Genomic DNA, 72,089 nt, shown 5'->3' with positions numbered 1-72,089 from the left:
TTCTAATGTGTTTTTCACTGTGTTTTCACTGCCATCTCCTTCCCTCTAACTAGAGCCCCAAAACATTATAAATATTTTTTATTCTAACACCCTAGAGAATAAAATGGCGGTCGTTGCAATACTTTCTGTCACACTGTATTTGCGCAGCGGTCTTACAAGCACTTTTTTGGGGAAAAAATACACTTTTTTTAATTAAAAAATAAGTCAACAGTAAAGTTAGCCCAATTTGTCTATATTGTGAAAGATAATGTTACGCCAAGTAAATTGATTCCCAAAAGGTCACGCTTAAAAATTGCGTCCGCTCGTGGAATGGTGACAAACTTTTACTCTTTAAAATCTCCATAGGCGACGTTTGAAATTTTTTACAGGTTGCATGTTTTGAGTTACAGAGGAGGTCTAGGGCTAGAATTATTGCTCTCGCTCTAAGGCCCCGTACACACGATAGAATCTATCCGCAGATAAATCCCAGCAAATGGGTTTCTGCGGATAGATCCTATGGTGTGTACACGCCAGCGGATCTGTTTCCGCGGAGAAATCTCCTCTGGGATGGATTCCAGCAGATCGAATATTTGTTGTGCTGCACAACATATCCATCTGCTGGAATCCATTCCAACGGATGGATCCGCTCGTCTGTACAGACTTACCGGATCCATTCGTCCAAAGGGATTCCCCGCACGCGTCGTAATGATTTGACGCATGCGTGGAATTCCTTATATGACAGCGTCGCGCCCGTCGCCGCGTCATAATCGCGGCGACGGCGCGACACGTCATCGGCAGAGGATTTCCGCGCGGATTTCAATGGGATGGTGTGTACACTCCATCCCATCGAAATCAGCGGATATCTTTGAGAGGATTTATCCGTGGAAACGGTCCGCTGGACCGTATCTGCGGATAAATCCTCTCGTGTGTATGGGGCCTACCAATCGCAGTGATACCTCACATGTGTGGTTTGAATACCGTTTACATATGCGGGCACTACTCACGTATGCATTTGCTTCTGCTCGCGAGCTCGGCGGGACGGGTGCATTTTCTGGCTACTAACTTTTTTAGCTGGCTCCTAGATTCCAAGCAAATTTGTGAAATCCTGATATACAGTATCTCACAAAAGTGAGTACACCACTCACATTTTTGTAAATATTTTATTATAACTTTTCATGTGACAACACTGAAGTAATTACACTTTGCTACAATGTAAAGTAGTGAGTGTACAGCTTGTATAAGAGTGTCAATTTGCTGCCCCCTCAAAATAACTCAACACACATTAATATGTCTAAACCACTGGCAACAAAAGTGAGTGCACCCCTAAATGAAAATGTAAAAATTTGGCCCAAAGTGTCAATATTTTGTGTGGCCACCATTATTTTCCAGCACTGCCTTAACCTTATTGGGCATGGAGTTCAACAGAGCTTCACAGATTGCCACTTTGGTCCTCTTCCACTCCTCCATGACGACATCACAAAGCTGGTGGATGTTAGAGACCTTGCGCTCCTTCACCTTGAGTATGTCCCACAGATGCTCAATAGGGTTTAGGTCTGGGGACTTGCTTGACCAGTCCATCACCTTTATCCTCAGCTTTATTAGCATGGCAGTGGTCATCTTGGAGGTGTGTTTGGGATCGTTATCATGTTGGAATACTGCCCTGCGGCCCAGTCTCTGAAGGGAGGGGATCATGCTCTGCTTCAGTATGTCACAGTAAATGTGGGCATTCATGGTTCCCTCAATGAACTGTATCTCCCCAGTGGTGGCAGCTCTCATGCAGCCTCAGACCAAGACACTCCCACCACTATGCTTGACTGTAGGCAAAACACACTTGTCTTTGTACTCCTCACCTGGTTGCTGCCACACACGCTTGACACCATCTGAACCAAATACATTTATCTTGGTCTCATCAGACCACAGGACATGGTTCCAGTAATCCATGACCTTAGTCTGCTTGTCTTCAGTAAACTGTTTGCAGGCTTTCTTGTGCATCATATTTAGGAGAGGCTTCCTTCTGGGATGACAGTCATGAAGACCATTTTGATGCAGTGTGTGGCGTATGGTCTAAGCACTGACAGGCTGACCCCCCACCCCTTCAACCTCTGCAGCAATGCTGGCAGCACTCATACGCCTATTTCCCAAAGACAACCTCTGGATATGATGGTGAGCACATGCACTCACCTTTTTTGGTCGACCATGGCTAGGCCTGTTCTGAGTGGAACCTGTCCTGTTAAACCGATGTATGGTCTTGATCACCGTGCTGCAGCTCAGTTTCAGGGTCTTGGCAATCTTCTTATAGCCTAGGCCATCTTTATGTAGAGCAACAATTGTTTTTTTCAGATCCTCAGAGAGTTATTTTGCCATAAGTTGCCATGTCGAACTTCCAGTGACCAGTAAGAGGGTGAGAGCGATAACACCAAAAATATAATAAGATATTTACAAGTGAGGGGTGTACTCACTTTTGTGACATACTGTATATACCATAGATTGTAGACTCTATAACTTCCCCACAGAGTAAATAATATGCACTGAGTTGTTTTTTTTTTTACCAAAGAAATGTAGCAGAATACAATTTGACCTACATTTATGAAGAAATATTCTTTGTTTGCAAATCTTAACAGAAACTAAATATATATATATATATATATATATATATATATATATATATATATATATATATATATATAGCCAATAATAAAGACGCAGTGGTGAATAAATACCACCAAAAGAAAGCTTCACCTGCCTCAAAAAAAGGTACAATTTTCATTTGGGTACAGTGTTGCATGACTGAGTCTGACTTGGATCGGAACGGGTCGGATTTCAGCGGCCATGTCACCGCTGACATCTGTCGCTCCATAGACCTGTATGGAGTGTCCGTTCAGGTCCGCCTAAAAAACTGACGCGGTCCGCCTGTGTGAAAGGGGCCTAAGTGACAATTAATTTTTGAGTTTGATAAATTAATTTAAGCTATGCCAAAAAAAAGGCAGGAAGATGACTAGTTGCCAGTAGCCAGTTCCCTGTAGCTGATCTTTCCACCATTGTTGACTTACTATACCTTGCTCTGCACTGTGTCTTGGTAGAAGCATGGCTTTGCTTCCTCATATCACACCCACCCCACTGACGGTTGATCTATCGGGTTAAGGTCAGGACTCAGTGCATGCCAGTCAAGTTCCTCCACACTAAACTCGCTTAGCCATGTCTTTATGGACCTTGCTTCGGGCACTGGTGCACAGTCATGTTGAAACAGGGAGGGACCATCCCCAAACTGTTCCCACTTAGTTGGGAGCATGAAATTGTCCAAAATGTCTTGGTATGCTGACGCCTTAAGAGTTCCCTTTACTGGAACTAAGGGATCAACCCCAACCATTGAAAAACCACCCCACACCATAATCCCACCTCCACCAAATGATCAGGACTAGGGATGAGCCGAACACCCCCGGGTTCGAATCACAGCAGAATATGTGAACAGGCAAAAAAATGTAAACATGAAAAATCAAACATGCTCATTTTAAAGGTTAATATGCAAGTAATTGTCAGAAAAACTGTTTGGGGACCCGGGTCCTTCCCCAGAGGACATGTATCAATGCAAAAAAAGTCTTAAAAACTGCAGTTTTTCAGGAGCAGTGATTTTATTAATGCTTAAAGTGAAACAATAAAAGTGAAATATTCCTTTCAATTTCGTACCTGGGAGGTGTCTATAGTATGCCTGTAAAGTAGTGCATGTTTCCTGTGTTTATAACAGTCTCTGCACAAAATGACATTTCTAAAGGAAAAAAGTCATTTAAAACTACTCGCGGCTATAAAGAATTGTTGGGTCCCGGCAATACAAATCAAAGTCATTGAAAGTCATTGAAAAATTTAAAGAAATGTGTGGGGGTCCCCCTAAATTCCATTACCAGGCCCTTCAGGTTTGGTATGGATATTAAGGGGAACCCTACGCCAAATTTAAAAAAAATGGCGTGGGGTTCCCCCCAAAAATCCATACCAGACCCTTATCTGAGCACGCTACCTGGCAGGCCACAGGAAAAGAGGCCCTCCTGAACCTTACCAGGCCACATGCCCTCAACATGGGGAGGATGTCCCCATGTTGATGGGGACAAGGGCCTCATCCCCACAACCCTTGCCAGGTGGCTGTGGGGGTCTGTGGGTGGGGGGTTTATCGGAATCTTGAAGCCCCTTTTAACAAAGGGGAACTACAGATCCCGAGTAAGGGGTACCCCTACCATTTCATAAAAAAAGTGTGAAAATGTTAAAAACAACAGGCGACGGCTTGGGAAAAGTCCTTTATTAAAAATAAATAAAAAACAATTCTAGCGATGTAATCCAGTCTCAATGTCCAGCTATGATCCATTCTCCAGTGATGCTCTCCAGCGAGGAATGACGCACGATCCTGCCTCAACCATAGGCACCCGGCCGAATGATGCGCAAACTCTTTGACAGCTCTTTTATAACCGAGGGTGGGGCCACCTGTGATGTGTGACTCCACCCTCTCTGATGCATCACAGGAAACCCCTGTTGTGTCAGAGGGGAAGGGTCACCCATCCACATCAGGGGTGGCCCTGCCCTCGGTTATAAAGGAGCTGTCAAACAGCTTGCACGTCATTCGGCCGGGTGCCTCTGGTCGAGGCAGGATCGTGCATTGTTCCTCGCTGGAGAGCATTGCTGGACATTAAGAATGGATTACAACGCTGGACATCGAGACTGGATAAAATTGCTGAAATAATTTTTTTCTATTTTTTTATTTTTAATAAAGGACTTGTCCCAAGCCGTCTTAAAATTTTCACACTTTTTTTGTGAAATGGTAGAGGTACAATGTACCCCTTACCAATTCACATAGGGGGGCCGGGATCTGGAGTTCCTCTTTATTAAAGGGGGCTTCCAGATTCCGATAAGCCCCCCACCCGCAGACCCCCACGACCAATGGCAAGGGTTGTGGGGATGAGGTCCTTGTCCCCATCAACATGGGGACATCCTCCTCATGTTGAGGGCATGTGGGCTGGTACGGTTCAGGAGGGTGGGCGCTCTCTCATCCCCCCTCTTTTCCTGCGACCTGCCAGGTTGCGTGCTCAGATAAAGGGTCTGGTATGAATTTTTGGTGGGAACTCCACGCCATTTTTGTTTTTTTGGCACAGAGTTCCCCTTAAAATCCATACCAGACCTGAAGGGTCTGGTATGGATATTTGGGGGAACCCCACGTCATTTAACCACTTAAGGACCCCTTCACGCTGATATACGTCGGCAGAATGGCACGGCTGGGCACAACCACGTACCTGTATGTGGCCCTTTAAGCCCAGCCGCGGGATCGCGCTCGCCGCTGGTGCGTGCACGCGACCCGGTCCGAAGCTCCGTGACTGCCGGCCGTGGGACCTGCGGACCCGATCGCCGCTGGAGTCCCGCGATCGGTCCCTGGAGCTGAAGAACGGGGATAGTTGTGTGTAAATACAGCTTCCCCCGTTCTTCACAGTGGCAGCTTCATTAAACGTGTGTTCCCTAATATAGGGAAACATGATCAACGACGTCACACGTCCAGCCCCGCCCCCCTACAGTTAGAAAAACATATAAGGTCACACATAACCCCTACAGCGCCCCCTAGTGGTTAACTCCTAAACTGCCATTTTAATTTTCACAGTAAACAATGCATTTTTATAGCATTTTTTGCTGTGAAAATGACAATGGTCCCAAAAATGTGTCAAAATTGTCCGATGTGTCCGCCATAATGTCGCAGTCACAAAATAAATCGCTGATCGCCGCCATTAGTGGTGAAAAAAAAATAATAAAAAACAATCGATAAACGCTTATTGCGATTTTTTTTTTACCAAAATTAGGTAGAAGAATACGTATCGGCCTAAACTGAGGGAAAAAAAAGTTGTTTTATATCTTTTTGGGGGATATTTATTATAGCAAAAAGTAAAAAATATTGTTGTTTTTTTTTAATTGTCGCTCTAGTTTTGTTTATAGCGCAAAAAATAAAAACCGCAGAGGTGATCAAATACCACCAAAAGAAAGCTCTATTTGTGGGAAAAAAAGGATGCCAATTTTTTTTGGGAGTCACATCTCACGACCGCGCAATTGTCAGTTAAAGCGACGCAGTGTCGAATCGCAAAAACTGGCCATGTCCTTTACCTGCATAAAGGTCCGGGTCTTAAGTGGTTAAAGAAAAAAAAATGGGTTCCCCTTAATATCCACACCAGACCCAAAGGGCCTGGTAATAGAATTTAGAGGGACCCCCACACATTTATTTTTTTTATTTTTCAATAACTTTCAATGACTTAGATCTGTATTGCCGGGACCCGACAATTCATTATAGCCGCGAGTATTTTTAAATTACTTATTTTCCTTTAGAAATTTAATTTTGTGCAGAGACTGTTATAAACACAGGAAACATGCACTGCTTTACAGGCATACTATAGACACCCCTCCCAGGTACGTAATTTAAAGGAATATTTCACTTTTATTGTTTCACTTATAGCATTCTTAAAATCACTGCTCCCGAAAAAACGGCCGTTTTTAAAACTTTTTTTTTGCATTGATACATGTTCCCTTCCAGGTCCCCAAACACTTTTTATGACAATAACTTGCATATTATCCTTTAATATTAGCACTTTAGATTTCTCCCATAGACTTTTAAAGGATGTTCTGAGGCTTTTTGAATTTGCCACGAACACCCCAAATTGTTCGCTGTTCGCCAAACGGGTGAACAGCCAATGTTCGAGTCAAACTCATGTTCGACTCGAACATAAAGCTCATCCCTAATCAGGACCAGTGCATAAAGACATTGATGAGCACGTTTGGGGTGGAGGATCTTGACTGGCCTGCACAGAGTCCTGCCCTCAACCTAATAGAACACCTTTGGGATTAATTAGAGTGGAGACTAGGAGCCAAGGCCTTCTCATTCAACATCAGTGCCTGACCTCACAAATGCGTTTCTGGAAGAATGATCAAACATTCCCATAGACACACTCCTAAACCTTGTGGACAGCCTTCCCAGAAGAGTTAAAGCTATTATAGCCGCAAAGGTTGAACCCTATGGACTAAGACGGGGATGCCATTAAAGTTCATGTGCGTGTAAAGGCAGGTGTCCCAATACTTTTGACAATATAGTGTATCTGGTGATTAGGGATGAGCGTTGAATTTCGAGTCAAACTCATGTTCGACTCGAACATTGCCTGTTCGCCTGTTCGGCGAACAAAGAACAATTAGGGGTGTTCGCGGCAAATTCGAAAAGCCGCGGAACACCCTGTTAAAGTCTATGGGAGAAATCTAAAGTGCTAATTTTAAAGGCTAATATGCAATTTATTGTCCTAAAAAGTGTTTGGGGACCTGGGTCCTGCCCCAGGGGACATGTATCAATGCAAAAACATTTTTTAAAAACGTCAGTTTTTTCAGGAGCAGTGAATTTAATAATGCTAAAAGTGAAACAATAAAAGTGAAATATTACTTTAAATTTCATTAGCATGTAAAATAGCGCATGTTTCCCGTACATAGAACTGTCCCTGCACAAAGTGTAATTTCTGAAAGAAAAAAAGACATTTAAAACTGTTTTGCGGCTATAATGAATTGTCAGCTCTGGCAAATTCAGAAAGAATTCATTCATAAAAAAAAAAAAAAATAGCGTGGGGGTCTCCCCAAATTCCATTACCAGGCCCTTCAGGTCTGGAATGGATATTAAGGGGAACCCCGCCGTCAATTAAAAAAAAAACATGACGTGGGGTTCCCCCCAAATATCCATTCCAGACCCTTCAGGTCTGGTGTGGATTTTAAGGGAAACTCCACCCCAAATAAAAAAAAAATGGTGTGGAGTTCCCCCAAAAATTCACACCAGACCCCTTATCCGAGCACATTAACCTGGCCGGCCGCAGAAAAGAGGGGGGGACAGAGTGCGCCCCCCCCCCCTCTCCTGAACCGTACCATGCCACATGCCCTCAACATGGGGAGGATGTCCCCATGTTGATGGGAACAAGGGCCTCATCCCCACAACCCTTGCCCGGTGGTTGTGGGGGTCTGCGGGCGGGGGGCTTATCAGAATATGAAAGACCCCTTTAACAAAGGGGACCCCCAGATCCTGCCCCCCCCTATGTGAATTGGTAATGGGGTACATTGTACCCCTACCATTTCATGAAGGAAGTGTAAATAGTTGGAAAAAACACACACACACACCGTAGAGAAAAGTCCTTTATTAATAAAAAAAAATCCAGCGGTGGTAATCTACTCGGTCCCAGCTCCCTGCTCCAATGTTGTCTGTTTCCAGCGACGGGTGATCTCCGGTCCAGCGAAGAGAAGATCCATCCATCCAGAGCGCAGCCACGCCGACCTCCTGTCTCCGCTGGACACAGCCCAGCGAATGACATGGCTGAAGCTGTGACATTTATTATATAGGGGAGGCGGGGCCACCCATCACGTGACCCCGCCCCCTCTGACGCAAGGGGGAAGACTGGGCTTCCCCAGTGACGTAGCAGAGGGTGCGTCAGAGGGGGCATCCCCTATATAAGAAATGTCACAGCTTCAGCCACGTCATTCGCTGGGCTGTGTCCAGCGGAGAGAGGAGGTCGGCGTGGCTGCGTTCTGGATGGATGGATCTTCTCATCACTGGACCGGAGATCACCCGTTGCTGGATACAGACAACGTTGGAGCAGAGAGCTGGGACCGAGTAGATTACCACCGCTGGATTTTTTTTATTTTTTTTTTTATTAATAAAGGACTTTTTTCTACGGTGTGTGTGTGTTTTTTCCAACTATTTACACTTCCTTTGTGAAATGGTAGAGGTACAATGTACCCCATTAACAATTCACATAGGGGGGGCAGAATCTGGGGGTCCCCTTTGTTAAAGGGGTCTTCCAGATTTTGATAAGCCCCCCACCCGCAGACCCCCACAACCACCGGGCAAGGGTTGTGGGGATGAGGCCCTTGTCCCCATCAACATGGGGACATCCTCCCCATGTTGAGGGCATGTGGCATGGTACGGTTCAGGAGGGGGGGCCGCACTCTGTCCCCCCCTCTTTTCTGTGGCCGGCCAGGTTAACGTGCTCGGATAAGGGGTCTGGTGTGATTTTGTGGGGGAACTCCACGCCATTTTTTTTTTAAATTTGGGGTGGAGTTCCCCTTAAAATCCACACCAGACCTGAAGGGTCTGGAATGGATATTTGGGGGGAACCCCACGTAATTTTTTTTTTAAATTGATGGCGGGGTTCCCCTTAATATCCATTCCAGACCTGAAGGGCCTGGTAATGGAATTTGGGGGGACCCCCACGCTATTTTTTTTTTTTTTTATGAATGAATTCGCTCTGAATTGCCAGAGCCGACAATTGATCATTGCCGCAAGTCAGTTTTAAATGTATTTTTTTTTTTTCAGAAATTACACTTTGTGCAGGGACAGTTCTATGTACTGGAAACATGCGCTATTTCACATGCTAACTTTACACCCCCCCTAGATATGAAATTTAAAGGAATATTTCACTTTTATTGTTTCACTTTTAGCATTATTAAAATCACTGCTCCCGAAGAAACGGCCATTTTTAAAACTTTTTTTGCATTGATACATGTCCCCTGGGACAGGACCCAGGTCCCCAAACACTTTTTAGGACAATAACTTGCATATTAGCCTTTAAAATTAGCACTTTAGATTTCGAAGGTTCGAGTCCCATAGATTTTAACAGGGTTCTAAAGTTCACACGAACATTTGGTGTGTTCGCAAGTTCTGGTGCGAACCGAACAGGGGGGTGTTCGGCTCATCCCTACTGGTGATCTTATGACTGGTGGGGGAATATTCAAGAAGCAGCAAGAGTGGTGGGTAAAGCATAGACCCACAGAATGAATGAAGCAGATGCAGGGAGATCCTTGCACTGCTGGTCCTCAGGTACAGATTCCTCTCCTGCAAGGAGAACATGGAGCAACACATCACCAAATCTAACTTTAAAATCTTGTGAGGTTAGCAGTCAGGATATTTAACCATTTGGATAAACAGCTATGAAGCTCAAAGCACAGGACTGCTGAGACAGTACACTGCTTTATAGGAGACGTTTCAGACATGTGGTGCCTTTTTCATTGTACTGTGTAGGCGCTAATAACATTTTTATATGTTCTCTAAGTAAATCTTACATTTTTTAACTTCAGGTCCTTTTTAAACAAAGGGAACTTTTAAAGTATTGGTGGCTTTTATTATTATTATTATATACGATGTATAAAGCGCCAACAGTTACACAGCGCTTTACACTGTAGAGGGGGACAGCACAATTACAGTACAGTTCAATATAAAAGGTACAGGAGAGCCCTCCTCGTAGAGTTTACATTCTAGAGGGAGGGGGTGGTGGTACAAAAGGTAATAGCTGCAGAGAATGATTTGATGGGGTTGGCTCAGGGACAGTTGTTAGGTGGGTGTGGGATAGGCTTTCCTGAATAAATGAGTTTTCAGGGATTTCCTTAAGGTGGACAGGGTAGGGGCTGATTGGACATACCGGGGCAAGGAGTTCCAGAGGATGGGAGAGGCTCTGGAGAAGTCCTGAAGACGAGCATGGGAGGAGGTAACAAGGGAGCTAGAGAGCAGGAGGTCCTGGGAGGAGCGGAGGGGGCGATTTGGCCGATATCTGCAGATGAGGTTGGTGATGTAGATGGGGGCGATGTTGTGAATGGCCTTGTATGTTGTGGTTATCATTTTGAATTTTACACGGTGGGGTAGGGGAAGCCAGTGAAGGGATTGGCAGAGAGGAGCAGCAGTCACGGATCGGTTAGTGAGGTGTATTAGTCTAGCAGCAGAATTCATAATAGACTGAAGGGATAGACCGCCCAATGGTAGGCGAGAATTGCAGTAGTCAAGGCGTTATATAATCAAGGAGTGTATAAGTTGCTTTGTGGTGTCGTTAGTCAGGAAGGGTCAAATTCTGGAGATGTTGCAGAAGTTAAGGCGGCATGATTTAGCCAGTGATTGGATGTGGGGGCTGAAGGAGAGGTCAGAGTCAAGGATTACACCCATCACACTGGCATGTGTGGAGGGACCAATGGTTGTGTTATTAATGGTGAAGTGAAGGAGGAAATATAACAAGCTCAGTTTTAGAAAGATTGAGTTTGAGGAAGTGGTGTGACATCCATACCGCAATGTCATTCACTAAGTTTGGGATCCATGAGGAGATTGAGGGGGTGAGTTGAGGAGTGGAGAGATAGATCTGGATTTTATGAACAAATGATAACACAAAAGATTTGTAATCGCTCAGTAGCCTAAAATGGATCTTGTGTTGAAAAGTAACTCTGTAAGATAAATACTTAAATTTGCTGCAAATGAAAGGCTTGTCAACAAGGGGTTAATCTCGAACCAATGAGCGATTAAAAATCTCCCTCTGTAAGTTCAAGCCTTACCTTTCAAAAAATATCTATATAAAAAAAAGAATTGTATAGTGGGGACTTTGCGAGATCCACACACCTACACGCTGCAGATGGTTTGGTTTTATAAGAGATGAAACTGCATTTGGTGGAACTGATTAAATATAAAAACACCACCATCTGCCACTTATTCTAATATGAAATGGTTTGGGCAGATGCTGACATCTTTCGAGATGATTGATTCATCTTTGACAAGGGACTATTCTCCCAGGGTTCCAGCTGCCCACTGCTCTCCCTAAGCTGGCTGCATGACTTAATGGCGGTCACAGCAGTTAGAGGCGTATGTCGCAGGTGAGTGAAGGGCACTTTAATAAATAGCGAGGTAGAATTACTGTCAGCTGCAGCCTCTTTTCCTCTGACTCGTAGCAATATTAGAAGATTTGTTTTTATCACAACAGTACAGAAAGTGACATGTCCCTGCCCAAATCTGCTTTCTGATTGATTACACTAGTTTAAGTGTAGCACATGCAGTAGTAGACAGTCAACAGACTGCATTTAAACAATATTATCCAAGGCAGAGATGTACGCTTTCTCTTTTATGATATAGACCTTAAATATAAATGCTATTCTAATGAAAATGCTGAATGTTGTTTTATAACCAAGCATCTTTTGAATCACTAAATACAGTATAAACATTTATCATTATTATCTACTTTATTGTTCAATGTGTTTTTTTATTAATACAGAATAAGCAATGTAAACTAATTCATATTCATAATAGGTATAGAAATGCAGTATCTATAAAAGATCATTCCATCTAATATAACATCTCTAGCGAAAGCCACACTGGACTTTTTTAAAGCTGCTCTTAGGGGCATCTGGCATTTTTTTCCCTACCTCTAAACTTCCCTCCATGTTAGCCTCATGCAGAGTACACACGATAATTTTTCAGGTTCTAAAAAATTATGTTTTTCGGGCTCTAGAAAAAACAAAGTTTTTTTCAACTTGATCATTAAAACGGCCTTGCCTATACAAGATCGTGAAAAAAAAATGCTCTAGCAAAGCGTGGTGACGTACAACATGTACAACGGCACTATAAAGGGGAAGTTCCATGCGGATGGCACCACCCTTGGGGCTGCGTTAACTGATTTTGTGTTAGTAAAAGACAATTCGCGCTTTTCTGCGTGATGAATGTGCTTACTCCATTACGAACGGTAGTTTTACCAGAACGAGCGCTCCCATCCCATAAATTGCTTCTGAGCCTGCGCGGATTTTTCACGTTAAAGCCCACACACAACCATTTTTTACAACCCGAAAAACGCCAACGTTAAAAACGTTGTTAAAAAATAGAGCATGTTCAATTTTTTTTTTGCCCATTTTTTAGAACCCGAAAAATGCTCTGAAGCCCACACACGATTGTTTTTAATGACATAAAAAAACGTAATTTTTTAGAACCCGAAAAATTATCGTGTGTACGCGGCATTAGTGTCCATGCACACATAAACTTTTGTCAGTGTTTAGTGGCAGAAGAGTTTGGAGACAGGAAACAAAAACACTGGCAGAGCATCTAGAAGCAGCAGAGTTTTGTCAGAAAAAAATGCTGACATGCATTAAGTTGTGTAAAGGATGGCGAAATTACGGACAGACGGGCCATCTCTCACACACCTTTTGGGGATTCCCTAACCTAAAAGGCTTTTGAAATCAGGTCTTCCAATTGATATCCTCCCTTACTGGATTTATAAAACAGCCTGACCTTGCGCTCGCATTACTCCACATTGGTATTGACAAATTTTCTCCTAATTTTAAACATGTCATATCCCACGTGTTATTGGCCGCTCGCACTCTAGTTCTTCAAATTTGGAAGAATGACAAATCTGCTAACATTTCAGAAGTGGAAGTATTGGTACAACTAAACTATACATTTGAACACCTATTGGCTCTCAATTCTCTATCCTGCCTATTCTTTGATAAACATTGGGAAATATGGACAGACACATATGTAAATCCATAGCACTATGATACTGATACTCATATTACTAACTTCCAACTGCACATATTTTTGAGTTTGCGCATCATCACATGCTTTGACGATAAGCATGTAGTCACAACTGTGTGTTTTATCCCTTTTCCTGTTTTGTCTTTCTATAAAAACAATAAAAACGATCGAAATAAAACATTAAAAAAATTAAAGGATGTCAACACTAATGACCTTTTGAATTTGAAATTACAAAAGCCCCCTCTAGAGTCTGAGTTCCCAAGTAGCTACTTATTAGTGGGAATGCTTAATAAGCATTCCCAGTATTGATATTCGTTTTTAGTGGGAATGCTTTAATAAGCATTCCCAGTATTGATATTCGTTTTTTATTATTAGTGGGAATGCTTAATAAGCATTCCCAGTATTGATATTCGTTTTTTATTATTAGTGGGAATGCTTTAATAAGCATTCCCAGTATTGATATTCGTTTTTTATTATTTAGTGGGAATGCTTTAATAAGCATTCCCAGTATTGATATTCGTTTTTTATTATTAGTGGGAATGCTTAATAAGCATTCCCAGTATTGATATTCGTTTTTTTTTATTATTAGTGGGAATGCTTTAATAAGCATTCCCAGTATTGATATTCGTTTTTTATTATTAGTGGGAATGCTTTAATAAGCATTCCCAGTATTGATATTCGTTTTTTATTATTCTTAATTTTAATTTTATTATTCCGTACGTTTTTTGGCTCTGCGTAACTTCTGCATACTTTCAGCTATTGAGACCATTCAACTTTTAAAATGTTCATCTCGTTCAGCTAACGATCGGACTTCTTCAAGTTTTTTTGTACTATTTATACTTTTTAAAATATTAAGCTTTTAGACACTTTTTTTTAACATTGAAGTCAATGAGAACATCCTTTTTCCTGCTTCAAAACACACGTTCTGCCAAAAGTTTCAGCTCCTTCATACTTTCACTTACAGACACCAAACAAACTTTAAAGCGGTCACAAAATATTCAGCTATCCAAACATGACTTTTTAGATTGATATCTTATACGGTTTTTGTGAAAACGCAATTTACGTTTAGTGATTTTTTTATCGGTTATAATGTAATCCTATGGAGCAGGTTTAGAGTGTGTCATGTGACCTTTAGAGTGGAGATCTTTGAAAACAAAAATTATCTTTAAAAAAAGGGCGAACAAATTGCTCTCACGCCCACAAGATCTACTTGTCATACACAATTTATATATCAAAACGTAGGTATGCTTGTCTGGTTTCAGGCAATGTGATCAGTTTTGCGATAGGCATTTGACTTTTAGTTCCAGGAGCTTCTAAAGGACAAGTGCCTCAAACGCCCTCCCATTGACCGTCATGTTAAAAAGTCTAAAAAAATTTCCTGCAAAACACACAAAGACGCTCTTTTCTAAATCGCTGACATGGCCACATTTTTAAGTTTATCAACATAAATTTCATATCGATGCGTTCACAAAAGCCTTGTGTTTCAAATGGTGTAGTCGCTGTATCGATCGCATGTACGGTTGTGGATTTATTACGTTTTGTTTGAAGGCTACGATAACTGATTTTGCGTGTGGATGAAAGCGTTTCTAATGGTATTTTGATTCCCTAAATAGCTTTCCTTACCTCAGTGCAGTCCTCCTCCCCCACCTCATGTGGAGAAAGCCTCTTGAGGGGGGAGGGGCGACCAGGCAAGTCAGGACACTCTCTATATTGCAGATAGAGAAAGGAGCTGTGTGATATTAGGCTTTATAAGTACTGAAGGAACACTGCTTGTATGTCCTAAAGATACTGTAGTGGTTATGGTGAATGTCTTTGGCGCGGGCTCAGCAATTCAGATATTCAGCATTCCCACTCGCATTTTAAAATTTTAATTTTATTCCGTACATTTTTTGGCTCTGCGTAACTTCTGCATACTTTCAGCTATTGAGACCATTCAACTTTTAAAATGTTCATCTCGTTCAGCTAACGATCGGACTTCTTCAAGTTTTTTTGTACTATTTATACTTTTTAAAATATTAAGCTTTTAGACACTTTTTTTTAACATTGAAGTCAATGAGAACATCCTTTTTCCTGCTTCAAAACACACGTTCTGCCAAGAGTTTCAGCTCCTTCATACTTTCACTTACAGACACCAAACAAACTTTAAAGCGGTCACAAAATATTCAGCTATCCAAACATGACTTTTTAGATTGATATCTTTTACGGTTTTTGTGAAAACGCAATTTACGTTTAGTGATCTTTTCAGAAAATTTTATCGGTTATAATGTAATCCTATGGAGCAGTTTTAGAGTGTGTCATGTGACCTTTAGAGTGGAGATGATTGAAAAAAAAGTTATCTTTCAAAAAAGGGGAAACAAATTAATCTCACGCCCACAAGATCTACTTGTCATACACAATTTATATATCAAAACGTAGGTATTGTTGTCTGGTTTCAGGCAATGTGATCAGTTTTGTGATAGGCATTTGACTTTTAGTTCCAGGAGCTTCTAAAGGACAAGCACCTCAAAATCCCTCCCATTGACCGTCATGTTAAAAAGTCAAAAAAATGTTTCTGCAAAACACACAAATACGCTCTTTTCTAAATCGCTGACATGGCCACATTTTTAAGGTTATCAACATAAATTTCATATCGATGCGTTCACAAGGGCCGTGTCTTTCAAACGGTGAAGTCGCTGTATCGATCGCATGTACGGTTGTGGATTTATTAAGTTTTGTTTGAAGGCTTCGATAACTGATTTTGTGTGTGGATGAAAGCGTTTCTAATGGTATTTTGATTCCCTAAATAGCTTTCCTTACCTCAGTGCAGTCCTCCTCCCCCACCTCATGGGGAGAAAGCCTCTTGAGGGGGGAGGGGCGACCAGGCAAGTCAGGACACTCTCTATATTGCAGATAGAGAAAGGAGCTGTGTGATATTAGGCTTTATAAGTACTGAAGGAACACTGCTTGTATGTCCTAAAGATACTGTAGTGGTTATGGTGAATGGCTTTGGTGCGGGCTCAGCAATTCAGCTATTCAGCATTCCCACGCATCGCATTTTCCTCAGGAAATGCATTTTCTAGTTCTTAATTTTAATTTTAATTTTATTATTCCGTACGTTTTTTGGCTCTGCGTAACTTCTGCATACTTTGAGCTATTGAGACCATTCAACTATTAAAATGTTCGTCTCGTTCAGCTAACGATGGGACTTCTTCAAGTTTTTTTGTACTATTTATACTTTTTAAAATATTAAGCTTTTAGACACTTTTTTTTAACATTGAAGTCAATGAGAACATGCTTTTTACCGCTTCAAAACACACGTTCTGCCAAAAGTTTCAGCTCCTTCATACTTTCACTTACAGACACCAAACAAACTTTAAAGCGGTCACAAAATATTCAGCTATCCAAACATGACTTTTTAGATTGATATCTTTTATGGTTTTTGTGAAAACGCAATTTACGTTTAGTGATATTTTATCGGTTATAATGTAATCCTATGGAGCAGGTTTAGAGTGTGTCATGTGACCTTTAGAGTGCAGATCATCCACAAAAAATATTATCTTTAAAAAAAGGGGGAACAAATTGCTCTCACGCCCACAAGATCTACTTGTCATACACAATTTATATATCAAAACGTAGGTATGCTTGTCTGGTTTCAGGCAATGTGATCAGTTTTGTGATACGTATTTTAGTTTTAGTTCCAGGAGCTTCTAAAGGACAAGAGACATGTTAAAAAGTCTAAAAAATGTTTCTGCAAAACACACAAAGACGCTCTTTTCTAAATCGCTGACATGGCCACATTTTTAAGTTTATCAATATAAATTTTATATCGATGCGTTCACAAGGGCCGTGTCTTTCAAACGGTGAAGTCGCTGTATCGATCGCATGTACGGTTGTGGATTTATTACGTTTTGTTTGAAGGCTTCGATAACTGATTTTGTGTGTGGATGAAAGCGTTTCTAATGGTATTTTGATTCCCTAAATAGCTTTCTTTACCTCAGTGCAGTCCTCCTCCCCCACCTCATGTGGAGAAAGCCTCTTGAGGGGGGAGGGGCGACCAGTCAAGTCAGGACACTCTCTATATTGCAGATAGAGAAAGGAGCTGTGTGATATTAGGCTTTATAAGTACTGAAGGAACACTGCTTGTATGTCCTAATGATAGTGTAGTGGTTATGGTGAATGGCTTTTGTGCGGGCTCAGCAATTCAGCTATTCAGCATTCCCACTCGCATTTTCCTCAGGGAATGCATTTTCTAGTTCTTCTTCTTAATTTTAATTTTATTATTCCGTACGTTTTTTGGCTCTGCGTAACTTCTGCATACTTTCAGCTATTGAGACCATTCAACTATTAAAATGTTCGTCTCGTTCAGCTAACGATGGGACTTCTTCAAGTTTTTTTGTACTATTTATACTTTTTAAAATATTAAGCTTTTAGACACTTTTTTTTAACATTGAAGTCAATGAGAACATGCTTTTTATCGCTTCAAAACACACGTTCTGCCAAAAGTTTCAGCTCCTTCATACTTTCACTTACAGACACCAAACAAACTTTAAAGCGGTCACAAAATATTCAGCTATCCAAACATGACTTTTCAGATTGATATCTTTTACGGTTTTTGTGAAAACGCAATTTACGTTTAGTGATTTTTTTATCGGTTATAATGTAATCCTATGGAGCAGGTTTAGAGTGTCATGTGACCTTTAGAGTGGAGATCATCCACAAAAAATATTATCTTTAAAAAAAGGGGAACAAATTGCTCTCACGCCCACAAGATCTACTTGTCATACACAATTTATATATCAAAACGTAGGTATGCTTGTCTGGTTTCAGGCAATGTGATCAGTTTTGTGATACGTATTTTAGTTTTAGTTCCTGGAGCTTATAAAGGACAACAGCCTGAAATCTTCTCTCATAGACTCTCATGTTAAAAAGTCTAAAAAAAAATTCTGCAAAACACACAACGACGCTCTTTTCTAAATCGCTGACATGGCCACATTTTTAAGTTTATCAACATAAATTTCATATCGATGCGTTCACAAGGGCCGTGTCTTTCAAACGGTGAAGTCGCTGTATCGATCGCATATACGGTTGTGGATTTATTAACTTTTGTTTGAAGGCGTAATTCATGTATTTGGTCTGTGAATTAAAAGGCGTTTGTAATGGAATTTCTTTCCATAAATAGCTTTCCTTACCTCAGGGCAATATTCCTCCTCACTGACCTGGGGGGAGGGGAAACCTCTTGAGGGGGGAGGGGCGACCAGGAAGTCAGGATACTCTCTACTTTGCAGATAGAGAAAGGAGCTGTGTGTCCTAAAGATAGTGTAGTGGTTATGGTGAATGGCTTTGGTGCGGGGAATGCATTTTCCTCAGGGAATGCATTTTCTAGTTAGTGGGAATGCTTTAATAAGCATTCCCAGTATTGATATTCGTTTTTTATTATTAGTGGGAATGCTTTAATAAGCATTCCCAGTATTGATATTCGTTTTTTATTATTCTTAATTTAAGCTAACGATGGGACTTCTTCAAGTTTTTTTGTACTATTTATACTTTTTAAAATATTAAGCTTTTAGACACTTTTTTTTAACATTGAAGTCAATGAGAACATCCTTTTTCCTGCTTCAAAACACACGTTCTGCCAAAAGTTTCAGCTCCTTCATACTTTCACTTACAGACACCAAACAAACTTTAAAGCGGTCACAAAATATTCAGCTATCCAAACATGACTTTTTAGATTGATATCTTATACGGTTTTTGTGAAAACGCAATTTACGTTTAGTGATTTTTTTATCGGTTATAATGTAATCCTATGGAGCAGGTTTAGAGTGTGTCATGTGACCTTTAGAGTGGAGATCTTTGAAAACAAAAATTATCTTTAAAAAAAGGGCGAACAAATTGCTCTCACGCCCACAAGATCTACTTGTCATACACAATTTATATATCAAAACGTAGGTATGCTTGTCTGGTTTCAGGCAATGTGATCAGTTTTGCGATAGGCATTTGACTTTTAGTTCCAGGAGCTTCTAAAGGACAAGTGCCTCAAACGCCCTCCCATTGACCGTCATGTTAAAAAGTCTAAAAAAAATTCCTGCAAAACACACAAAGACGCTCTTTTCTAAATCGCTGACATGGCCACATTTTTAAGTTTATCAACATAAATTTCATATCGATGCGTTCACAAAAGCCTTGTGTTTCAAATGGTGTAGTCGCTGTATCGATCGCATGTACGGTTGTGGATTTATTACGTTTTGTTTGAAGGCTACGATAACTGATTTTGCGTGTGGATGAAAGCGTTTCTAATGGTATTTTGATTCCCTAAATAGCTTTCCTTACCTCAGTGCAGTCCTCCTCCCCCACCTCATGTGGAGAAAGCCTCTTGAGGGGGGAGGGGCGACCAGGCAAGTCAGGACACTCTCTATATTGCAGATAGAGAAAGGAGCTGTGTGATATTAGGCTTTATAAGTACTGAAGGAACACTGCTTGTATGTCCTAAATATACTGTAGTGGTTATGGTGAATGGCTTTGGTGCGGGCTCAGCAATTCAGCATTCCCACTCGCATTTTCCTCAGGAAATGCATTGTCTAGTTCTTCTTAATTTTAATTTTATTCCGTACGTTTTTTGGCTCTGCGTAACTTCTGCATACTTTCAGCTATTGAGACCATTTAACTTTTAAAATGTTCGTCTCATTCAGCTAACGATGGGACTTCTTCAAGTTTTTTTGTACTATTTATACTTTTTAAAATATTAAGCTTTTAGACACTTTTTTTAACATTGAAGTCAATGAGAACATCCTTTTTCCTGCTTCAAAACACACGTTCTGCCAAAAGTTTCATCTCCTTCATACTTTCACTTACAGACACCAAACAAACTTTAAAGCGGTCACAAAATATTCAGCTATCCAAACATGACTTTTCAGATTGATATCTTTTACGGTTTTTGTGAAAACGCAATTTACGTTTAGCGATTTTTTCAGAAAATGGAATCGGTTATAATGTAACCCTATGGAAGGGATTTAGAGTGTGTCATGTGACCTTTACAGTGGAGATCTTTGAAAACAAAAATTATCTTTAAAAAAAGGGCGAACAAATTGCTCTCACGCCCACAAGATCTACTTGTCATACACAATTTATATATCAAAACGTAGGTATGCTTGTCTGGTTTCAGGCAATGTGATCAGTTTTGTTATACGTATTTTAGTTTTAGTTCCAGGAGCTTCTAAAGGACAAGAGCGACAAAACCACTCTCATTGACCGTCATGTTAAAAATTTTAAAAAGTTTCCTGCAAAACACACAAAGACGCTCTTTTCTAAATCGCTGGCATGGCCACAATTTTAAGTTTATCAACATAAATTTCATATCGATGCGTTCACAAGGGCTGTGTCTTTCAAACGGTGAAGTCGCTGTATCGATCGCATGTACGGTTGTGGATTTATTACGTTTTGTTTGAAGGCGTAATTCATGTATTGGTCTGTGAATTAAAAGGCGTTTGTAATGGAATTTCTTTCCATAAATAGCTTTCCTTACCTCAGGGCAATATTCCTCCTCACTGACCTGGGGGGGAGGGGAAACCTCTTGAGGGGGGAGGGGCGACCAGGAAGTCAGCATACTCTCTACTTTGCAGATAGAGAAAGGAGCTGAGTGTCCTAAAGATACTGTAGTGGTTATGGTGAATGGCTTTGGTGCGGGCTCAGCAATTCAGCATTCCCACTCGCATTTTCCTCAGGGAATGCATTTTCTAGTTAGTGGGAATGCTTTAATAAGCATTCCCAGTATTGATATTCGTTTTTTATTATTAGTGGGAATGCTTTAATAAGCATTCCCAGTATTGATATTCGTTTTTTATTATTCTTCTTCTTAATTTTAATTTTAATTTTAATTTTATTCCGTACGTTTTTTGGCTCTGCGTAACTTCTGCATACTTTCAGCTATTGAGACCATTTAACTTTTAAAATGTTCGTCTCATTCAGCTAACAATGGGACTTCTTCAAGTTTTTTTGTACTATTTATACTTTTTAAAATATTAAGCTTTTAGACACTTTTTTTTAACATTGAAGTCAATGAGAACATCCTTTTTCCTGCTTCAAAACACACGTTCTGCCAAAAGTTTCAGCTCCTTCATACTTTCACTTACAGACACCAAACAAACTTTAAAGCGGTCACAAAATATTCAGCTATCCAAACATGACTTTTTAGATTGATATCTTATACGGTTTTTGTGAAAACGCAATTTACGTTTAGTGATTTTTTTATCGGTTATAATGTAATCCTATGGAGCAGGTTTAGAGTGTGTCATGTGACCTTTAGAGTGGAGATCTTTGAAAACAAAAATTATCTTTAAAAAAAGGGCGAACAAATTGCTCTCACGCCCACAAGATCTACTTGTCATACACAATTTATATATCAAAACGTAGGTATGCTTGTCTGGTTTCAGGCAATGTGATCAGTTTTGCGATAGGCATTTGACTTTTAGTTCCAGGAGCTTCTAAAGGACAAGTGCCTCAAACGCCCTCCCATTGACCGTCATGTTAAAAAGTCTAAAAAAAATTCCTGCAAACACACAAAGACGCTCTTTTCTAAATCGCTGGCATGGCCACAATTTTAAGTTTATCAACATAAATTTAATATCGATGCGTTCACAAGGGCCGTGTCTTTCAAACGGTGAAGTCGCTGTATCGATCGCATGTACGGTTGTGGATTTATTACGTTTTGTTTGGAGGCGTAATTAATGTATTGGTCTGTGAATTAAAAGGCGTTTGTAATGGAATTTCTTTCCATAAATAGCTTTCTACCTCAGTGCAATATTCCTCCTCACTGACCTGGGGGGAGGAGAAACCTCTTGAGGGGGAGGGGCGACCAGGAAGTCAGGATACTCTCTACTTTGCAGATAGAGAAAGGAGCTGTGTGTCCTAAAGATAGTGTAGTGGTTATGGTGAATGGCTTTGGTGCGGGCTCAGCAATTCAGCATTCCCACTCGCATTTTCCTCAGGGAATGCATTTTCTAGTTCTTCTTCTTAATTTTAATTTTAATTTTATTATTCCGTACGTTTTTTGGCTCTGCGTAACTTCTGCATACTTTCAGCTATTGAGACCATTCAACTTTTAAAATGTTCATCTCGTTCAGCTAACGATGGGACTTCTTCAAGTTTTTTTGTACTATTTATACTTTTTAAAATATTAAGCTTTTAGACACTTTTTTTTAACATTGAAGTCAATGAGAACATCCTTTTTCCTGCTTCAAAACACACGTTCTGCCAAAAGTTTCAGCTCCTTCATACTTTCACTTACAGACACCAAACAAACTTTAAAGCGGTCACAAAATATTCAGCTATCCAAACATGACTTTTTAGATTGATATCTTATACGGTTTTTGTGAAAACGCAATTTACGTTTAGTGATTTTTTTATCGGTTATAATGTAATCCTATGGAGCAGGTTTAGAGTGTGTCATGTGACCTTTAGAGTGGAGATCTTTGAAAACAAAAATTATCTTTAAAAAAAGGGCGAACAAATTGCTCTCACGCCCACAAGATCTACTTGTCATACACAATTTATATATCAAAACGTAGGTATGCTTGTCTGGTTTCAGGCAATGTGATCAGTTTTGCGATAGGCATTTGACTTTTAGTTCCAGGAGCTTCTAAAGGACAAGTGCCTCAAACGCCCTCCCATTGACCGTCATGTTAAAAAGTCTAAAAAAAATTCCTGCAAAACACACAAAGACGCTCTTTTCTAAATCGCTGGCATGGCCACATTTTTAAGTTTATCAACATAAATTTCATATCGATGCGTTCACAAAAGCCTTGTGTTTCAAATGGTGTAGTCGCTGTATCGATCGCATGTACGGTTGTGGATTTATTACGTTTTGTTTGAAGGCTATGATAACTGATTTTGCGTGTGGATGAAAGCGTTTCTAATGGTATTTTGATTCCCTAAATAGCTTTCCTTACCTCAGTGCAGTCCTCCTCCCCCACCTCATGTGGAGAAAGCCTCTTGAGGGGGGAGGGGCCACCAGGCAAGTCAGGACACTCTCTATATTGCAGATAGAGAAAGGAGCTGTGTGATATTAGGCTTTATAAGTACTGAAGGAACACTGCTTGTATGTCCTAAATATACTGTAGTGGTTATGGTGAATGGCTTTGGTGCGGGCTCAGCAATTCAGCATTCCCACTCGCATTTTCCTCAGGAAATGCATTGTCTAGTTTTAATTTTAATTTTATTATTCCGTACGTTTTTTGGCTCTGCGTAACTTCTGCATACTTTCAGCTATTGAGACCATTCAACTTTTAAAATGTTCATCTCGTTCAGCTAACGATGGGATTTCTTCAAGTTTTTTTGTACTATTTATACTTTTTAAAATATTAAGCTTTTAGACACTTTTTTTTAACATTGAAGTCAATGAGAACATCCTTTTTCCTGCTTCAAAACACACGTTCTGCCAAAAGTTTCAGCTCCTTCATACTTTCACTTACAGACACCAAACAAACTTTAAAGCGGTCACAAAATATTCAGCTATCCAAACATGACTTTTTAGATTGATATCTTTTACGTTTTTTGTGAAAACGCAATTTACGTTTAGTGATTTTTTTATCGGTTATAATGTAATCCTATGGAGCAGGTTTAGAGTGTGTCATGTGACCTTTAGAGTGGAGATCATCCACAAAAAATATTGGGCCAGATTCACAAAGACATACTCCGGTGTATCTCGAGATACGCGGCGTAAGTGTAGATGTGCGCCGTCGTATCGATGCGCGGTACCCACAGAAGCACATACACGTGAACTTAGGCTTCACCCGTCCAACGCAACTGTCCTCCGCCGGCGAAACTTAGGCGCATATTTAGGCTAGGCGTATTCTTCGTTCCCATTGATTAGCTATTCAATTATGCAAATGAGGGAGAAATGCCGATTCACATGCGTACGATTGTCCGTCGTAGGCTACGCGCGGTGCGCGTAAGCTGCTAGCCTGATCTAAAGTTACCCTTCATAAAAGCAGGGGTAACTTTGCAACGGACTTGCACAGGTCAGCTGGAGAGCAGCAACAGCAGCAGCGTGACAGAGGAGCTGAGCAACAACACTTGCAGGACAACACATCTGTGTGCCAACATGTCAGGGGCAGCCGTGGTCATACTACTACGGCGTCTACGCGCACGCAGGAGGAGGAGGAGGGCACAGGAGAGGGTACCCCGAGATCGCATGGACCTCTTTGGCATGGTGGAATCGGAGGTGTTTCGCTTGTTGAGATTTGACACTGAAGCCATCATGGAAATAGTACGATCCCTGCAGGATGACCTCACCAGCCCAACACATCGATCACAAGCAGTGCCGCCACTGCTCAAGGTCATGGCAACCCTGCATTTTTTAGCCAGTGGATCATTTCAAAGAACCAGTGGAAATTTGGCTGGGATGTCCCAATCCACAATGAGTAGGTGCGTGCACCAAGTTGTACCAGCTATCCTGAGACGGATGTCCCACCACATTGTGAGACCCACCCAGGAGGTCCAGCAGGCAAAGGCAAGAACCGATTTCTATAAAATAGCCAGATTTCCACGCACTGTGGGGGCCATTGATTGTTCTCATGTGGCACTCCAGCCCCCCCGTGACGCTGAACATATGTACCGTAACAGGAAGAATTGGCATTCCATTAATGTACAAGTAATAACCGATGCTCAAGGCCTCATATGGCACGTATGTGCTAAACACCCTGGGGCCACCCATGACAGCTTTATCTACCGGCAAAGCGACATCCCAAGACAATTTGAAGAGAACGTGTATGGGGACAGCTGGCTGGTTGGTGAGTGACATGGGTGTCAGGTATGACTGTCCGCCCCCCATGATGCAGACATCACGAGGGGCACATGCATGACTAACATCCTCCTGTCTTTTCCCTTCCAGGTGACTCTGGATATGCCCTGGGACCCCACCTGATGACCCCATTCCGGAACCCACAAACACCAGGAGAAAGAAGCTACAACGAGGCTCATATACGTACCCGGGGAGTGGTGGAGCGCACGTTTGGCCTCCTGAAGTCACGGTTCCGATAGATAGGTCTGGGGGTACACTGTTGTATGCCCCAGACTTTGTGTGCCAGATTATCGGTGCATGTTGCATTTTGCACAATTTCGCCATGGGAAGGGGCCTGCAGGTTGAAGTCCGTCATGACCTGACCCCCGAACCAGACATTCCCCCCCCAACCGAGTTTCCCCCGTCTGCAGAGGGAAGAGCAGTCAGGAGATGCCTCGTGGTAGGCTTATTTTCACGTGCAACACGCACATGAAACATGTCACAATGCTAATGCACGCATGCACCCCACTGTGGTCCCTAACACACCCCCCCCCAAACACCAATAAATTGGATTAGACCGAAGTACACCGTGCGCTACTTGGGAGCAGCAACGCCACGTCAAGGCTCCAATTATGTTGCTGTATGTTTCTCTGAAAATAATTGTCAATATATATATCCAAAATAATAATAAAATAAATACAACTCCAATCGAGTATCATAATAACAAAATATCACTCATATCATGAGTATCAATTAATAACCAAAAATCAAATTGAATATAAAAATAAAATAATCAAAATGGCACTCATCTGGCCCGACGTGGACTACGCCTAGTGCCAAGGCTCCGTGCCCTCTGTTGCCTGGGGGCAGCCGCGGGTGGGGGGGGTGGGTCATTGGGAGGAGGAACATCCCCCGGTCTCTCCCTGGCTGCCTGGATACCCTCTAAAGCCAGGGCTATGCGGGTAAGGACCGCAGTGGTCTGATTCCCCACCGCCTCAATGGCTGCTGTATTGGCCTGTATGGCCACTCCCAGGCTCCTCACCTCTGCCACAAGGCCTGAATTAGTGTCATCCAGGTCCCTAACGCAGGTCACCAACGCAGTGCTGTTGGCACTGACCTCCTGCACATTTTCACTAATGGTGGCAGTGAAAGCAGCCTGGGTCTGCTGCATGGAGGCCAGGCTGGCTGCCACCCGGCGCATATCACATGCAACAGAACCCACATGTTGGGTCTGCCTGGCCAGGTCCATAGCCAAAGTGGCTTCTAAGGCATCAGGATCACCCCTCGTCTTCCTAATTGCCTTCCTGGGTGCAGGTGAGGCTTGGGGACGAATGTATGGGGAGGACCCTGAGGAAACTTCCCTTAGGGAGGATGGGCTTCCCAAAAGGTCGGAGGCCCTTAGGGGGCTTCCCAAAAGGGTGGAGGCCCTTGGGGGGGATACAATGAAGTTTGAGTCCCTTGGGGGGGTATCCCCTATGGAGGTGGAGGTATGGGAGGGTCCAGGACGGTGGTCTCATCCCCCAGATATATGCCATCATCCAGGTGCCCGTGCTCCTCCTCCACTTCCTCTAATGGAGAGGTGTGGACACTGGTATCCTGGGATGGGCTTGGTTGGCCAGCAGCCGAGGATGGGCCCGCTTCACCCTGCATATCTGTGGATGACACAAAACAGTAACATGTTGGTGGACCCACACACTTGTCACATATTCACTCCCCCCCCACACACATGCTATACACCAGATAAAAGAAAAAACACACTCACCTGTCCTCAAGGGCTGATCAACTGACTCGAAGCCCTCCAGGCCCTCCACCTGCTCCTTCTCCAGGCACCTGGCAATGACCTCCTCATCAGGTGTCAGTCTTAGTTTCAGGGCTGGTCCACCTCCGGTGCCCCTACTGTGTTTTTTTATCTTGGCCACCTTCTCCTTCACAAGACGCCGCAGGTCGTTGATCTTCTTGGCGATCTTGTCTGGGGTCTGGTTGGCATAGCCAAGGGCACTCACCTCCGCTGCAATCTGTGCCAAGATTTGATCCTTACGGACCTTGCTGGTCGAGCCACTTTCCTTGCCGTGGAGGAACTTGTTATATTTTCTCATGGCATCAATAATCACCGCCTTCTCCTCAATAATAACGTTTTTTTCCCTCCTATCTTTCGAGCCAGCCTCAGACATCTTTTTTGATCTGAACAAAGCAAAAGTAGCCACACCAAACGACCAAAACCAGCAGGTGTACTTTTGCACTTGACTGGCGCATGTCCGTGCGGATTTATGCCCTGGGCGGAAACGGTGGGCTGGGTTATCGGGGGGGGAATACGAGAGGCGAATTGGGGCGCATGCGCAGTGGGACGTGGGGGATGCGATCACGTGACGGCGCATGCGCCGTTCGTTCGGACCTTAATTTGCATGGGGTCACGCTTCATTTAAATGGATCACGCCCACCTCCTTCCCACTTTGAATTACGTCGGGTTACGCCATCAAAATTACATTACGATGGCGCATCGCAGCGCGCATTTGCTTGCTGAATAGGCTGCTTGCCTCTCTAAGTTTCGACGGTCTAGTGTATCTGCGTTGCGATACGCCCGCCTATTGATGCGCTGAGCTTCGTGAATCTGGGCCATTATCTTTAAAAAAAGGGGGAACAAATTGCTCTCACGCCCACAAGATCTACTTGTCATACACAATTTATATATCAAAACGTAGGTATGCTTGTCTGGTTTCAGGCAATGTGATCAGTTTTGTGATACGTATTTTAGTTTTAGTTCCTGGAGCTTCTAAAGGACAACAGCCTGAAATCTTCTCTCATAGACTCTCATGTTAAATTATCTAAAAAATGTTTCTGCAAAACACACAAACATGCTCTTTTCTAAATCGCTGACATGGCCACATTTTTAAGTTTATCAACATAAATTTCATATCGCTGCGTTCACAAGGGCCGTGTCTTTCAAACGGTGTAGTCGCTATATCGATCGCATGTACGGTTGTGGATTTATTACGTTTTGTTTGAAGGCTTTGATAACTGATTTTGTGTGTGGATGAAAGCGTTTCTAATGGTATTTTGATTCCCTTAATAGCTTTCCTTACCTCAGTGCAGTCCTCCTCCCCCACCTCATGTGGAGAAAGCCTCTTGAGGGGGGAGGGGCGACCAGGCAAGTCAGGACACTCTCTATATTGCAGATAGAGAAAGGAGCTGTGTGATATTAGGCTTTATAAGTACTGAAGGAACACTGCCTGTATGTCCTAAAGATACTGTAGTGGTTATGGTGAATGGCTTTTGTGCGGGCTCAGCAATTCAGCTATTCAGCATTCCCACTCGCATTTTCCTCAGGAAATGCATTGTCTAGTTTATTATTCTTCTTCTTAATTTTAATTTTATTATTCCGTACGTTTTTTGGCTCTGCGTAACTTCTGCATACTTTCAGCTATTGAGACCATTCAACTATTAAAATGTTCGTCTCGTTCAGCTAACGATGGGACTTCTTCAAGTTTTTTTGTACTATTTATACTTTTTAAAATATTAAGCTTTTAGACACTTTTTTTTAACATTGAAGTCAATGAAAACATGCTTTTTACCGCTTCAAAACACACGTTCTGCCAAAAGTTTCAGCTCCTTCATACTTTCACTTACAGACACCAAACAAACTTTAAAGCGGTCACAAAATATTCAGCTATCCAAACATGACTTTTCAGATTGATATCTTTTACGTTTTTTGTGAAAACGCAATTTACGTTTAGTGATTTTTTTATCGGTTATAATTTAATCCTATGGAGCAGGTTTAGAGTGTGTCATGTGACCTTTAGAGTGGAGATCATCCACAAAAAATATTATCTTTAAAAAAAGGGGGAACAAATTGCTCTCACGCCCACAAGATCTACTTGTCATACACAATTTATATATCAAAACGTAGGTATGCTTGTCTGGTTTCAGGCAATGTGATCAGTTTTGTGATACGTATTTTAGTTTTAGTTCCAGGAGCTTCTAAAGGACAAGAGCGACAAAACCACTCTCATTGACCGTCATGTTAAAAATTTTAAAAATGTTCCTTCAAAACACACAAAGACGCTCTTTTCTAAATCGCTGGCATGGCCACAATTTTAAGTTTATCAACATAAATTTCATATCGATGCGTTCACAAGGGCTGTGTCTTTCAAACGGTGAAGTTGCTGTATCGATCGCATGTACGGTTGTGGATTTATTACGTTTTGTTTGAAGGCGTAATTCATGTATTGTGTATATGGAAATATTGCGCTAATTACTAACTTAAATAATGATGCCAACCGTGCTAAACAGTGATTCAAGCTTTAAGTAAAATAAACAATATAGGAACAAATCCACAAAATATGTCCAATTGTGCTTAAGATGTGCACCAGTGTTTGAAATAAAAAACAACACCCAGTTCAGTGCAGTGATAGGAAAATCCGATGTAATCACAGACACACTCCTGCTTCACAGATGAGGGATCTCCTCCACACAGACACCGCTGATACCGCCGTTCAAACAAAGCATAGATATCCAGTGCACCAATCCTCCATAGAGCCGCTCAGCTGATGTTGTATCTACTCATTCGGATCCACTGTCCGTCCCGCTCGTAGCTCCTCCCCCACGCGTTACGTCAATGGTCACTTGACTTAATCATGGGTCACTCCCCGTCCGCTCTCAGCTGCTGATATTTATAGTCAGTGAGGCTAACAGGTAGAGACGGGAGCGAGGGAGTGATTACACAACTCCATCATTGCTGGCGTACAAAGGATTAAACATGCACTGTACAAAATATCTAGTGCATGTTGGCAATTTTAATGCATAAGAACAATATAAAAACTTGTTTGTTTAAAACTTAAAAACTTTACCGGTTTAGCATTTATTTATACAAACACTAGGGATATGCATCAAAGGCATAGCAGCCTCTAGTGGCTAAAGACGATATTACAGGTTGTATTGAAAAACCTTATCAAGCAATATCAATTAAACATAGACATAATCGCATCATTCATATACAATTCTAGATATAAATACGCAATTACAAATATACAATTAAAAATCCCAAATATACTGTTTAAAAAACCAATAGGTATGCTAAAATTCTAAAATTTAAAAATGCAGAGAGGAAAAATATGTATGTGTAAAACCAGATTAATTTAAGGCATTATCACAAAATTATTCAAATATTTAATTAGTTATCAGAGATGAAACAATTGAGGTCGAATTCTATATTTAACCCATTGGGCGATAAAGACCTCATTTCGTGTATCCATTTTGATTCTGATTGACTTAAGGTCCGTACCATATGGCTACCTCTCCAGTGGGGGTTGTATTTAGCAATTGCCCAAAATTTGAGATCTTTGGGATTCATATTATGGCACGAAGCAAAATGGCGCGACACATTATGATTCGGAAAGCCCTTTTTAATATTTTGAACGTGTTCCCTGAGCCTCTTCCATAGAGGTCTTTTTGTGCGGCCAATGTACTGTAGAGAACACGAACATTGTAGAGCATAGACGACTCCCTCCGTCCTACATGTTATTAAATCTTTTATTTGATATTCCTTTTGTGTAACATTGGACGTGAAACTGGAACATTTTTGACCATTAAAATTGGTCTTCTTGCAGGCAAAACACCTTTTACAAGGGAAAAAACCTTTTCCCTGAAAGAAGGTTAGGGTATTTGATTTGGTGGGGGGATCGGGTACATTTTTTGCCACCAAATCCCTCAAAGAAGGAGCACGTCTATAGATTACCCTTGGCATACTTGGAAGTATACATTGCAGCTGTTGATCGGCTTGCAATATAGACCAATGCCGTTTGAAGATCGATTCCAGTTGTCTATGTTGGACATTATAATTCAGAATAATTGGTATATTGTCGTCCATGGTTTTATTTATAATCTTATCTTCAATTAATGTCTCTCTCGGTATATCCAACACGTTTTTTATTTGCGTCTGTATGAAGCTACTATCATATCCTTTTTTGGTGAATTTCTCGCCAATCCAGTTGGCTTGTTCCAAATAGGTCTGGGGATCGGTACAATTCCTGCGGATTCTTACTAACTGACCTTTCGGTATGTTGATGAGCCATGGATCATGATGGCAGCTAACTACCGGAATATAACTGTTCCGTTCTACCGGTTTGAAAAAGGTTTTCGTAATAATCTTTTGAGCTTCAAGTGTAATTTCTAAATCCAGAAATTGTATCTTTTTATCATTAATAGTATAAGTAAGTACAATATTTTTCTGATTTAGATTCAGTTTCTCAAAGAATTGGACTAATGATTCCGCATCTCCCTTCCATATGAGAATACAATCGTCAATGAATCTTTTATATAAAACCAATTGATCTTTATCAGAACTTGCCAGATCAATTGGTTTCTCAAAGAATTGGACTAATGATTCCGCATCTCCCTTCCATATGAGAATACAATCGTCAATGAATCTTTTATATAAAACCAATTGATCTTTATCAGAACTTGCCAGATCAATTGGTTTTATATAATTATATTATATTATATATATTTTTACTTTGTTTGACCCACTACAAAATATTTTTGCAGCTTTTTATTATTTGGTGATTTATTAATGGTATATTTTTGATTATTTAATTTAGCGCTGTAGTTATTTTTACATACACGTAATTCATGTATTGGTCTGTGAATTAAAAAGCGTTTGTAATGGCATTTCTTTCCATAAATAGCTTTCCTTACCTCAGTGCAATATTCCTCCTCACTGACCTGGGGGGAGGGGAAACCTCTTGAGGGGGAGGGGCGACCAGGAAGTCAGGATACTCTCTGCTTTGCAGATAGAGAAAGGAGCTGTGTGTCCTAAAGATAGTGTAGTGGTTATGGTGAATGGCTTTGGTGCGGGCTCAGCTATTCAGCATTCCCACTCGCATTTTCCTCAGGAAATGCATTTTCTAGTTCTTTATTATAACCTGCCATCTGTGGGCAATACATTTGGGTAACACACTAGAAATTAGTTGATGGACAACAAATATGGACAACACTATGGCAGATGTGACAATTTGTGGGCAACATACTGGCAATTGTAACAATATCTTCTTCACCCTCTGGGCTCACACATGTCGTCTCAGTTGCCAAAGGGTGTTTTATTTCTGCCACCCCCCATTGTAAAGGGTGGGGTATGGGAGGGAAAAAAGAGTTCACAGGCCTGAAGCTTTATTGAACTGCCAGTGGATACAAACAGGTGGGGGAGGGGGAGGGGAAATCTTCAGACGTCCTTTTCCTCCTTAAAGTCCATCAAGGTATAGTCTCTCAGAAGGCTGAAGTATTGATTAGCCTGATTCTACAGAACAGTTGCAGAGAGTTCACAGCTATACACACTTATAAGTCAGTATGTGATTTTCAGCAAAATGCTAGCTGGGGGATAGGACAATCAAAACAACATCACTGCCCTCTTACTCTGCTGCTTGGATATTCTGTTCCTGGCATCCCCTGAATGGGAGAAATGGTAATAAATGCCTCAAAACCAGTCCTCTAAATCAGGCAGTGTATATAGCGTGTTCTATACTCGTCATGCCCAGATAAGGTTTTCAGTCAGGCAGCCAATGTGAGGATAGTCTTGTTCATTATCCACAATTATGTGAATGAGGGCTGCATAATAACAGTACTTAAAGGGTAACTCTGCTTTTGTGGGAAAAACAAGAGAAAATAAAAAATTATGTAGCGTGAACAATTTTGACACATGTCATATTTTAATTGAATGATATTAAAAATGTTCTTTCCTTTTCAATCTGCAACCGCTGTAATTTTCTGTAAAAAGCAATGTAATATGGCTACCTGGAGGTGTTCTGTACACAGATTGTGTACAAAACCCCCTAGATATGTAATTTCCTGCTTGTGTGATTGGCTCACTGATTTTCCAACAAGTCTGCACTAAGATACAAATTTGATTTTGAGCATCATCAGCAACAAAAATTTAATTTTTGGTGAAATATTTCCAAAGGGAAATCGCATTTAAAGGGATGCAGACCGTCAATTTTGCTTATTGGTGCCCTGCAGGCGCAGCAGCTGGTTGATAATTATAAAACCACTCTCATACAGATTAACTGTACACATGGACACAAACAGCTATTTCTTTTGAATAAAAAAGGGTAGTTATCTGCAGCAAAGTTTGTTAAAATACCTGCAATGTACATAGATCAGGTTTGTTTTTTTCTCAAAAAAAGTGGAGTTACTCTTTAACTTCCCTTGTCTGAGAGTTGACAGTCTCATTGAAAATAATGCACTTCCTGTATGGCTGATGTCTTACTGGCATCACAAAAGAGGCACAATAACTCCCTCTACTGTCAGGCCAAAAATGTTTAGGATATCACAGGCAGAAAATGTTCAAAACTGCCCCACAGAATTCCTTTGACTGTGCAGATATAGCCAGGGCAGCACAATTTCATGGAAGGGTATAAACACTTCTGGATTGAGGTAAGTATACATCTGTAGGGGGAAACATGTTGTGCTTTAAAGTGGTTTCAAAGGCTTAGGGTTTTTTACCTTAACATTCTCTGCATTAAAAAGAGAAAATCAATACACCAAGGTAATAAATTCATAGGTGAATCCCTGTGATAATTAATGAATGATACCCAAATATATAAATCAATAAAACGTCCAAATATAAATAGACAATCCTCTATGATAAGAGGAAGTGAATACCCAAATGTGGCAAAGTTCATAGCAAGCAATCACTATGATGATATGAGGGAATGTGATCCAAATGTCCCAAATGATGACAATCAATCCGTGCACATGTGATGAAAAAATCCTTGTGTACAGCTGGGCTCACAGAGCGCTTACCTCCATATCATGAAAAACCAGCAAAGTATATCCTCGGATGGGGTCAGTCCCAGAGACGAGTGCCTCCCCGACTTCCTCCTCGCTGGATCAGCAGCCACGGTCCTATGGATCCTCGATGTGAGTGTCAGACAGAGACAGTGTCCTTCTCCCTGTGTTTACGGTTGCGGTCTTCACCAAAATGGCGGCTCTGTTTTGCACATACACTAAAGGTGTCTCCAAATGGATAAAAAGACTTCCAATAGTGAAGTATATCCATACAGGTTTTAATAAAGTAAAAGGGTGAACAATTGTTTAAGCTTAAGAGAAGCTTTAACAAACAACGATAAAAACAGCAATCCGGCTGTGTGAACGGGATGATACGTCACTTCCGGTCACGTCTTAGCGGCATTACGTCATGACACGTGACTTCATCAGAGGCTCTGATCCCATCTGAGGATATACTTTGCTGGTTTTTCATGATATGGAGGTAAGCGCTCTGTGAGCCCAGCTGTACACAAGGATTTTTTCATCACATGTGCACGGATTGATTGTCATCATTTGGGACATTTGGATCACATTCCCTCATATCATCATAGTGATTGCTTGCTATGAACTTTGCCACATTTTGGTATTCACTTCCTCTTATCATAGAGGATTGTCTATTTATATTTGGACGTTTTATTGATTTATATATTTGGGTATCATTCATTAATTATCACAGGGATTCACCTATGAATGTATTACCTTGGTGTATTGATTTTCTCTTTTTATAAGAGATCTCTTTCACATTGGACGCTTCACATTTAATTATTTATATATTTTTCATTATGTGCACCATTTATAATTTTTTTGCGCTCATCATTCACCCTATTCACTTTCGTTTGTTTGTTGTTATTACAATTTAGATTCGAGCAGCATTAATTTTTCACTTAAACTTTGTTGCTCAATTTTCCACCCCTCACTTTGGAGTATTGGCTAGCGCTTTAGTTCCCCCCCCTGCATTCTCTGCATTGGGGTAAAAAAAAAACTTCCATGGTCAGCTACACCACAGCCCCCCAAATACATATGTGAATCTGAACTCAATCCAGCGTACTGCCAAAAAGGATCGAGCCCACACAAGTGCCCCCCTAGCAGATGGCTTGCTAGGGGGGCACTTGTAGGGAGAAGGAGCAGCGTGCGCCGGTGGGGGACCCCAGAAGAGGGGGTTTGTGGCTACTTTGTACAAAACCATTGCACAGAACAGTTAAGTATAACATGTGTGTTATATTTTTTTTTTTAAAGATACCTTTACAATAACTTTAAGTTGGGGGAGCAAAAAGGATATTATTGTTATACAGATTTTATAAAGCGTCGACAGTTTACGCAATCGCTTTACAACTTGAGGGTAGACAGTAAAATACAATACACTTTAATACAGTAGGAATCAGAGGGCCCTGCTTATTAGAGCTTACAATCTAAGAGGGAGGGTGAAAAGGCACAAGAGGTAATAACTGTGGGGGATGTGCTGATGGATAAAATAAATGTACAGTTCTTAGGTGGGGGCCGGATAGGCTTCTCTGAATAGATGAGTTTTCAGGGATCATCTGAAAGTAGACAACGTAGAAGAAAGTCGGACAGATTGGGGTAGGTAATTCCAGAGGATGGGAGAGACTCAGAAGTCCTGGAAGTGAACATAAGTTGAGGTAACAAGGGAGTTAGAGAGCAGGAGATCTTGGGAGGAGCGAAGAGGACGATTTGCTTGGTATTTGAGACCAGACTAGAGATGTAGCTGGTGGGCAGGTTGTGGATGGCTTTGTAAGTTACTGTTAGTATCTTGAATTTAATGTGTTGGTTGAGTGGCAGCCAATGGAGGAATTGACAGAGAGGGGTAGCAGACGCTGAGTGGTTTCTAAGGTGGATAAGCCTGGAAGCAGCATTCATGATGAACTAAAGAGGGGATAACCTGTTTAAAGTTAAGCCAATGAGAAGAGAGTTGCAGTAGTCAAGGAGAGAGATGACCAGGGAGTGGATTAGCAGCTTTGTGGTGACATTGGCTAGGAAGGGGCGTATCTTGGAGATGTTGCAGAGGTTGAGGCGGCAAGCTTTGGACAGTAATTGGATGTGGGGCCAAAAAGATAGATTAGAGTCCAGGATTACACCTTGGCATAGGGGGGCGGGTTGATAGTTGAGCTGTTGATTTTGACAGAGAAATCAGGGGAAGTGGAACATGGGGGAGGAAATATCATGAGCTATACATTCACTTTGCTTGGCAGTGCACTTATCCTTTAAACAAGAAGTGCCAAGTGTTTTTGTTTTTGTTTAATGTAGCAAAATGTAATTTGTTACTCAGTAATTTGGTAATTCTAGCATGTTGGCTTTTAGTTTATGTAAAATGATTAATGTACAGGATATGGGATTTTAAAGGTGCCAAATACAAAAATTCACTCAGAAGAGAATATTTAAAAAAGGAATAGAAAAGTATTTATTGCCAACAACATTCTAAAAGTAATGGATACCTTTCATTCAAAGTTGTGGGTATACACCTACTCCCTAACAAATGAGGATGAACTACTATATTCAAGTACAGATTGATGTAGCGTCCATATTTTCCCTAACAAATGACGATGAACTACTACATTCATGTACAGATTGATGTAGCGTCCATATTTTCAACAGTTTTGCCTATAAGGCTTCTTCAGGACTGGACGCAAACCGCACTTTTGTTATATTTGTAGAAACAATGATTATCCAGCTTTTGGTGTAAATAAGACAGAAAACAAACATTAATCATATATAATACACATATTGAACAAAACAATATAATGGTACATAAATAAAACTTGTGCATGCATGATATCAGGTCGCAAACATGTGGAAAGAAAAAAAAAAGTTTAGCTTATGTAAAGTGTGACTTTCAGTCCATTCTGATTTTTGCAGTATGTAACATTTATTTTGAATAGGCTGCCATTGCATATTGCATGCTTATTGCATATTTTAACAGACACACAGCAGAAGAGACGCTTGAGAGGGCATATGATTTCAATGTACAAATACCGTAATGGTGACTCCACAATAGGGATCAAGACACGTGGCCACTCATTAAAATTAGAAGAAAAGAGGTTTAACCTTAAACTATGTAGAGGGTTCCTTACTGTAAGAGTGGCAAGGATGTGGAATTCCCTTCCACAGGTGGTAGTCTCAGCGGGGAGAATCAATGTTTCAAGAAACTATAAAATAAGCACCCGAACGACCACAACATACAGGGATATACAATGTAATACTGACATGTAATCACACACATAGGTTGGACTTGATAGTCTTTTTTCAACCACACCTACTATGTAAATATGTAACAGCAAGTTTTCAAGGCACTGTGCCACAACACATAGAACGGTTCACATATGTGCCATGAAGTGCATGATGCTGTGCTCCTTAGGTGTGTTAGGGTGCCATTCAAAATGAATGACACTACAGTCTTTTTAAGGCTTGGTAAGGTATGCATTTTACTTTGCATTACTACACAGGTGTTTTGTTTGCTAAGAAAAGCTCTGATTCATTAATATTCTTGTGTCATCACAAAATACTGACTTCAAAGTCTTTTTCTGCAATATCACTGCTGAACTTGACCCATTCAAGTGAACGAGAACATGCCACAACCAACCTGCAACATCATGCAATGCATTCAGTTACAGCTTGGTGGCTCAGCATTTACAGGGTTACAACAGGCAGTGAGGAGGCAACACATCTCCTCCCTGCTGGTCAAACACCTCTGAAAAGTGATCCACCGTGGATGGCTTTTAAAATGTGTGACAGTGGCAGTCACATATATAAGCATAGTTTAAGTCACCCAGTAGTTTCCTGGTAGTAGAGTCTTTAAGCAATGGCTAAAATGAAGCGCTGTTGTATATTGCCGAGAGCAGGAAGCAACAGGATAATTAATTTCACACATTCCATGAACCGCAGGCAGTACTGTTTACATAAATGGCTGTGATGCTGCTTCACTTATTATAAATACATTTATCATAAAGCCAATGTTGATTATATTGAATACATTATTCATCGTTAATGTAAATACAGAGGCAAAGCGGCACATCAACTAATAACAAAATAGTGAATGACTTATTAAGGATCCTTTTGTGTTTGGATTCTCCTAGAAGAGTATTAGAAAGGTGCTTCTTAGCGTTAATATTTATTACTACTATTGGTTCAACTAGATGGGTGTGTGCCTTTTTTTTAAGTAACTAAGTGGAGACAACTCTAATTTCAGTAATAATCCAGTGCGTGGAGATCATTTTATTTGTGTTTTTTTAATGACAGCTTTTTTACAGCTCCATGTGATAATGTCAGGATTGTCAGCCGCTAGTAAATTTACTGACAGTTTGTAAAAATCTGTGAATTTTTTACAACTGCTAGTAAATATCAGTGGCTGATAATTTCATGCTGTGTTGACCTAACACTACCCCCGGAGGAGCTGCTGGTTATTTTTGGGTGGCACGTTACCTCTATATTCTCGCTGTCCAGGGTGAAAGGAGAGTCTGAAAAATTTCAATGTCCACACAATGCACTTTTTCTTGGGTTTATTTTGCAGAACTTCAGTAGAAAATAAGGTGGAGGGGTGGAAAGGGTAGGTAGGTTCAGGTGCATAATCACAGATAGGGAAACACTCCTGCTTCCAGCAAACAGTTCTTGTTGCCACTCTAGTCAGAGTGGGTATTGCTCACCCGGATAGGTCCCTCTCACTGGCCTAGCAGCCGGGATGGCGCACAAAGTAAAGTCCAGTGTCTGCCACAGATTTTCCTTTATAAGGAGACACTTTGGTCCAGGATCCTCTGCCACAGGATTCAGCACCTGGATCTCTCCAGCTTAGCTTTAGTAGAACTTTTAGACCCGACAGGCGACACTGTCAAGCCTTTCGGTGTACGGTGCATCCTTTGATTAAGTTTCCAGGCCTTCTCCTAAGGTACCAGCCTCTTGCATGGCCACCTCCAGGATAGGTCCTCCCCTGGCTTCCTTTATCAAGTGGCTTCCTCCCGCAGGATGGACAGCACAGGATCACCTCTGCAAGGCAGGCCCCAGCCAGACTACTGGGCCTACTAACGAAGTCACAGCCCCGGGCCAACGTGGTCCCGGAACCAGGATTCAGGACATGCACCTCAGGCATGGTGGGCCACGAGGCACAACAGACAGACTCCGACCACCTTGCCCTAATGGCGTCTGTCCCTTAAGTACCCCTCCCCAGCATGCACAGCGAGCAACCACTCCCACTGATTCGCTGCCGAGGGGAATACCCAATGCACCTTGACCTTGCTGCTGCCACCCTTGGCCTGGGGTGGTAATGACACCCCCAGGCGAACAATGGTGGATATTACCAGCACATTCACGGCTAGAACAGAGGCTAAATTGCCCTTAATCACTCTTGTCTGAGCCAAATAACAGCTCAGACCCCACTAAATTTAAAGCAGCGCCTGATCAACAGGAGCAGGGCGCTACATGTAAATCAAGCAAATTACTTTGTTATAGCCTGTAGGTAAAAGCAACACGCAGTTTATTGTGTGGTACTTACAGGAACAAACCGGTAAACAGGCATCAAAACATATAAGAACTCTGCGGCTCATAGCATACTTGTATCGGCCAGCCTAACATGTTTCATCCTATGTGGATATCATCAGAGGTTCCTGTAAGTACCACACAATAAACTGCATGTTGCTTTTACCTACGGGCTTCACTATTGCTGTTTCCTCTCTGAATTTTTGGTTACACTCCTGCTGATGAACGCAATGTACACTTTTGGGTCCTTGTGAGTTCTGGACGTCCTTTACCTTTGGCACTGTTTGTGGACCATCATTTTCATCCATACATCCTGTTTGGAGTGAGACTGCCACTGACCTATGTATCATTTGATTTCCATGCCCATAAAATGATGTCTTTCTGGTAAGCAGACTGATTGCACAAGGGTGTGGTGTGTTTCCTTGTCTGCACACTGAAGCTTTGGTGGAGGTCCTTTATTTCAACTTCATTGATGATCATACTTATTTGGACTTTTATATTTATATTATTATACATTTTTTTTTTGTTTACAAAAGTATATTATTATAATTTTTTATTCACTGGAGCGATGCACTATTGGACTTTATTATTTTTGTTTGCTTTATCTACAAACTGTGCTAGCTGCTTTGTACTAATACTATTGTGTTTCTAGTTAGCGCAGATATCTGTTCACCCCGTTTTTTTTACTTTTTATTTCTACATGGAGTTTTCCTAATGACAGGTGATCTTTGCAGCTGGCCTAAGTATTATCCTGCATTTGTACATCATTCAAAAGATTTAAACTAACACTGAAAGTGTATGTGTAGCAAAAAATGTTTAGGTAGTTTTGTATAGAGTCGGGAAGAGTGTTTCTTTGGGGAGTATTCCCTTCACTTCTGATCCTGTAATGCAACAAGAAGTCAGAGGTAATCTTTCCAAAGTGAGGGTATTTACATCAGCACAAGTGTTCCCAAAAAGGTTTCCCGCCTCATCTTGTTATGGTGACTACTGTAGTATTCTTATACCGCGTACACACGATCATTTTTCGACATGAAAAAAACGTTGTTTTAAAAAAATGTAATTTAAAATGATTGTGTGTGGGCTTCACATCATTTTTCGGCTTCTGAAAAATTACAATTTTTTTTTCCGAGCATGCTGTATTTTTTAACAACGTTTTAAACTATGTCGTTTTTCGGGTTGTAAAAAATGATCGTGAGTGGCTAAAACGATGTTAAAAACCTGTGCATGCTCAGAAGCAAGTTATGAGACGGGAGCGCTCATTCTGGTAAAACTACCGTTCATAATGGAGTAAACACATTCATCACACTGTAACAGACAGAAAAGCGCGAATCATCTTTTACTAACACGGAATCAGCTAAAGAAGCCCCAAGGGTGGCGTCATCTGCATGGAACTTCCCCTTTATAGTGGCGTCGTACGTGTTGTACGTCACGCGCTTTGCTAGAGCATTTTTAAAAAATGATGGTGTGTGGGCAACGTCGTTTTAATGATGAAGTTGGAAAAACTTTGTTTTTTCTACATGACGAAAAACTGATCGTGTGTACGTGGCATTAAATTCTTATCATTTTCTATCCTGGTGGAAAAGGTCACCAGAACTAACAAGGAGGGTTTATCTACCCCACTGGTAAACAGTAATAAAATAAGTAATAAAAAAAAAGCTAATATACGCTTTCAGGGTATCTTTTCGGAACCTATTGAGATTCATAGGGGTACTAGGCAGGGTTGTCCTCTGTCTCCCCTGGTGTTTGCAACAGTTATGGAATCCTTGGCTATAGCTATTCGTGAGAACACAAACATCAGGGGAGTTAGATGTGCCAAAATGGAGCATAAATGTGCCTTGTTTGCAGATGACCTTTTACTGTTTTTGACCGCTCCGGATACATCCCTACCGGAATTATATTATCTTTTAGACAAATTTTCTATAGTTTCAGGTCTAACTGTGAATATGGCCAAGTCTAGGGCCCTCAATGTTTCTCTCTCTGAATCCACGGTTTCTCTACTAAAGGAAAATTATGGATTCAAATGGGACACCTCTTATATCAAATACCTAGGTATCTATTTGACTCCCAACATCCAAAACTTGTATTTGGCCAATTATCCACCTATGTATAGAAAACTTGAGAAAGATTTGAGAGATTGGGGGACTCAGAATATAGGTTGGATTGGTAGAATTAACTCGGTTAAGATGACTCTTCTCCCTAGGCTTTTGTATCTTTTTAGATCATTACCCATACCGATAATTAAAAGTCATCTAAAATCCTTTCAAGGAAAGATTATCAAGTTTATTTGGAACAATAAGGGTCCACGCCTTCCATCTCGCACTCTCTATAACTTGCCTGAACAGGGGGGTCTGGGGGTACCCAACTTATTATGGTACTATCAATCAGCAAGATTGGCACAGTTATCGGAAACTTTTCTTAAACATGAACGCCCTGACTGGTTAGATATAGAAGAGCAGGCGACCCTGAATCTAACGATAGAGGAGTTAATGTGGAGTCCTACCAAGAATAGGCCTTCTATTTTATCTTCGACTCTTTCTCAAACCTTTGTTTTATGGGATTCACTTAAAAACAATCCCTCTCTAATTTCTAAAGGCAGACCTTTATCGAGTATTTTTCTAGACCCACTCTTTATTTCTAAAATTGGAGTAGATTCGTTCAAATGGTGGCATGACAAAGGGTTGTATCGTATAGGCCGTTTTTTTTCGCGCTCGGGTCCACTTCCTGAACAACACTTCATTGACAAGCTAGGTCTTCCTGTCTCAGAAAAATTAAGATTTTCTCAACTACATGACTATGCACAAAGCCTATGGGATAGTGGCTCGATCTCTGGACTATTGACACCTTATGAAAGTAATTGTGATCAGGGTTTGATCAGGAAGGGGAATATTTCAATCATATATCAATCGCTTGCTAATAACTGCACCAAATTACCTCATATGCTGGCCTGGGAAAGGGAACTTAATAACAACTGGGATTTATCTGACTGGTGTAGTAATTATACTAGATCCATTAAAGGATATGTGAATATATCCCTTGTAGAGGCTAATGTAAAAATGTATACTAGGTGGTATTTAGTTCCCGTTAAACTGGCTTCCATGTATCCGTCAACTTCGCCCCTTTGCTTCAGAGGTTGTCAGGGATTGGGGTCTATGGTACATATATGGTGGGAATGTCCCAAAATACGTGGATACTGGAATAAGGTGTTCAACATAATAAGACGTGTCACAGGCTGTAATTTGCATCAATCCCCCACTATCGCTTTACTTAACGGGATGTTACCCCAAACCTCCAAGGTTACTAGAAAACTCATCCTATACATTCTGACAGGTGCCAGGATCACAATTGCAGCTGCGTGGAAAAAATCTACTGTCTCCATCCGGTATATGAAACAAAAGGTTACATGGATTATGGAACAAGAAAAGAGGGTCTGTTCCATGTTGGATATGTCTACTCTTTTCCATGAAATATGGGAACCGTGGATGAAATTTATGGGAATATCTTTTATCCCATAAAGGCTGTGGTGATATTTATATCCTTAGGACGATGTTGTTCGTTGACAGGCAGGCTGCCATCTCTTTTTACTTTTACTTTCCCCTGATCTTTTTTTTTTTTTTTTTTTTTTTCTTCTCTTCTCTTTTTTCTCTTCTTTTCATTGATTGTTATTTGATTTGAAAATTTTGTTTTTTACACGAGGATAACATCCTTGTTATTTCTCGTTCTCAGAGTGTTATGTTTAGAAAAAAAAAAAGATATATATAAACATTTGTAATAGCCTATGTTTGGGTTATCAAAAGATTCCACCAAATTTTTGGGGATGTTAGGCATGTTAAGGGTTTTGAAAATATATATTTACAGATACTGGTGGGTATTGGTGATAATTATGGGAGGGAGGGAAGGGGGATTGAAAGGTTTGCTTAACCTCTTGGACACAGACTGTTCCCAGTGGGGGTGTCGGAGAGGTCATTGTTATCCAGAAATCCTGTCCTTTATTCGTTCCATGAATTTAGACCCAGTACACACATGGGGTTTTTTATTGTGTGACAACAATAAGACTAAGGAATTATATAGTTTATGGAAATATCCTTTTATTTATTCATTATAAATTATTGGTTATACCTAGCTTTTCTTTTTAACTATTACAATCTGTTATACTCTCACCGTATGGTGATAGCATATGATATGGCTGTATATGATAGTCAGTTTCTATGACAAGACCATCTTCTATGTAAAACAATGCATTGGATTTATTATTTACTGTGTATTACTGAATTGTATACTGCTGTTATAGTACAAATGTATGTACTTTTATTGAAAATAAACATAAATTTGAATGAAAAAAAAAAATAAGTAATAAAATCAGGGGATCCAATCCTTTCTCACACTATCCCCCAAATAATTGGGTATACATATACTTTATTAGTGGAAGTGCAACTCTAAATGTTGATTTAGAGGCAATACATTTAGTAGGGTTTGTTATATACTATTCCATAAGCACAACTGACAAAGAAAAATCATACTTCTATCTCAAAATTTATGGAGAAAGTCTAGTTTGTTAGAGATCCCAGTTCAAACAAGTCTAGATCCACATCAATAATGCAGGCCTTGGTATTTTTGCTTAATAGTTTATACGATTTATTTTCTAAATGTTTTAACTAAGATGCAAAGTTATTCAGACTGTACTTGGCACAGACCCTGGAGTCATGCAGGGTTTCTAAGAGATGTTGAACTCAAGTCAACATGCTAATTAGCTGTCATTAGCATCACCTAAATGTAGAATGAGTGAGCAATCGTCTAAGTAAAACATAGGGCAGGGTAAAAAAAAGTCTTTATCAAAATGGACCTGAAATTATATTTTGCTGACACTCTGCTCTGTGGTTACATTTTGGCTTTACACAGTATTTGTAACTTGATCATTTTATCTCACTGTGTACATTTGACGTTTGCACATGCTTGATCTTACATGCCAGCTAAGCTTTTCAGTTGCAGAAACTAAGACAGCAGAGGGATTTAGTGAATACAAGACAGGTGGACCTCATGAGGATGAACTCGAGCCAAGACTAGTGTGGTGGTGCGGTAATTAGTATAATGTACAGTAATAGGGATTTAACCTCTCACATTTCATACCATGTGGTACCTCTACCATCTGGGTTAAACGTTGACATCCCATTGTTAGTTGATCAGTTTAGCTATTGGAGTTGACCTTTCTGAATTATCAATAGACTTCTAAAGAGAAATACTTGCAAACAAACTAGATTCTGTTGATTGTACAATATGTGATCAGCGTGTCCAAAATTCTTGTACCTGATTATTGCAGAAAAAAAAAACATACCGTCCTTTTTTTATTTGCACCATATACTTGCAGTAATTAGATAAAGCCCCCACAGCAGGATCTGTAGGGTATTGCAGCCTTCCTTTGCAACAGGCTCATAGAGCCTTGGTGGGCTCCAAAGTCTTTACCTTCCTCTGTTTGTATTGAGAAACAGAGAGCAGGATCATGCATTGTGTGCCAATGAAAGCACACACGTGGAACCCTTCCAAATGTACACAAAAAAACATGCGCTGCCATCTCATGAAGATATTTTTCAAGCTATACACACAATATTTAAAAACTTTTGCTAAGCCCCATTGTGGTTAAAGCGGGAGTTCACCCAATTATATATTTTTTTATCTTCTCCCCTTAGATGGATGCTCGTTTTGTCTAGGGGAATCGGCTAGTTGTTTTAAAATATGATCCGTACTTACCGTTTTCGAGATGCATCTTCTCCGTCGCTTCCGGGTATGGGTCTTCGGGAGCGGGCATCCTTCTTGATTGACAGTCTTCCGAGAGGCTTCCGACGGTCGCATCCATCGCGTCACTAGTAGCCGAAAGAAGCCGAACGTCGGTGCGGCTCTATACTGCGCCTGCGCACCGACGTTCGGCTTCTTTCGGAAAATCGTGACGCGATGGATGCGACCGTCGGAAGCCTCTCGGAAGACTGTCAATCAAAATAGGAACGCCCAGTCCCGCAGCCCATACCCGGAAGCGGCGGAGAAGATGCATCTCGTAAACGGTAAGTACGGATCATATCTTAAAACAACTAGCCGATTCCCCTAGACAAAACGAGCATCCATCTAGGGGGAAATAGTGTCATGTGCGGGTGAACCTCCGCTTTAAGACCCACACTACCCAGCTTTTAATTTAAAATGAAGACATCAACCTTGGAGCATCTTTACTTAAGATGCCTGCAAAATATTGTAGTAACTTTAGGATCCATGTCAATAGGATACACATCAGCCAGCTTTTAATTAGGACATCATAATTGGATTGTATTTATTTAGTAAAAAAAAAAACATATGTAGTAAATACAGTACAAAACCTACCTAAATATCTATAAACCTGCTCTCTGCCACATTCTAAATCTAATCTATCTAACTCTGTAAAGCAAAAATATCTGTACTTACCTATTCTGCTATGATAGGATCTCTAAATGAACATCTGAGGCCACGTACACACGGCCGAGGAACTCGACGTGCCAAACACGTCGAGTTCCTCGGCGAGTTCAGCCCTGAAGCCGCCGAGGAGCTCGGCGGGCCGAGTTCTCCCATAGAACAACGAGAAAATAGAGAACATGTTCTCTATTTTCTCGACGAGTTCCTCGGCGGCTCCATCGGGCCGAAAGTGTACACACGACAGAGTTTCTCGGCAGAATCCGGCTCTGACCGAGTTTCTCGCTGAATTCTGCCGAGAAACTCTGTCGTGTGTATGAGGCCTGAGCCTTTGGGTGGACTGTCAATTACAGCCACTTATGAAGGGACTTCCAAGCTACTTAAGGGACTGATCATATGACTTGGGAAGATGGAGATTTATGGGTTACGTGTTATGTGTCCAGTCTATATTCATCCATAACACATATCTTAGGTGTAAGAGCTGTTGAATTCTGTCTGTACCGTTACAGTGGATACTCATCCATACATAACCTAGACACTCTGAGATGTATTCCTTATATTCTTCCGCACAACTTTTTTTTTTATGGAGATGCGGAGCAGCCATGGACGCTTGTTTTTCACCCTCTCTTGCCAATCTATACATGGGTTAATAGGAGAGCGTGTGCATTTTTGAAGATATGGACCCATTTCGTTTAGCAATTCGATTTTATTGAGGGGTAAAAAAATCATACAGATTATAACTTCAACAGTATTCATATTTTTACATAGCGATAGTTGTATCGAAAGTAACCAGATACAAAGCACTGAAAGTGTGTCACGAAACCGAGGGGTTGTGTATGGGATAACAACGTGTATGAGGTAACAGCTCCTACAACAGTTACAAACATATAAAAAGGTGAGGTAACTGGATGGATCTATTGTGAAGGGTCCCTGGGGTTTCCGGCAGGAACAAACAAAGAATCCCAGATAGGGGGTAGGGGTGAGGGGGGAGGGGTGAACACTAAGTTCTTGCTATGGAGGTAGCAGGAAGGTAGACATCAGAGTTGTGACTGAGGTACAAAGGGTGACGTTCTCCATCGTTTTGTTGGTAGGAGGGATTGAGGTCGATGGTCGGGAGACATTCTTGACGAATACTTTGTGTCCTGTTGAAAGTTGGGTTCCATCGGTGGTGGGTCAGTAGGAGAGAATGTTTTTTCTAGGGATGTTGAGAGAGGCCCAAAGTGAGCGTTGAGACCATAAAAGCTTTCCATCTGTAGTAGGAACATGCTTTGGCATTAGCGAGAGAGAAATCTGCGTTGAATCTGTCCTTAAAAAGTAGAAGCAGGAGGTCTCTTTTGACTTGTGAAATTTTTGGTTGAATGTTGGTGGTCCAGTTTTTGAAGATGGATCTTCTGGCAAGTAGGAGACAGATCAGAGACCAGTCTTTATAAGGAGGGGTAGTGTTTGGGGACCAGGTAGTAACTGAAGGTCCCAATGGCCGAAGATGAGGAGCAGGGGTCTTTGGGAAGTTTCATCAGGGTTACCTCGAAAATGTAGGAGAGAACTTGATCCCAGAAAATAGAGATGTAGGAGCATGTAGGGATCAATTTTTGGATGGCATTAAGACCTTGTAAGAGTTTGTCGACCAGTTTGGTGTCTGGAAAGTCCTTGGCCCAGTTGGCCACTGATGATAATTCTAGAGAATGGGTGTTTTTTATTAGAAGAGGTCGGTAAATATCCGATATTTTGTATGAACCTTCCGATAGAAGGACTTCCATGATAGATGGTTTGAACCTTTTGTTATCGTCTCTGCATGCATTTTTCAGAAAGCTGATGCATTGCCCATATTGGAAAACGTACATTTGGGGAAGTGAGGATTTGTCGGCTATGGTTTGGAATTTAATAAGGCGACCAGTCTCCGAGTCACATAGAGATGAGAATTTTGTGAGGCCTTTCTGCTGCAGACCTAGAGGGAAGCTTGGATTTCCTTGTATAGGAAGGTGGCTGGATATGAAGGGTGAAAGTTTGAGGCTTTTTCTGACTTCTCTCCAAGCTATAGCTGTGTCCCGTAATAGGAGATTGTGTTGAAGCAGCGGTGGGACAGATTTCAAGTTGCAGTGAAGGAGGACCACCAAGGAGTATTGGGGTGCCATAGAAGTTTCCAAGGCATAAATGGAGTAGCGGATGTTTGGGCTATCCAGTCCAGACCTGTCCTCAATAAACAGGCTAAACTCTAGGTTCTAACATTTGGAAGACTGATACTCCCTTCGCGTCTGGAAAGATATAACTTCTGGAAGGAAATGCATGGTCGTTTGTTTTGCCAAAGGAATTTAGAAATGGCTTTGTTAAGATTTTTTTGTGTGTTTATGGTGAAGAAGGAGTGGGTAGAGCAGGTGGGCAAAACTGACCATTTTCACCAGATGGCATCTTCCCAGGAGAGAAAGGGGCAGATCAATCCAGTTGTCTAGTTCCTGAGATATTTTTGAGAGCAAAGGGGGGGGGGGGTAATTGAGATGGTAGAGAGAAGAGGGTAGTTTCCCGATTTTCATTCCTAAGTAGGTGATGTGGGATTTTGCTACCGTGAAGATCGAATGGTGAATCCAGGCAGGGTTGGATAGTGTGCCTATGGGGAGGATTTCACTCTTGTGATAATTAATGCGAAGGCCTGAGGACAGTCTGAATTAATCGAATATGGATTTGATTGTGGACATGTCTGAGGAGGGATTCGCTGAGAATATAAGGGCATCATCAGCGAAAAGGGAGGTACGTAATTCATGATTGCCAATGTTGATGCCATGTAATGGGGCTTTTTGGGATAGGTATCTAGACAGGGGTTCTAGCGCAATTCGATTTTATTGTCGCTACTAGGGATGAGCCGAACACCTTCTCGTTATGGTTCGCAGCGGAACATGCGAACAGGCAAAAAATGTGTTTGAACGCGAGAACACCGTTAAAGTCTATGGGACACGAAAAATCAAAAGTGCTAATTTAAAAGCTAATATACAAGTTATTGTCATAAAAAAAGTCTAGGGACCTGGGACCTGCCCCAGGGAACATGTATCAATGCAAAAAAAGTTTTAAAAACAGAAGTTTTTTTTCGGGAGCAGTGATTTTATTAATGCTTAAAGTGAAACAATAAAAGTCCCTTCAGGTCTGGTATGGATTTTAAGGGGAACCCTGCACCAAAAAAATGGCGTGGGGTTCCCCCCAACAATCCATACCAGACCCTTATCCGAGCACGCAACCTGGCAGTCCGCAGGAAAAGAGGGGGGACGAGAGAGCGCCCCCCTGTACCATGCCAGGCCACATGCCTTCAACATAGGGGGAATGTCCCCATGTTGATGGGGACAAGGGCCTCATCCCCAAAACCCTTGCCCAGTGGTTGTGGGGGTCTGTGGGAGGGGGGGCTTATTGGAATCTGGAAGCCCCCTTTAACAAAGTGGACCCCCAGATCCCGGCCCCACCTATGTGAATTGGTACCCCTGCCATTTTACAAAGAAACAGTGTGAAAATTTTAAAAATGACATAAGACGGCTTGGGACAAGTCCTTTATTAAAAAAAAAAAAACGTTCCAGCGATGGAATCCAGTCTGTCCAGCGTTGTAATCCATTCTCAATGTCCCGTGGTGATCCATTCTCCAGCGATACTCTCCACTCAAGCGAGGAATGAAGAAGGATCTTGCACGGAGGAACCTGCCTAATGACGCGCAAGCTGTTTGACAGTTATTTTATAACCGAGGGTGGGGTCCCCCGTGACATGTGACCCTGACCCCTCTAACGCATCACGTGAAACCCCCGTGATGCGTTAGAGGGGGCAGGGTCACCGCCCTCGGTTATAAAAGAACTGTCAAACATCTTGCGCGTCTTGCAGGCAAGATCGTGCTTTGTTCCTCGCTGGAGTGGAGAGCATCGCTGGAGAATGGATTACAATGGACAGACTGTATTACATCACTGGAGTGATTTTTTTATTTTTTTATTTATAATAAAGGACTTGTCCCAAGCCTTCTTCTGTCATTTTTACAATTTTCACACTTTTTCTTTGTGAAATGGTAGGGGTAAAAACTACCAGGGGTCCCCTTTGTAAAGGGGGCTTCCAGATTCTGGTAAGCCCCCCACCCGCAGACCCCCGCAACCACCAGGAAAGGGTTGTGGCAATGAGGCTCTTGTCCCCATCAACATGGGGACATCCTCCCCATGTTGAGGGCATGTGGCCTGGTATGGCTCGGGGGAGGCTCTCTCATTCCCGTGCTCTCTCATTCCCCCTCTTTTCCTGCGGCCTGCCAGGTTGCGTGCTCGGATAAGGGTCTGTTATGGATTTTGGGGTGACCCCCATGCCATTTTTTTTATTTTGGTGCGGGGTTCCCCTTAAAATCCATACCAGACCTGAAGGGTCTGCAAGGTATTGTCATGAAAAGTGTTTGGGGGGGTTTCCTGTGTTGTGTCAGAGGGGGTGAGGTCACACGTCATGGGTGGCCCCACCCTTGGTTATAAAAGAGCTGTCAAACAGCTTGCGCATCATTCAGCAGGGTTCCTTTGGTGCAGGCAGGATTGTGCGTTGTTCCTCGTTGGAGAGCATCGCTGGAGAATGGATCATCGCTGGACATTGAGAATGGATTACAACGCTGGACATCGAGACTGGATTACATCGTTGGAATAGTTTTTTTGTTTTTTATTTTTTTATTTTTAATAAAGGACTTGTCCCAAGCCGTCTCCTGTCATTTTTAACACTTTCACACTTTTTTTGTGAAATGGTAGGCCTTACCAATTCACATGGGGGGGCGGGATCTGGAGTTCCTCTTTGTTAAAGGGGGCTTCCAGATTCCGATAAGCATCCTCCCCATGTTGCGGGCATGTGGCCTGGTACGGTTCAGGAAGGGGGCTGCTCTCTCGTCCCCCCTCTTTTCCTGTGGCCTGCCAGGTTGTGTGCTTGGTTAAGGGTTTGGTATTGGTTTTTGGGGGGGACCCCACACCATTTTTTTATTTTGGTGCAGGGTTCCCCTTAAAATCCATTGCAGACCTGAAGGGCCTGATATGGATTTTTGCGGGGAACCCCACACCATTTTGTTTTTTTAAAAAGGGTACAGGGTTCCCCTTAATATTCATACCAGACCTGAAGGGCCTGATATGGAATTTTGGGGGGACCCCAGGCTTTTTTTATTTTGGATCGGGTTCCCCTCAATATTCATACCAGACCCAAATTGACTTTTAGGGGGACCCCCACACATTTTTTTTTTCAATGACTTTGATCTGTATTGCCGGGACCCGACAATTCATTATAGCTGCGGGTAGTTTTAAATTACTTTTTTCCTTTAGAAATTTTATTTTGTGCAGAGACTGTTAAAAACACAGGAAACATGCGCTACTTTATATGCATGCTATAGACACCCCCAGGTACGAAATTTTAAGGAATATTTCACTTTTATTGTTTCATTTTAAGCATTATTAAAATCCCTGCTCTTAAAAAACAATGGCCCAGATTCAAAGACATTTGCTCTTTTTTTGCGGAGGCACAGGGCAAAAAAAAGGGGTCCCCAGATCCTGGCCCCCATGTGAATAAGTATGCAGTAATACCCCTACCCAGTTACCAAAAACGTGTCAAAAAGTAATACAAACACAGTTTTTGACAATTTATTATTATTTGTTTTTAAAGTGTCCCCTGATGTAAATCCATAAAGGCAGGCCGCCGACTGCATGCTTCGCCATTTGACAGTTCCTATATAGGGAAGGGGCAGAGCCACCAGCCGACGTCACCTGATGGCACAGCCCACTTGTGGCGTTTCCAATACAGCATGCATCGGTCCGTGACATCACAAGTTTTGACACTTTTTTGGTGAACGGTTAGGGGTACTATGTACTTAATACTCATTCATATAAGGGTGGCCGAATCTGGGGGCCAACCACTGGCTAGGGTTGTGGTGTTCCCCTTAAAATCCATACCAGACCCAATTGATATGGACTGGGGGGGACCCACACCATTATTTTCTTTATTTTTTTTCAATAGCTGGGTGCTGGCAATTACAACTGCAAGTCAATTTAAGCCCAGTTTCACACTGGGCTGCTGGAATGAAGCCGTGCGAGTTCAGCTAAACTCGCACAATTTCACGCCTGCTTGTCAGTCCCAATTTCAGCCGCGATTTCAGAGACATCTGTGCAGGTTTCTGCACAGATGTCAATGTAAATTGCATCCCAAAATCGCATGCCACTGATTTGACATGCGATTTGACATGTCAAATCGCATTTCAAAACGCACCAGTGTGAACAAGGACTCGTGGTCACCATGTGATTTGACTAATTTTTTCTTTTTTTTTTCCTTAAGAAGCACCACATTACGGGCAGACTAAGTGGACCCCTCAGACACTATATTTAACCACTTTCCACCCGGGCCATTTCTGACACTTCGCTCCTACACATAAAAATCTACTTTTTCTTGCTAGAAATTTACTTAGAACCTCCAAAAATTATTATTTATTTAATTTTAGCAGAGACCCTATAGAATAAGATGGTGGGTGTTGCAATTTTTTTTATGTCTCATGGTATTTGCGCAGTGGTTTTTCAAACACAATTTTATTGGAAAAAAACACTTTCATTAAATAAAAAAACAATTATTTTTCCTAATGTGAAAGATGATGTTACACCTAGTAAATAGATACCTAACATGTCACGCTTTAAAATTGCTTCTGCCCGTGAAATGGCGGAAAACTACAGTGCTTAAAATTCTCCATAGGTGGCACTTTAAACGTCTTTACAAGGTCACCAGTTCAGAATTGCACAGAAAGTCTGGTGCTAGACGTATTGCTCACTCAAATGTTTACAATACCTCACATGTGTGGTTCGATCGCCTTTTACAAATGCATACAGGAGTAACGTATGCGTTCGCATTTGGGCGCAAGCATAGTGGGACAGGGAAGCTTTTATTTTTTGGGGATTATTATTTCTTTTTTTTTGTTACTAACTGTATTGCTATCACAAAAGATGAGCAACATCCCTTGTCATAGCATGAGCCTTGACAGGTCCTCTTTATGGAGAGATTTGGGGTCTAATAGCTAATCAGCCACTCAGATCACTTCTGCTTTGAAGAGAATTGCCGGCTGAAAAGATCAATACTGGGAGGATAATGACTAAAACGGGAGGACATCCATGTACACCCTCCTGGTGGTAAGTGGTTAAAGAAATTTTTATTTTTTTTGTTGCACATTGCATCATTAAAATCACTGCTCCTGAAAAAACAATTGTTTTTAAAATGTATTTTTGTATTGATACATGTCCCCCAGGGTAATACCCAGACCCCAATACTCCTTTTATGGCTAATTACTTGCATATAAGCCTTCAAAATGAGCACTTGATGTTTCCCTCCTATAGACTTCAATGGGGTTCACCGTTCGGGTTAGAACTTTTGCCCGGTTCAAGAGTTCTGTGAACCAAAGAGGTGTTTGGCCCATCTCTAGAAATCACATCTAAAGGGAAGCAGACCCTGCAATTTTCCTCATTAGAGCCTTGCAAGTACAGCAGCCATAGATAATTATGAAACCAATCCTACAGTATGCACATTAATTTCGACCATGGACACAAACAGCTATTTTTTCACTACTGAAAAGTGCCCAATCCTTGGGAGAGCTGGCATCTTTAATTTTTGAAAGGGGTGGAAGGAGATGAGGAGGAGGAGTCTGGCAGTGCGCAGGAATCTATAAAATGACCAGCTTTCCTCTGATGTTGAAACAGTTGTCACACCCGCCTGCTATGCTACATGATCCAACTAGACCAGGGTTTCTCAAATTAAGGCCCTCCAGCTGTTGCGGAACTACACATCCAATGAGGCATTGTAAAACTCTGACATTCACAGACATGACTAGGCATGACGGGAATTGTAGTTTCTGAACAACTGGAGGGCCGTAGTTTAAAGACCCATGAACTAGACCATAAACTCTATGGACTGGAGTTCCCCCTATGTCCCGGAAACTCTTTTTTGTTTGTTAAAGGCATCGCAGCAGCACTAGTATAAGGCAGCAGTGTGGAAACACCTACAGGTTCCCAAATGATATTGAGTACTTGTTAAAGGGACCTCTTCATCTGATGGGTTCCCCCACGTTTATCACTAGTGGAACTATATGCGGCCCTTTCACATCAGTAAGCTAGTGGTGTCTCTCCCCAACAGTGAGGACATCCATTATTATGTCATTAAGCAGGTCCTGGATATGGAGGAGCGGACGTTGTACCCTGATCCCAACTACTAAACCTAAAGGTCTACCTGTCTTATGTTTTTACCTTTTGTGCTGCTATCCAAATATGAATACATACTATGTATTGCTATTGCATTGTGGTTAAGAAACGTTGAAGCTTAGTGCCAGGTATATGGACTATTATACCTTGTGTTTTGTTTATAGTTTGAAATGTTTTCACTTTACTTTGTATCTCTATCTAAGACTTAGGCAAGCCATTTTCCTGTGTGTGGGTTCCTACATGGCACAGGGACTTAAAATGGAGGGATGTGAAGACAGGTGCAGTTAGCTTGCTTGCCACTAGCTTGCATAGCAAAGGGAAAGTAGTAATTGGGTGTTAGCCCCCTTTTAAATAAAACCTTCCTCTAGAAATCTAATGGGTGGATTAGTGCCCATATAAATGTCAGTATGGGAGGGGCTTAGTGTTAGATGGGGCATGTGATCTATACACCCCAGTGCTGCTAAATGTAGTTAGTTAGAGAATGTTTTTCTGTTTTGTATTGTTGCTGCTGAGAAATCCACAAACAGCATGATGCCTCAAAATTTAGCTGACAGATGTGTGTATCCTGGCAATGACATTGCGCTGTCTTTGTTCAGGTAGGAAGGCTGAAATTGGGATACAATGTTCTCTGTCAGTAATAGGATCCCATTATTTTGCATCCTAATTTGCACAGCAATTGATACAGATAGTCATGCAAGAGCAGTTAGGTGACAGTTTCAGGTATACCTCTGAATACAATATTGTTGTGTCCAAGTCAGCTAATTTGTCTGATTAGCTGTTGGACCCAGTCTGCAGAGGGTGAGAAAATGTGTAAGTTTCTCAATTGTGGATTCAGCCACTTGGGTATGTTCGGGTCTGTTCCGGAAGCTGGGTGCTGCATCACTGCAAGCAACTCTGGTGTCCTGCATTCATACGTGCTGACTCAGGACAAGTTGACAGGTGGAGTGAGCAGAGTGATACATTCATAAGTCTGTTGCTGCTGCTTCACTGTCCATTTGTTGAGGTGGGAAGGGACCTAGCTGTATTGTCTTACTGCAGTAGAGACAAATGCCACCAACCTGGCTCTGCTGTTCAGCAATGCAGTGTAAGGGCCCTTTCACACTAGCGGACCGTATGTCCGCATTTTCATCCATCCGTTTGAGGATGAAAACGGGACATACATGGGTCCCTATGTGATTACGGGTGTCAGCGGATGAACATCCGCTGACACCCGTAATTTGTCCGCCTCCGCAAAGATCCGCATTTGCAGACAGAAGAAATCCTATTTTTCTTCCGTCTGCCGGATCGGATCGGATGAACACGGACATACGGTACGTGTTCGTCCGATCCCCCATAGGGGAGAGCGGAGGAAACACAGGCCGGTCCCTGCACAGTGTGCGGGGACCGCTCTGTCAGCTGTCAGCTCAGCGGGGATTTTACGGAGGATCCCCGCTGAGCAAAGCGGACACACAGAGCGGATCATTACTGATCCGCTCCGTGTGAAAGGGCCCTTAATCTCAGGAATTAGTGCACACAAATTCTAAACTTTTGGAAGGTAAAACACTTTTTTAATTGCGTATTTAGCCGTGGAGCTTTAAGATCTTCCTGCTGGATACAATGGTCCTCAGCAAGACATTTATTGCTTTACAAAGGGAAAGTGTGAAAAAATAGAGAACGAGCGAGTAATGTTCCTGCTATTTGGACTGCGTATGAGTGGAAACTGTAAAATGTGTGAGAAAGAATGAAAAGAACAGCAAGCTGCTCTAAAGGAAGCATGACAGTGAAAGTGCACAACAATGAGCAATGTGTGCATAGAAAGGATTTTCCTGAAGTCATTTTCAATATATGTATATATACAAGTTAGGTCCATATATATTTGGACACAGGCACAATGTTCATACTTTTTTCTTCTTGTCATTCTGGTACAGATGAATCTTAGATTCATCCATCCAAAGAATACTTTTCCAGAACTGGTCTGGCTTTTTTAGATGTTTTTTGGCAAAGTCTTATCTGGCTTTTCTATTCTTCAGACTTATTAATGGAATCAACTCCAGACCTTTTACCTGCATAATTGATGAAGAAATAACGTCCCTTGAAACGGGGGGGCTAAAAAAGATGGGGATGGCTATTCTTAAGAGCTGTATTTCCTAAACCTGTCCTCCGATTTGGATGTACATACCCTCAAATTAAACATGTGCACTTTTAGCCCGTATCCATTATATAACTATAGCTTGAATACTTAAAGGAGTTGTAAAGGAAACATTTTGTTTTGCTGAAATGACTGTTTGCAGGGTATAGAGACATAATAGTTAACTGATTCCTTTTAAAAATGATTAAAAATAGATAACAATCAATCATATAATGTACCTGCAGTTTCTAGTTTCGTTTTTGCATGTTGTTTCCTGCTTCTGTGATGTACAGAGCCACAGAGCCAATACAGGGCAGTGATGGTTTGGAAAACGAAACTGATTGGTGCTGAGGGGTTTTAGACACACAGTAACCAGACCTCATTGATTAGTGACCACAGAGAGAAAGCTCCCAGGAAACAGACAACCAGGAAGTGTGGAGATCAGAGAAGAATTACAGCAACTTGAGAGCAAAAACGAACAATGAGGACATGAAAACAGCACTGCATTAAGGTAAAGGAAGCTATTAAGATAAAAAACAAATCCTTTACAAACCCTTTAAAATGTAAATAATAAATAAGGTGCAAATTACACTCAAACGGCTTAAATGAAATTCACCTCATGTATCAGTATCAGCATCAGTACATAACACCACCAATTAAGTAAAAACACCCATTAAATATACATTGAATTAAACAGTATGTGATGAGGGTGACAAAAACGTATACCAGGTGAAAAATGTTTTCTTGTTTAAAATTGTGTTGATTTAAGTTAAATATAATTTAAGATCTATATTTAGTAAAAACGATGAACACGACAGAAATTACACATCGTAGTTAAGCCAATGCCATTAGTCAAAGGCAGAAAATAAAAATACATGACTTATTTCAAAGCAAACCTTTTAAATTTGGCTCCATGGGTTTACTAAAACATTGTAGAAATGAAATTAAAATAAAAAATAAATAAATAAATGGGTATACTAATAAAAAATAAATATGAATGATAACCAAACCTTGCACATAATTCCAATTTAAAAAATTACAAAATGCAAACAAAACTATATTACATATACAGTGGATATAAAACATCTTCACACCCCATGTTAAAATGTCAGGTTTCTATGTAAAAAAATTTATTCAGATTTGTTTCCACCTTTTAATGTGACCTATAAACTGTACAACTCAGTTGAACAACAAACTGAAATCTTTTAGGTAGAGGTAAGTAAAAATAAAAAATAAATAATAATATGGTTTCTCAAGTGTGCACACCCTTACACAAATACGTTGTTGAAGCACCTTTTGATTTTATTACAGCACTCAGTCTTTTTGGGTATGAGTCTATCAGCATGGCACATCTTGACTTGGCAATATTTGCCCACTCTTTTTTGCAAAAACACTTAAAATCTGTCAGATTGCAAGGGCATCTCCTGTGCACAACCTTCTGCAGATCACCCCACAGATTTTCAATCATATTCAGGTCTGGGCTCTAGCTGGGCCATTCCAAAATGTTTATCTTCTTCTGGAGAAGCCACTCCTTTGTTGATTTGAAAGTACCGTATTTTTCGCACCATAAGATGCACTTTTCCCCCCAGAAATATGGGAGAAAATGTCTCTTATGTGTCTTATGGTGTGAATATTAGACAGGCACTGCCCTCCGCTGCCACTGGCACCGCCCCCCTCCCAGTGCACTTTTCGGGGGCTGCATCTCCGTGCGAAAGAAGCCTCGTCGAGTCCCGGCTCCCGCACACAAACTGTCCCTAGCCAGCTACAGACTCCCAGGCAGGCCTCTAGTGATGAATAGCAGGGTGACTTGGCCGGGGAGGGATAGCGGGGACGAGCGCCCCATAAGCGGCCAGTGATTGGCCGCACTCTAAGTTACTGATGGAGGCTCCGCCTACTCTCCTCTGCGACATCCAGGCTCAGCGCAGGTGTGCGGCACCGAAACAGAGAGACAGTTTCTTGGTGCTGTGTAATCATGGGCAGAAGGTGGGGTGGGGCATTACATGCTAAGCTTTAGACATCCGGATGGTGACCCCCGTGCCTGATGATCCCATGGCTGCCACTGGCAAGTAAAAAAAGTTGCAGCCACAAGTGCTGCATTTTTTGGCAATGGACAGTCTGCGTTTTATGGCAATGGACAGTCTGCGTTTTATGGCAATGGACAGTCTGCGTTTATGGCAATGGACAGTCTGCGTTTTATGGCAATGGATAGTCTGCGTTTATGGCAATGGACAGTGTGCGTTTATGGGCTCTTGGAAAATATTTTATTACACCATTTGGTTCAGAATATTTCTTTTCTTGTTTTCCTCCTTTAAAACATAGGTGCGTCTTATGGTCAGGTGCATCTTATGGAGCGAAAAATACGGTATGTTTTGGGTCGTTCTAATGCTGAAAGAGGAAGTTCCCCTTCATGTTCAGCTTTCTAGCAGAAGCCTGAAGGTTTTGTGCCAATATTGACTGGTATTTGGAACTGTTCATAATTCCCTCTACCTTGACTTGACATGCTGCCACCACCATGCTTCACTGTGGGTATGGTGTTCTTTTGGTGATATGTAGTTTTGTTTTTGCTCCAAACCTATCTTTTGGAATTATAGCCCAAAAAGTTCAACCTTGATTTCATCTGAACATAACACATGCTTTTGGGAGACTTCAGATGTGCAAAATTTAGCAGGGCTTGGATGTTTTTTCTTCGTAAGAAAAGGTATCCATCTTGCCACTCTATGCCATAGCCCAGACATATGAAGAATATGTGTGATTGTTGTCACATCTACCACACAGCCAATACTTGCCAGATATTCCTGCAGCTCCTTTAATGTTGCTGTAGGCCTATTGGCAGCCTCCCTGACCAGTTTTATTCTCATCTGTTCATAAATTTTGGAGGGAAGTCCAGTTCTTGGTAATGTCCCTGTTGTGCCTTATTTTTTCCACTTGATGATGACTGTCTTCACTGTGTTCCATGGTATATCTAATGCCTTGAAAATTCTTTTGTACCTTTCTCCTGACTGATACCTTTTAACAATGAGACCCCTCTGATGCTTTGGAAGCTCTCTGTGGACCATGGCTTTTGCTGTAGGATGCGACTAAGAACAAGTCAAACCTACTAGAACAGCTAAACTTTATTTAGGGTAATCTAAGGGACTCTAAATAATAGCGGGTGTGTACCGACTCCTATTTAACATCAGCTTAATTCTGCACACAGCTACAACCGCACATTTATGCAACCACATTATTTTTTTATTATTTTACTCCCCCCCCCCCCAAAAAAAAAAAAAGATTTCAGTTTGTTTTTCAATTGAGTTGTACAGGTCACATTAAAGGTGGAAAAAGTTCTGAAATTATTTATTTGTTTTACATCACAGAAACCTGACATTTTAAAAGGGGTGTGTAGACTTTTTATATCCACTCTACTTTTTTTTATTATTATTATGTTTAAAGGGTTTATTTTTTTTTTACATTTTTTATTCAGCCAGTGAAATTTAGAGCAACCACTAGTTTGCTAAATAACACATGCCTTCTTGTCCAGGTATTAAATGTATGCATTTTTTTTTTTAAAAACATCTGCATGTTTGTGCTGCTATCCTGCAGTTCTGAGAACTGTATAGAACTGGCTCTACAGAGAACTGCCACTTCGTCAGTCTGGGCTAAAGAAAGCATTTTACAGGGCACAGTGGCGACAATTAAAGGGCACAGCGGCAACAATTGGCACAGTGCGACAATTGGCACAGTGGCGACAATTAAAAGGGCTGTGCTGGCTCTCATTCTCTGCTGTTCACAGTGCCAGAGGAGACTGGGGGGGAGGGAGAGAGAAGAACCAAAGGAGGTGCAGCATAGAAGGCTGAGGGCAGAAAGAGAAGGACTGGCAGCTAGCCGCTGCGTGGATGGCGAAGCAGACCCCTTTCCGGTCTACCTGTCACCTACCCGCGGTCGACAGGTAGCCCGCTATCGACGGGTGGCAGATCCTGGCTTTAAATGATGCTATGTGTTTGATTCCTTGGCAAAAGCTCATGTTTGTTTTTTGATCCATTGACATGCATTATAAGGCCTTTTGATTATAATAGCAGAGCACAACAATGCACCCGCTCCAAGAAAAAATGTGGGACAGTGCAGACGCATAGGTGTAAATCTAGCTTTAGATGAGATTCTCCCCCCACCTACCTAAACCTTTAGAAGATTTCCAAGATTTGTCCCAGTCCTGGCTATGCCCCATGCCAAACAAAATGCTTCACTCTTCCACATGCTTTTTGCTGTTAAGGCCACTTGTAGGTTGGGGCAGTTGCTGTTTGTTTGTACTGCTGGCAATGTCCCATATCTATTGCATATGTGTACTGCTATATCAATCCATTATTATGGCTTGTCTGTTCTCATGGCAAACCCCAGCAATCCTGTCATGCGCAACTCAGCGTAATATATAATAAATATTTTTACTTGTAAAATAAAAATTGCAAAAAGCCTCAGCACAGTCCTGGTGGAGACTTACAACATCCACTTGGAATGATACCCCTTTAACGGAGTCAAAGCACCCAATCGCTATTCTGAAATACCCAATTCCAGATATCTGCTTCAATAACTGCCGAAATGAAAATGAAATAATAAAGAGAAAAGGACACTTGACATACTAGTCGACAAAGAAACCTTTAAATCTTTTGATTGACTAGTCCTGGAATACAATATACCCCAAAAAGACTTCTACCAGTACCTGCAAATACACAAAACCCTCAGAACAAGTCCACCATCCCAATACAGGCAAATGACTACCTACACCTAAACTCACATAGAAAGAAATGCATATCACTGTTCTATTCCACATTTGGTGAAAAAGCCGCATTCACAAAACTTTCCCCTATGATCAAATGGGAAAGAGATTTACAATGTCAGTTCCCCCCAAACCAATAGGAAAAGGCACTCAATACTACCTATAAAGCCACCCCATGCACAGCACTATAAGAACTAACCCAAAAAGATGGTACTTAACCCTTTTGGTTTTAGCCCACTATAAAGAGAATGCCTCTCTACTCTGCTGAAGGAACTGTGACCAAACAGGAACACTCCTACACACAATTTGGGAATGTCCCCATATAGGAAATTTCTGGAAAGAGGTCTCTTATATTATCAACACTATGGTAAGATCCCAAGTACACTCCTCCCCAGGCTTAGCCATTCTTAATCTGAAAAGTGACCAAGTACCCCCGGATGGGAGGAAAGTAGTAACACATACACTTCTAGCAGCGAGACTCTCAATAACGAAATTATGAAAACGCCCTCACCAACAAAAGTGCTTGATGTTGTTAACATGATCCAAACACACTGCACATATGAAACTCGTATTGACTGATAGGGAGAACTATCAAAAAGAAAGGCCAGCATGCAAAGTGTGGACCAAAATAGTATGAGAGAGATACACTAGTTGACTCCTTGATTAAATTGGAAACAAATTGGATGGAATAAGTTTAGTTTATTGTTTTGTTATATAATAAAATTGCTACACTATTTGCTTATAGATGTGATAGTAGGATATTTACAGTGCTTATGTAGGTAACTGTACATATGTACTTGAATGTGTTTCCTCTTTCTAAAGTTGGTAAACCAAGTAAAATAAATATACCTTATTTCAAAGGTTGGCTGAATTGCTTCCCACCCTATGACACAGTCTGTTCCCTGATGCGGTGTCTATGTGTGGTGGTCAATACTCTTATCGTACGTTTAGCACTAATACTGCATTCACTGTTCAGGTTCAACCATGACTCTTGTTATGTCCGTGATCTCATAAGGAACCTTCCGTTATATGTCCTAATGTATAACAGAAAGTACCATTGTTTACTTATTCTTTTGTACTTTTCTTTTTGAAAAAACAATAAAAATATTGAAATTAAAAATAAAGATTGCAAAAATTAGGTAAAAAACATTTTAAAATATTATATAAAATAATTAAAACTGACACCAAATCAATATAGTTTATTGTTGTGAGAAACATTGAGATTGTGCTGGCCATCTGTTTTGTTTGAGAGGGAAGACCTTACTGATCATGAGATAATATTTCATCCCAAAAGATCTAATTATATAAATTGTATTGGAAACAATTTTTTACTGCTTTAGAAAGATCAATTTTGTTATGTGTTATATTTCTAAAAAAGTGATATTTTTGGTTTCTTCTATATAACATTATATTGGGAGGTAATATTGGCATCAATGAATCATGATCAAAAATACTGTATGCAAATTTACTGCAAAGTATATTCCTATAGGCAATACGTTTAAAAGGCTAAAAATAAAACCTATGCGGCTCAAGGTCAAAGTTAAAATGGCTATAAATAATAAGAAAATAACCTTAAAAAAACTAAATGAAGGAACACTATCATCGCTAAAGTGCTACAAAGAATATAACAAAATACGTAAAAGGAAAATGAAGGATGCAAAAATTCAAAACGAACAGCAGATTGCAAAAGATAGTAGGACAAACCCCCCAAAAAATCTTCAAATATATTAATAGTAAAAAGGTCAGGTCTGCACATGTAGGCCCTTTACAATCTAGAGTGGGTGACTGGGGACAAAGAGAAGGCACTTGTATTAAATACTTTGTTCAGCTCTGTGTATACAAAGGAGCATGGGGGAGCTCATGTCCATAATAGGGATGGTATTGACACAGCCCCAAATGATCCACAATGGCTCAAAAGTGATATGGTCTAGAAATATTTAGACAGAATAAAGGTGGATAAAGCACATGGATCAGATGGTATCCACCCACTGATCCTAAAAGTATTGAGCTCTGTTATTTCAAAGCCATTGTTTCTAATTTGTAGGGACTCGTTAATGACTGGAATGGTACCACTGGATTGGTGTAGGGCCAATGTGGTGCCCATATTTAAAAAGGGATCAAAGTCTTTACCAGGGAATTAAAGACCTGTTAGTTTAACTTCTATAGTAGGGAAGATACTGGAGAGGTTAATAAAATACCACAAAGACGAGTTCTTGGTGAAAAATAATATTTTAAGCAACATACAGCATGGATTCATGAAAGAGAGAAGTTGTCAAACTAACCTGATTTCTTTTTATGAGGAGGCAAGTAAAACCTTAGACAGAAGGGCGGCGGTGGACGTGGCATACTTGGATTTTTCAAAAGCGTTTGATACAGTTCCCCACACACGGCTAATGTGTAAAGTAAAGTCTACAGACTTGGAAAGATCAATTTGCTAATGGATAGAAAACTGGCTAAAAAAACAAATTCAGAGAGTAGTGGTTCTTGATTCTTAGTCTGAATGGTCTAAGGTTATCAGTGGTGTACTCCAAGGTTCAGTGTTGGGAACTTTACATTTTAATAACTTTATAAATGATTAGGCATGTGCATTTAGTTTCGTTCCGAATCGAAATTCGGACAAATTTTTCATTATTCGGACATTCGGATGCATACGAATTCCCAAATTGCAATATTAATGAATTTACCGAATCCGAACGTTTTCGATTCCGAATCGAAAACCCGCGGACGAAATTCGATCGGAATTCGATTTTTTTTTTTTTTTTTTTTTAATTCCGATCGAATTTCGTCCGCGGGTTTTCGATTTGGAATTCGAAATTTTTTTTTTTTTTTTTTTTTTCGAATTCCGATCGAATTTCGTCCACAGGTTTTCGATTTGGAATTCGAATTTTTTTTTTTTTTTTTTTTTTTTCGAATTCCGATCGAATTTCAAAATTATATTCGAAGAGAGAATTTTCGAATTCGACCGGATTTTTCGAAATTCGGTCGAAAACGAACGAGTTCCGAAAACGAATTTAACACATGTAACGAACCTAACTTAACGAAATTAATTAAATAACGAATTAAAACTAAACGAAACGAAATTTTCCCTTTTGCACATGCCTATAAATGATATTGGGTCTGGCATTAAAAGTACTATTTCTGTCTTTGCAGATGACACCAACCTATGCAGTGGAATAACGTCCTTACAGTATGTCTCAAATTTACAAGCTGACCTCAATGCACTGTCTAATTGGGCGACTATGTGGCAAATTAGGTTTAATGTTAATAAGTGTAAAGTTATGCACTTGGGGGGTAGGAATATGCATGCATCATACATATTAGGGGGAGTACAACTGGGGAATCCATAGTGGAGAAGGATCTGGGGGTTTTGGTAGATCATACGCTCAATAATAGCATGCAATGCCAAGCTGCGGTTTCCAAAGCGAGCAAAGTATTTTCTTGTATTAAGAGAGGTATGGACTCTAGAGAGCGAGATACAATTTTGCCCCTGTACAAATCATTAAGATACCTTTCACATTCGGGTGGTGCGGGGTTTAGTGGTAAATCTCCGCTGGTTTTTGCGGCGCTTTACCGCTGTTATAGCGGCGCTTTTTGAGCCACTAGCGGGGTGCTTTTAACCCCTGCTAGCGGCTGAGGAAAGGGTTAACCACGTCTGTTTTGTGGTGCTGCCCCCCTCTGTAACTTGGGTGGGCCACAGATATGGATTATATTGAAAGTATGGAGTTTCAATGGTGTATTATTTGGATACACATGAACAATGCCATCAGATATGGGCCTCCTGGAGAATATTCAGGGAGTCAACTGAGATTCAGAATCTCCTTATGAATACATAGTAGGTTCCAAGTATGACTAAATTAAGTTTCTTTATGGTTGCCTACTCCTGGCTGCTCCAATTCTAATTTAAATGTTAAGCCCTTTTTTATTTACTTCACACTTTTTCCCTCCCCTGAGTTGCTGCTGAATGTTAAGGACCAAAATACTATAGACCATAACTATTAACGGTACTGGGGGGCGGTAGTCCACTGTGCTCCAGTACCCAATAATTGGTGCTTAGCACCCTTCTAATAGGTAAATGCATTGGTTCATTTGTTTAGCAATATAGGTCTATATAACACGTCTTATTTTTTTTTGCGAGGTACACTACATTACATTTTATTACATACAACATGCCCCTTATTTTCTGTATTGTATTGTGGTTAGTGTTATGACAGTACCATCTGTGTATGAAATTTTGTATGAAAAAACATTTTCCAATAAACTTAGATTGAATATAGAAAGGATAACACCAATAGACGGAGTGAAAAGAGCATAGTTGAAGATAGTAACAAAACATTGGGGTCGATTTACTAAAAACAAATAGACTGCGCACGTTTTAGAGAATACCCAATCAGATGCAAGGATTTAAAAAAAAAAAGAAAAAGCATTTTTGCTTGCACGAGATTGGATGATGGAAATCAGCAGAGCTTCACCATATTCACTTCACTCACAAAATTAGTGCAACTGCCTTTGCAAAGTGTACATTTAGTAAATCAGCCTCATTGCCTGATGTTTAATAATCTTATATTTCCTTAAAGCGGGAGTTCACCCTAAAAAAAAATTTTAAGATTAGATTCATGCTCATTTTATCTAGGGGAATCGGCTAGTTTTTTTAAAAACGAAGCAGTACTTACCGTTTTAGAGAGCGATCTTCTCCGCCGCTTCAATCAAGAAGGAACACCTAGTCCCGCAGCCCATACCCGGAAGCGGCGGAGGAGATGTATCTCTAAAACGGTAAGTACGGCTTTGATTTAAAAAAAAAACTACCCGATTCCCCTTGACAAAATGAGCATGAATCTAATCTTAAAAATTGTAATTTCTGGGTGACTCTCCACTTTAAAGCCTCATTTGATTAACAACAAATACATTACAAAGTGGAAAAAGTGATACTCTGCTACTGTTTGCAAACATAAACTGGAATAACACATTAAAACCCAATCCAAGTAACAATACCCCACCCCATCCCTCCAGACCCATGCCCCTGAAGCTCCCCAGCACCTTGAAAAAAACACAATATACTTACCTTTTCCTTGTGTCTTTGTTTGGTGGTTATCAAATCCCAAATTCTACAGATGTATAATACTGATGCTCCTCTCTGTATAAATACTCCTGTGGGTCCAAGGAATGGGGGTTGGGGCAGAGCCTTGACATCCTAAGTTCAGAAATAATGCCAAAGCTTTGGAACTCAAGGAGAGGGATAGCAATGGATCTCTGAGCAAGTGAGTCTGCAGGGGACAGTGCCAGAGATTGGGTGAGCCTCCAGGGAAACCATTTTTTAAATGTCCTAGGTTTAATTAGCTATAAAGCTGAAGCTCACCATTTCATACCTGTGATAAACTGCAGCTCATTATTTATTTATATTGTGTTATATTATTTAATCTTTTTTGCTAATTTTCATGAATTTTTATTTAACTAAATTTATTTTATTTATTTTTTGGAGAGAAAAAAAGCCTAAAGCCAAAGTTAACCAACCAGCTCTCTTTGTCATGTTCCTAAGGTAGAATTGAGAATTATTTGTTCCTATTGTTTGTTGTATTTTCTTTTTTACATATAATTATGAGTAATTTAGTTAGTTATTTTGTTAGTTTGTTTGTTATGGAATTTACTGTTGTCACGTTATTGTCCCAAATTCTAAAGAGACCAGATTTATAAGCAATATAAGCAGACATAATTTTTCAAAGTAGAAAAGAAAATAATAGTGGCTTCCCCTGTCATACGGTGTAAATAGAGCATATGTCCATTAATCCAACAACCAATCAGATATTAGCTGTGATTAGTCTAGTGCAGGCTGAACTAATGAAAATAAATGTGTGACTGTTTGCTATGCATTGCAGCACATCTGTATTACGAACATATGAGATTAAACAAGCCTAAAGAGGAGATAACATGGTTTTGACATCTTGAACGACCAGGGAATTTGAGATGAAACCAGAAAAGATACATGGGGAGAAAGCAAGATCTTATGCTTTATAAGAAATAAAGAGGTAAGGCATTTCTCTCTCGGAAGCTACTATACGTTTAGGAATGTTCAATAAAATTCTCCTTCTCATTGTCAGAAGTAACACCATGTCCTATGATTAGTGATGAACCAAACTGCCCTGGGTGCGGTTCGAGCAGGGATTAGAGAACTTCAAAGAAGTTCAGATGCAGAACCTAAACCCAAGGAAACCAATAGGAGCCAAATCTGTCAAATTAAAAATGAAAATGTTCTGGGTAATAGGCAAGGAAGTGTCAAAACCTAGCATGGTGGTGGGCACTGCCCAGAGTTATGTGTACTGCTACAATTATTTTTTTACAACAATCCATTCTGCCAGGTGCAGTGTTTTTTAAATGCTTAAAGTGAAACATTAAAAATATCCAATTTCTTTAAATAGCATGCCTGTGAAGAAGCACATCTCTGTGATGTACAGAAAGTGCTGCAGCAGCACTAACATTTGCAAAGGAAAAAAGTTTTAAAGTTGCAGACAAATGATTTTGATCTTTGGAGGGATTTGTGTGCTTTTAAAAAAAAATAAAAATAAAAAGAAGCTGGCAATGAATGTCATTTGCCAGCAATGTAAACTTTATAGTTTTATTTTTTATTTTTTAAATGTTAAAATTGGTAGAATTTACAAAAAAAGTTGTAACCTAGAAATACAGACACACAAACAAATCCATCATCAATCACAAGCTACTTGCTGACTTCCCAAAAATAAAACAACGTCCCAGCTCACAAGACTGATCCCAATGGTAACACATGCCAAATGACAGCTCCCCAAGCTGTCATCCGCTATACAAGTGAATGGGCAGGAATAGTGGTGACATCATTTACCAAATGTGGCCATATATGGGCAGTGATGTTACTTTCTTGTGATGTTAGTGGGGCCTAGGAACACCACATGCACAAGTACCTGTGGCTTCCTTAGAAAACTAGTGACAGCGGAAAGCTTTCATAAGCATATATTAGCAGTAGAAATACTGCTTCTACATACAGTATGATGCTCAGCTCCTGCTGAACAGGCTAAAGTTGTCTGAATGCCCAAACAGCCAAAGTGCAGCTCATTCCTATAAGTCCCATTACCTCCTGAGCTGTTTTTTCTACAATTTCCACTAGTGAATGTACACAGAGATGCAGGTTCGACAATCAAATTTCCCCAATTTCCACACTAGCAATATGAACCTCATGAATGTTCATTCGACCCCCCTGCCATGTTTCTTGGGCTCCCCTATATGACATGGGAACCCAGGACTAGCATGGTGGGTGTTGCCAGGTAGAGGGGAGGGAGGCCAATGAATATCAGTTTAGCAATTATCTTTAGATAAAAGGAACCTGGAAGCTATGTGTATTATTACATAACTTCTGTTTTTGGCTGTCATTTCCCCCAACGCTGTGGCAAGGGAACAAGCTAATGCTAGTAGCACATTTTGAAAGACTTACCTTAAAATTAAACCTTTCCGTGACACGCTGTCACTGTTGACAGGGCTACCATCTTCACATGGTCTTCCTTTCGAGTTTGCAGGCTTCAGCTGTTTGAATGGGTGAGACGTGATTACACCACTTCCTCGCATGCATATGGGAGCCACGATCGCAGCATGGTGTTCTAAATGGATGGCATACTCAGTCAACCATCCATTCAAAGTGCAGTGCACATGCGCCAGTGTCTTCAATGGCTGCAGAAATAGTGAAAATCTCCTAATCCTAATGGTGACTATCTCCTGTGCACATTAAGGAGATATTTCTTGCACTTACAGGTAAGCTTTATTATAAGCTTACCTGTAGGTTAGTGATGTTGAATCTTGGCACCCCAGATGTTTTGGAACTACATTTCCCATAATGCTCAACTACACTGTAGAATGCATGAGCATCATGGGAAATGTAGTTCCAAAACATCTGGGGTGCCAAGGTTCGCCATCACTGCTGTAGGTACAAGTCACCAAGTGGTGTTTACTCCCACTTTAAAGAGAACATGTCACGCATAATGCTATCACAAAGGATTTGTGTATTGTCAATGATATAATCAAAGCAGCATAAAAAACCCTCTCCTCACTGTACAGCATTTTTTTAAATACATTTTTGCATTGGTACTAGGGATGGTTCCTAGAACCATCAAACAATTGGGAAGCTTGTGGGGTGTTCGCCCTCTGCGGAGAACCCCATAATGCACTGTGATATTGCAGTGCATTGACAGCTGCTGATTGGCCAAAGCATGCACCTAACCTGTATGCTTTGGCCAATCACAGCGTTATGTTCTGTGAGAGCCATGATTGGCCAAAGGCAGGGTGCAATACAAGGAAAATGATAAATGGTTTTCAAACTTTTTTACAAATAAATATCGGAAAAGTGTGGCGTGCATTTGTATTTAGCCCCCTATATTCTGATACCCCTAACTAAAATCTAGTGGAACCAATTGCCTTCAGAATTTACCCACCTGTGTGTAATTTAATCTCAGTATAAATATAGCTGTTGTATAAAGCCCTCAGAGGTGCGTTAGAGAACCTTAGTGAACAAACAACATCATGAAGGCCAAGGAACACACCAGACAGGTCAGGGATAAAAGTGTGGAGAAGTTTAAAGCAGGGTTAGGTTATAAAAAAATATCCCAAGCTTTGAACATCTCACGGAGCTCTGTTCATACTATCATCCGAAAATGAAAAGAGTATGGCACAACTGCAAACCTACCAAGACATGGCCATCCACCTAAACTGACAGGATGGGCATTAATCAGAGAAGCAGCCAAGAGGCCCATGGTAACTCTGGAGGAGCTGAAGAGGTCCACAGCTCAGGTGGGAGAATCTGTCAACAGGACAATTATTAGTCATGCACTCCACAAATCTGGCCTTTATGGAAAAGTGGCAATAAGAAAGCCATTGTTGAAAGAAAGCCATAAGAAGTCCTGTTTGTAGCAAGAAGCCAAGTGAGGGACACATTAAACATGTGTAAGAAGGTGCTCTGGTCAGATGAGACCAAAATTTAACTGGTTGGCCTAAAAGAAAAATGCTATGCGTGGCGAAAAACGAACACTGCACATCACCCTGAACACACCATCCCTAACGTGAAACATGGCAGTGGCAGCATCATGTTGTGGGGGCCCTTTTCTTCAGCAGGGACAGGGAAGCTGGTCAGAGTTGATGGGAAGATGGAAGGTGCAAAATACAGGGCAATCTTAGAAGAAAACCTGTTAAGCCTCGTACACAGGATCGGATATCTGGTGGAATCTAGTCTGGTGGATTTTTTCATTGGATATCTGATGAAGCTGACTTTCATCAGTCTTGCCTACACACCATCTGTCAAAAATCCGACCGTGCCAAAACGCGGTGACGTAAAACACTACGACGTGCTGAAAAAAATGTCAATGCTCAAAAAGTTCAATGCTTCCGAGCATGCGTCAACTTGATTCGGAGCATGCGTGGATTTTTGACCGATGGACTTCCACACAGACGATCGTTTATTTTCTATCAGTTTTTTATCCATAGGAAAATTTAAAACATGTTCTAATTTTTTTCACCGATGGAAAACAAACCGATGGGGCCCACACACCATCAGTTTGTCCGATGAAAACAGTCCATCATTCTGTTTTTATCTGACAAACCGATCGTGTATACAGGGCTTTAGAGTCTGAAAAAGACTTGCGTCTTGGGCGGATGTTCACCTTCCAGCAGGACAACAACCCTAAACATACAGCAGGAGCTACAATGGAATGGTTTAGATCAAAGCATATTAATGTGTTAGAATGGCCCATCCAAAGCCCAGACCTGAATCCAATTGAGAATCTGTGGAAAGACTTGAAAATTGCTGTGCACAGACGCTCTCCATCCAATCTGACAGAGCTTGAGATATTATGCAAAGAAGAATGTGCAAAAATGTCACTTTGTAGATGTGCAAAGCTGGTATAAACAGATCCAAAAAGACTTGCAGCTGTAATTGCAGCGAAAGGTGGTCATACAAAGTATTCACTCAGGGGGGGCTGAATACAAACACACACCACACTTTTCACATATTTATTTGTAAAAAATTTGGAAAACCATTTATCATTTCCCTTCCACTTCACAATTATGTGCCACTTTGTGTTGGTCTGTCACATAAAATCCCAATAAAATCCATTTGCGTTTTTGGAAAATATGGAAAATTTCAAGGGGTATGAATACTTTTTCAAGGCACTGTAGCATATTCAGATGGAGGTCAGTATATGCAACCACCATATTTCTTTCAGCATAGGTTTTCTTAAATTTTTGTAAATCTAGGGGCACATATCCATCCCTGTATGCAGATAAACATTTTGACGTTTGATTACCAACATACCGCTGCAGCCTGCAATTGACTTCTACAAGCGCATACACCTAACAGCTATCACTTTAAGCCACAAAAATAAGCTTGTTTTTCATAGTGTAAAGGTCTCTGGGCCCATGTGACTGAGCGCTAATAGCCAGTGTTTGCATGCACTACAAAGGTAATAGTCAACAAGACTGATGCTGTCTGAAGTGCATATCTATAATATTAAGCTGTATCTGTGCTATAAACCAGCAGTTTTAGATATAAAGTTGGCCAAGGGGCATAAAGGAATGATTGGCATAGTTCCTCCCACTATCCTAAAATGAGAAATAAACTTTTATTTGGGGGATTTTCAGTGGAATAGACTACATGTGGATACCTCCTGTTTTAAGAAGCCTCTGATGTGCTATAAATATACAATACAACACTGCCAGTGAATGGAAAAATGACTATAACTGAACATTTTCTTATTCTACCACAAAAAGGGTTAACATCAGAAAATTCTATGAAATATTTTGTTGATATAATTTTAATTGAGGCCAGACACAAAAAAAACTGTATTAAACTGTGCCCAAACCTAGTGATTATGTGTTTTTTGTGTTTGACAACAGCTTTTAAGAGATCAGTTTTCAATAAAACAAGACACATTTTCTGTCTTGGGCTCCTACCAAAGTTTGCTGTGAGTTCTGATTTGTTCGCAGACTTAGAGGCTCCAAAGCTATAAGCACAGCCACTGACAGTCCAATATCAGTTCTGAATTCTCCACCGTACTGTCTGTGAGCGTTCACTTGTGTCCTCTTCGTATAGAAATTCTCTGCATCCATTCCAACGTTTAATTATTCTATGTAGCTTAATGTGTTATGATCTTTGTTATGATCTTAAATGGGTAAAACAACTAAAGGATCTGCAATTCATAATTGCTGCTCTCTGCGGTTAACAAAGCTAAACAGGTCCCAGATTGGGACGAAACAGCCAAACTGCCTTAAAACATTGG

The sequence above is a fragment of the Rana temporaria genome, chromosome 4 (genome assembly GCF_905171775.1).
Source record: "Rana temporaria chromosome 4, aRanTem1.1, whole genome shotgun sequence".
NCBI lineage: Eukaryota > Metazoa > Chordata > Amphibia > Anura > Ranidae > Rana > Rana temporaria.
This window is presented reverse-complemented; position numbering follows the sequence as displayed.